Below are 65,702 nucleotides of genomic sequence, written 5' to 3'. Positions count from 1 at the left end.
TACAAGTCGTCTCATACATACGATTTTATATTGGCTAGAGGATACTTCCCTGCGGAACCCCAGCTTTGATTAATTTGATGTTCGAATGAGTGTTATTTATTTTTACGTAGAATGTCCTGTCGGAAAGATAAGATGTTAGGAGTTTTTAATACAAGTGTGGAAAGTGTTTATTGATTATTGTTAGTAATCCTTGATGCCATACTTTATCGAAAGCTTTTTCTACATCTATGAATACAGCGGAACAGCACTCCTTATTTTCTAAAGCTGTTATTATTGTATTAGTTAGTTCATGTACTTGTTCAACGGTAGAGTGTTTGTTTCGGAATCAAATTGATGGTCAGAAATCAGGTTTTTGACAGAAATTATTCTTTTCATTCTATTCTATATTATTTTTTCCAGCAGTTTAGATTGTAATGGTAAGAGCGATATTGGTCTATATGAGTTTACATCAGTCGGATCTTTATTAGGTTTAGGGAGCAATATAATCTCCGCGAGTTTCCAAGTACTTGGGAAGTACTGGACTCTCGTAATACTGCATTAAATATTCTTGTGAGCTTCCTTATTGCTTTAGGTGGCGGTTCCTTTAGTATTCTGCCATTTATTAGATCGTAACCTGGTGCCTTTCTTATTTTGATTCCTGATATTAGCATTCTAATTTCTTCGGCTGTTGTGCTATTAATGTTTACATGTGATTGTTTTTTGCTTCCGACGTCATTTACGTTAGTGTCTGTGCACGTATGAATATTGAAGTTATGTGCTGTAAATATGTTTTCTAGGTTTGTTGCGAAGGTTTCCGCTTGTTTTTTTTGTGCTTTTAGCCCATGAGCCGTCAAGATTTCGTATGGCTGGTATTGATTTTACTTGTCTTTTGAATCTTTTTGTTGTTTTCCAGAGAGAGTTATTTGTATCTTCGTGAGGTGAAAGTGATATCAGGTATCTTTCGAATTCTGCATTGTTGTGATCCCGTATGCTCTGCTTAACATCTTTGGTTACTTTGTTTAGTAATCTCTTATTACTCTTTGTTTTATTTTTCTGCTACCTAGCATTAACTTGCCTTTTTACTTTTATTTTATGCAAATAATGCTAGGATATGACGAAATTTTTCTGGATAAAACATTTTGGGATGTAGATGCCCACGCTGCTTCTTGTATAGCATCTGTTAGGTTGTTAACTGCATTTCCTATTTGTAAAGAGGTCTTGAGCGGAATGTTAAAGTTTAATTTGGATTCTAAAGTTTCTTTAAAGATCACCAAATTTGTGCTTCCGTTGCACAGCGTTGGTGATTTTTTATATAGGATAGGTTTGTTATGGTAAGTTATTATTATAGGTGAATGATCTGAACTGAGATCAAGTGATGATTCGGTTTTGAAGTGCATTAGGTTTAAGCCTTTTAGGACGCCGAAGTCTATTAAGTCGGGAGTTTTATTAGAAGCTGATGGCCAGTATGTTGGTTCATCTGTTGTGAGAATGTCTAGGTTTGCGTTTGTTATGTAGGAGTTTAAAATTTTACCTCTTGGTGAAGTTGTTTTTAATCCCCAATTTGGATGTTTGGCGTTAAAGTCGCCAGCTGCTATAAATTTATTACCTAATTCCTTGAAAAAGTTGTTCCATTAGTCGATTGTAATTTTAAATTTTGGCGGTGCATAGATAGCAGATAGTTTAATTGAATTACCCTGAGGTTTTAAGGTAATTGTGGTGGCTCGAAGGTAATCGTGGTCTGTTTTACTGTGTAGATGATGTTTTATCTCGTTCTTAATAATTATGGCAGTTCCACCATACGCTTTACCCGAAGGATGTTTTGTGTCATACATGGTGTAGTATGGAATATTTATATAGTTTTTGTCTGTGAGATGAGTTTCAGATACGAGTAGAATGTCTATATCATGCGTATATATGAATGCTTTGGTTTCTCGAATTCGTTGTTGTAATCCGTTGCTGTTCCAAACCGCTATTTTTATTTGTGTATCCATTATTTGTTATTAAGTAGCGTTTTTGTTAATAGTTGTAGCATTGTGGTGATTTGTTGCGTGTGTTGTTTTAAAAGAGAATTTTGCCCATTATCATTGTGATAATGATATCTGTATTCTTAATAGATTGTTTTGGTAGTTCTTTAATGTCCGATGTCTCCTCTGAGTTTATGTCTTTTGTATTTGTATGTGCACGTTTGGTTACTTCGACGTAGCTTCTTCTTGATTCGCTGAGTTCAACTATCGGTGTATTATCCCTGTTGGCATTTATGTTTTGTTTATTGTAGTATGTTTCTTCGTAAGGATCGTCTAGAAAAGGTTTTTCCAATACTTTTTTTCTCAGCGTTGGATACAGTTTTTGTTGCAGTAATTTTCTTTGTAATTGCTGGATGTTACCGTGCAGTTTACACATATGACTTTTTCGATTCTGCTCTCTTGAGGACAGAGTGCTGTTAAATGTTTTTTTGCACATTTTACACATGCAGGATTTCTGTTGCAGTAATTTTTTGTGTGCCCATAGGCTTGGCATCTTGTGCATTGAGGTATTTCTCTTTTAGTTCTTGGTGGTTCTACTTTAATCATTGTATTAAGCAGGGTATTAACCTCGTATATATTTTTGTTATTATCCTGAGGAGCTAGTTCGATAAGAAATAAAGGTAGCGGCTGTTTGGTATCGAATTTTATTATATTATTTATTGATCTTAGCTTGTGGCCAATTTTGTTTAATTCATTTGTTATTTCAATTATGTTGGACTTGGGATGAAGTCCTCGAATAACGATTTAATAGCTCTTCTCGTTTTTTTCTTGATACGTGCGGTATCCCGCGTTTTTAGTTTTTAGTGCATTTATTACCTTTCTGAACGTATCTGGTGTTGTAGTTTGTACTTTCACTTGGTTGTCCTTAAGTTGTTTTATTACGTAATTGTTTTTACCAGCTGTTTCATCCAGTAACTCGAGCAGAGGGTCAATGATTTTTGCATTGATGTATATTGGTGGTGGCTTTACTGCTTTTTTTTCTTCTACTGCTTTTCCTGCAGTGTTTTGAGTTTATGCTGAATCGTCGAGTAGATCATAAGAGTTGCTTATTGGTATGTCTTGGAGCAATTTTGTTGGTAATGGTGCGGAAGAGTTATTATTATTGTTTCTTTGTTCACTTATCTTGCGTTTTTTTGAGTTTTGTAACTTGGTTGATTTAGCGGGAATCCAGTTTTGCGAATCTTTCGAGTCTGTATCCATCTCACTTTCCATACACGAATTTCTATTATCTATTTTGATTATTCTCTTTTCTATTCGAGCATGGTTTGAGGATTGTTTTGCTTCCATCGACGGTTGACCTATTTCGGTATTTTGAATAATGAATCTGTTTCCGTTATTAACGATTTTAGAGGTGGGATATTGTTACTTTCCATGGTCAAAACTTTTTGCCATAGGCTTGACCACGCGGTTACCCGCGGGGTGAAGTGTTACCTCGCTGGTACACTGGTCGCTCACCCTTGTATCTGCGATGTAGACCAAACGTACGTTACACTGTATCTCAACGTAATTATTATTTAAATACTTATATTCTCGAGAGCGGTAGATAAACACGTCCGTATTTACTAACGATTAAACGGAGAATGTGTTTTCTCTCTACTAAAGTTTAGACCATCCTACGAAATATGGACGTAGCAAAGATATTCCATATAACTACATATATACAGATTTACTGGTAACTTTTAAAGCATCCATAAAATGAGCAGTAGTCCAGGAAGGATTCGTTGTTATTAATTGCGATAAAAATTTTATACAATCACTACTACTTATGGTGTTTAATGGATACACACAAATTAGGGTAATAAATATCATATTAAATGAAAATAATAAACCAGAATTCAATTGTCGCTAAACATACGTCAGGAAACTATAATAATCCAACGACAGAACTTCTTCTGCAGTATTGTTAACACTTGTGCCTTTTCTAAAATTTACCCATAATCTGTGCAACACCACTTTCAATTCGCAATCCATTTTTAAAAGTGTTCAATAGTGACCGAAAACTTATCAATACAAGCGAATCTTAATATCCAAGTATTCAAATAACTCTCTATATAAATGTTAATCTTTGATTATTTATTAATCTCGTTGTACTGTGTTGTGATCGTAGATAACTTTGAAATATTTCAAATTGGAATGAGTATAATAGTTGTACTGCTGTGTGGAATTGATTTGATAATAGGTGTCATTGTTAATAGCACTAATTAGAATTTCTCGTAATACATAAACAATAATATCTTATAAAAATATGTAACTTTATCGTTAGTGATGGAATTTTATAAATGATTTGATTGTCGTTATTCTGACTGAATGTCCTTGTGCCAGCTAGTGATGATAAACATGGATTTCAATATTATTGTAGAAAGTGTCACAGGTTCATTGCGTATCGGAGCGTAACCGTTTACTTCTATTAGTTTTTTATTACTAGACTGCGGATGTTAACGCAAATGTTTATTTTAGATAGAAGAAAATAAAAATTTTGAATTTGGACAGAAGTTTATTACATCATTTATATTTATCGAAAATGTGTTTGTTATTTTGTAATTTCCGTATAATGCATATGCGTTAATTTTATTACATATTCCGTACATATGTAACAGCATATGCATTTCACTGTGTACATCTCAGAAAATACGTTCTATCCATCATTGAGCTCTTACACGATAACGGAGATCTAAAGTCACATCCATTCCTAAACTATCCTTGGGAAACGTAAATACAAAATGTTCCGGAGTAGCGTGGTTCGCACCACCAGTGAAGGGACAACACAACGTGAATTGTACCCCTCAGAATCTATAATGTTCTAAAAACAAAATTTAAAATGTAAATTATAAAAGTGAAAACAATGCCTGAAGAAAAAAACTTCTAGGTTTAAGCGGGAGCGTATAAAAGAACTTAAAGCTTGAGGACTGGTAAAATACGTTGTTATTTTTTCGCGACTTAAAATGAACTTTTCTAAAATTTTCAGGCAAGCACATACAAACTCTTGTCCGTGATATTTAATTAAAGAAAAAAGAACGAGCAGCCTTAATGATAGAGTTATAGGCTAGGCCAGTGATGACGAACTTTTTTGAATGCGTGGGTCAAATTCGGCTTATCGTCGATTGCAGCGCTAATGCGTGGGTCAGCAGGAGGAGGCGAATCAACTTTGGGAACTTAGAATCAAAAAAGGCCATAAGTTCGGAATAAAATTGTAGTAATCTTATTGAGAAACCTTCTGTTGTTTATGTTCGGATAGTTTTTTAATATCAGGTTTATACAGTGGTCTTCCTCTAAGATATCCGTCTGTAAGATATTACTTTCCCTCAATTTACTCTACTTCTCTATTCATTTTTCCCACTCTTGACGCAAAATAGTATCTTTTAGCATGCGCCTACGCCAACATATGTATCCCTTCTTTCTTTCTGTATTCCTTCTTCTTTTATAGCCTCATCTCTTTCGAAAGGAAAGGGGTCCCTCTTACTCTGTGAAATATTTTTCTCGGAACCAGAGCCACGAGCTTGATATATCAGAGGGGACCACTGTATTGCGCATTCATTAGTTTTTCACATTCCCAAGCTTATTTCTTTTCGTCGATTTTACAAAATTCATTTACAAGAATAATTTTTCACAGAAATACGTTGATCCAAATATCGTTAAAAGAGCAAGTTTCTTAATTGATTTAAAATTATTTGATAAACATTCCCATACATTTAATAGAATATTATAAATTTTTAGTGTCGATTCATTATCAGCGCGTGGGTCAGCATCGGATTCGCGGGTCATAGGTTTGCCACTCGTGGACAAGGCCGTTCAACGGAACCTGTATCGGTCTGCAAACGATATCTTGAATAAACATACGTACATTAAGTATTTGACCGTATCTTTGGTTGGTATAGCTGCTCCATTTATGGTCATAGGAGGACATGTGCGTTTACGCAGCGTGATGGTTATATGCGTCCATTTACTTTTGTTGATATTTACACGCCATTTCTGTGACATCAACTTTCTATTATTCGCATATGACGTAGAAGCATGTCAGTCGCGTTGAAGAGATCGCCGTCCGATGATAACAAAGCTGTATAGTCCGCAAATATTGCCGTAGTTACTTTCTCTGAGGTAGGTAAGTCTGCAGAGTAGATTGCATATAGTATGTGTATTGTGTGTAGATTTCTCCGACATGGAGTTCTGTGGCGATTGTGATAAGCTAACGATGAGGAAGAAAAAGGGTTAAATTAAAATAAAACACTTGTTTGAGCCAATAGAAAGTGTAATACTTTATTGGCTTGTCAGGAAAAAACTTTGCGGCTTAAAAATCCTTGTTGATGGATTCGATACAATAAGGAATGGCGTCCACCAAAGATTGGACACGCGGCTCATCTCTCGCTCGCTTCGTTTGTATATAGATACAATAATGAATCTCACCACTCGCTCGTCTATGGAAATGTAAAGAGTTCTTTTACACTTCGCTTACTCTCTTTCTCGTCGGTGTGCCGATTTCGCAGTGATATACCTCTCGCGCGTAAGTGAAAGATTTGCCTGTATGTATCGTCTTCCCGTCACTCAAAATCTGTCCTCGTGGGCGTCAAGTGAAAGAATAGGACGAGTGTCTTTACTAATGGACCTAATAGGGCATGCTTAGCTGCGGTTTGAAGAGTTGGGAGGCGCGAATAACAGCACCACGATAATCGCTAAATATCTAGAGCCATGAACATATTATCATTTCGATATTCCTTAAATGATCGAGGCGCGTATTTCGAATATACGCTAAGAATCTACGATCTTTACGAATCGTACAGCGAGGGTGGGGGTAGTGCCATGGGTCTTGCCACGCGTAAGACATGGGGTCAATCGAGTTTGGAACTGCTCGCGTGTAAGACCGATTGTGCATAGATACAGCCACCCTGTGTGTAGCTTTGTTCTAAGTGTCGCTACAACAACAAATGGAAAATATTCGTAATCGCAAAGAATTTAAATTGCTAATCCAATGAGTAGGTAAAAATGCAATTTTTTCCGAAAATTTAATCGCGGTCAAAATAGATGACATTATAATAAAATTTTTCAAACCCTTTTACATAGAAATGTGCATATTAAATAAATCTAAATTACGTTTATACAAGATTCATTACGATTACATGATCCCTCGCTTACCGGAAAAATGTAAAATTATTTATACCGATACGGACAGCCCAATCTACGAATTAAAATGCGAGGATGCTTATGAAACTATCCATATGAGATTTCGCGCGCGAATTAGAAAAAAATAGGTTCGATTAAAAAAGAAAATAATGATAAATTACGACTGAATTCGTTTGATTAAGAGCTACAATATACGCTATTCGCTTAGATAACGTAATTATAAAAAATATTAAAGCATAAGTAGAAACGTTGTTGCGAAAAATATAGAGTTCAAAGACTATCTCGATTGTTTAAACAAAAAAGTAGAAAAAAAGTTCTTAAAAATAAAATCACTTCCGATAATAACAAAGTTTATGAATTATAAGCCACACAAAGTGGCTCTTAATGTTACTATGATAAGAGATACTTTATACCAGATTTGATAAGCACGCTGCCATTGAAACTTTACTCCATCAAAACGAAACGAAAATAAAAAACACAAATTTTATTACCTCGTTACGATAAACTAAATTCCATCTTTCATTTTATGAATGTTTTACAAACAAAGACTTCCTTAATATCGTCGAATAACTATTACTAAATACTTTATTAATTATAATAAGTATATTATACAAGACTTACCAACATTTTATTAGGTGTACAAATAAGTTTCCGCCGTTTTAATGTAGATAGCGCGGCGCGGAGTTTCCGTTAACTTTCGCAGATGATATCCTGCTTAAAAATTAGTTTGGACGTTTAAGAACAACATAACCTATTAATATTATTGATTTCATATTGGTAAAATATAATTTTTTTTAGTTGAAAATGTCCAAATTTTAGCCAAATAAGCGTCATTTGCGGGAAATATTAGTCCACTTCTTTAATATAAAGAAATCTGCTGCTGAGGCGCATCGATTGCTCGTAGAAGCATATGGTGAGACTGCTTTGAGTGAGAGAACGTGTCGTGAGTGGTTTCAAAAGTTTAAAAACGGTGATTTCGACGTAAAAGACAAAGATCGCAGTGGAAGGCCAAAAATTTACGAGGATGCAGAATTGGAGGAAATATTGGAGGAAGATTCATCTCAAACACAAAAAGAACTTGCTGTAACATTAGAAGTCACTCAGCAAGCAGTCTCACATCGTTTAAAATAATTAGGAATGATTAATAAACAAGGAAATTGGGTTCCGTACGAATTAAAGCCGAGAGATATTGAACGCCGATTATGCTTAAGTGAAATACTGCTTGCTAGACATAAAAAAAAGGGTTTTTTACATCGTATCATCACTGGTGACGAGAAATGGATTCATTATGATAATCCAAAAAGAAGAAAATCATGGAGATTACCAAGCCATGCGTCAACATCAACAGCAAAACCGAATATTCACGGAAAAAAACTCATGCTGTGTATTTGGTGGGATCAGCTGGGTGTAGTGTATTATGAGTTGCTTAATCCGAGCGAAACAATCACCGGAGCCCTCTATCGAACACAATTAATGAGATTGAGCCGAGCTCTGAAGGAAAAACGCCCTCAATACTATTCTAGACACGAAAAAATTATTCTCCTGCATGACAATGCTCGTCCACATGTAGCGGCTCCCGTGAAAAAGTATTTGGAAACACTTGATTGGGAAGTGTTACCCCACCCGCCATATTCACCAGACATTGCACCGTCCGTTTATAGCCTATTTCGGTCCATGGCACATGCTCTGTCGGAGCAGCGGTTCAAATCATATAAAGATACCAAAAATTGGGTTGATTCGTGGATAGCCTCAAAAGACAAGGAGTTCTTCCGACGTGGGATCCGAATGTTGCCTGAGAGATGGGAAAAAGTCATTGCAAGTGATGGACAGTATTTTAAACAACCTTAAAATTACCATTCTTCTAGAATAAATACTTAATTTTTAATAAAAAAACCGCAAGAACTTATTTGTACACCTAATATTAACATTGAATAGAGTTACGAATCTGTAGATTAAATAAGTAAAGTTTCATGCAAATCGAAATATATACTATAAAATTTATGATTTATTTCTTACAAACGTAAAGATTGCTGATACCAATATAGTATTTGTACAAATAACTTGGAAGTCTTTAATATTCAGTAGTACTAATTAATTTTTAAATGGTACCATCGTTTTTGTAAAGGTTTGAAGAAAATAATGACATATAGAACATGCAATAATAATTTTATTAATATAAGGAAAATATGCACGACATGTAACGACATTTTTTGTGTACGCAATTATTTGATAAAATGATAACTTCATTTTCAGAATATTTCAATAAATACATCGCTAACTTTATTCTAAAATCGGGAATTAAAATATTTTTTCAGTTACTTGTTTGTTGTAACTGATAATCACACAAATGGCCTATAGCGTCTCGGAGGTCATTGGTGATCCCCACTACAAATAATGTGCTAAACACAATTATACAACTCCCTTTATCTGCAGTAAAAAAAGTTTAACATCATCATAAATCTTATATCAAACCTTAATCTTTGAGAAATTATTCACGTATTGCGTTTCAGATAGAACAAGGGAAAAGTCTTAGTAAATCCTAACCGAAATCCTAACTTAAACTTGTTTTTCATTTGTCTATTTTAATAATTGTAAGTATCCTTTCATAAGATAATAAAAAGTTCTAATATATACATACATATATATATCAATCATATATAAATCACCGATTGGCCGCAGAACTACGGGGCGCCCACGAAAACGATGGTGCGACAATTTAACAGTGCAATAGGCAGAAAAACGTCGTTACGAAACAGGCAACTTGCCTAAATTAAAAAATGAAGAAGAAGAAGAAGATATATATATATATATAAGTCTAGTGTATATGGTATCAGCAAAGTAAATGCCGGCATTCTACAGATTGCCTAGTCATTGTATATAATACCTAGGCATTCTATTGAAAAATAAATGCTACTTAAGCAATGTTGAGAAAAATACATCATTTGGCAACATGCATACACACACAAACACGATCAAGCGAGCCGGAAGGAAAAACGATAAAGGGGAGCTTCTTCTGTTGATTTTTGGGCTTCCTCGAAAAGATAAGGACAAATAAGAGACCGGCAAGGCTACCGATACCAAATCGATTTCTTAATAACGGACCGCCGACCAGTACACTACGTATCTCTATATATTCTTTTCGTCTTTCACATTATTTCGCATAATTTGTATTCAGTATACTTAGTAGTATACTTTTACAATAGTACTTTTGCTCTCCATCAGTCAATCAATCATATAAAAATAGCATCAAATTCTAATTATCCAAATTATCACTTATTTTACGTATAGCAATTATAGTTCAACAGTCACAAGCATACGCTGAATCTACGACATCAGTTCGTGATGCTTTTGTTGCTGAATGTCAAACAAAAAATGGACAAATAATATTTATTATTAGCGTTTATATCTTTTCGAATCAGAAAGTTGACGATATCATCTATTTTATACAACATCATTACCTGTATATAATCGTGATGATGCAATAAAGAAGTCTCAATTACAAAGCCCGTAAGGAGTTGTCCGCACTTTTTTTTTTATTTCGTAGTCTGAAAGCTCGACTGCGTTCCACGGTTGTACTTTTGTTTTTATTGGCACTGTCACTCCTTGCTGTGAAAGTTTAGCTACATATTTAGCTTCTTCCGAACTCCAGCTACCTCCAACAAATTTCAGCATTGGTCTTTGGCATCGCAGAAACTGAAGTGTAGAAACAAGTATAATTATTAATTTTTTTAAGAATTAATAATTAATAAAATTTTAAATATTTTTTAATTTTCATATATGTATCAATTACCAGTTCCATAAATTTGTAAATGCAATTTTTAATTAATCTCAGAAATTTTCATGTCTCTAAATTTTAATATTATTCTTTGCGTGTTTAGATGCGTTTCCTCTGAAATTTTCTCTTCGCAATTTTGTTCAGTTTCGTCGAACGCTAGCTTACTAATATTTTATAATAATTCTATTATTATTTTTAATCGTATAAATTTGTTTGATAATTAATACATTTTTTAATAATCCTCATGTTTAGTATAATAGTATACACTATTAGATAAAAGTTTAAAATAACAACAAATTTTAAATAAAAATAAACAAAATCTAATTTCTAACAAGAGAGTAATTCTAACAAGAGAGCTATTTTTACATTTTGTATTCTTTTTTAAGAAACTGCGATATTTAGTTTTTCGTGTGTTTCTAATTTAATACTTGTTGATGATTTTTGTAGAAATTGTACGAGTTGTTCGAATAAAAAAGTTCACTTGGAAAATTGCCTTAAACTGGATATAAAAAAATGCTTAAATATCTTAAAAACTAATTCAATTTGTTAATATCTTATTTGATTTAATAACAATAAATTAATTCAGAATCTATGGATACATTCGATATTCACGAAAATTATTAAGTGATATTAAGCTTTTTACTTGCTAAGCTTTTAAGCTTAACCAAAATAATTACGAAACGGAAAGTATATAAAAATAATATAAATTACCTATAAATATATACATATATATATATATTTTTCCTAACTCCTTTTAGCAAACCTTCAGAAAATACTTATTAAAACTAATTGTAATGTCTGATGTATTTATCATTAGATAATATATTAAATGAATATGATATTTAAAAAACATCACTATATTTAACCTGCAGTTTGAGTTTATGTGCATTTTAACTGTAGTATACATTTATTTCATGTGTCTTTCTTTAAAACAGAAATTATAATAATATAAGAACTATTAGCTCCAGAAATATTATACACATTTTTATTATTTAGTATATATTATTATGTATTATTATTATAAATATATTATTTATATATTTAATTGTTTGTAACTTTGGTTGGAATGTAAATAATTGCCAGCAATTTTATAACGTTTAATGGGGGTACTCAGATCTGGAAATTTGAAAAAATCGATTTTTTTTGTTGTTTTATATTTTCAAAGCTTAATCCTTTAAGAATGTGTCTTTAAGAGGATTTTTCAAAATTCAATTTATTTTCGAAGAAATAGCTGTTTAAGTGACCCGGTATCAAAACCGGGTCGGCCGGAACGAATCTGACAAAAGTCGTTAGGGACTATCCGTCTACCTGTGATTGTTTCCTCGTAAAAACTTTTGTGCTATTATATCAAGGGTTGGGGGGACAGGTTTCTTTATCAACTATATTCTATGTAAAAAAAATTAATAATAATAATACTAATCATGTAATAATAATAACATTAATTAAAAAATAAACTAGGAAAATTAAAAAGTAACAAGGAAAATTAATAATGATAATAATAATAATAATAATAATAATAATAATATTTAATTATTGTGATAGGTAATCTGTAATTAATTATAAAAATATGGAGAGTAGCATAAAAGACTGGAAACGTATTGTGCAATGTGAATTTATTGTGATTGTTTTGAAGTTATACTTCTTTTTCAATACTAAATAACGAGCATAGCCTGACGAGAATTTCCTTCAGAACTCGTGAGGCACTCAACGTAATAAGGATTTATGTACCATTTATAAAGATTATAGATTCTTAGCGTATGTTCGAAATACGCGGCTCAATCATTTGGAAAATATTGAAAGTAACGAAATTTTGTTATCGTCCCTCCCCACACTTTAAACCGTTGCTAAGCACGCCTTGCTGGGCCTATTAAACAAAGACCCTCGTCCTATTCTTCCACTGGACGCCTTCGACGACACGTTTTAGATAAGCAGCGAAGAATTTACAAAGAAAGCGACGAACAATGCGATTTAAGCTAGAAGCGAAATAAGAAAAGTATAAGTATTCCTTATACTTCCATAAACGAGGTGAACCTTTTTGTTGAATCCGTATACAAACGAAGCGAGCAAGAGGTGAGTTACGTGTTTAATCTTTTGTTTAGACCGCAATTCCTTATTATATTTAATTTATCAACCAGAGCTTTTATGCTACAAGGCTTTTTGCCTGACGAGTCAATATAGTATTATACTTTGTATTGATTTAACCAAGAGTTTTTCTTTTTTCTTATTTGTTGTTTTATTTTATTAATTTTTTTAATAATTGTATTTTATTTAAATTGTATTTAATATCTTTATTTTATTAAAGTTTTTATTGAAGTTATATTTTATTTTATTTACAAATGTAGAGTATATATTGGCATTCGGGAAAATTGTAGTTATTTCATATTAAATACAATGAAGATGGATAAGTAAATGTTGTGTGGCTTAAGTTTTCAGATTCTTTGAAGATTGGCCAGAAAATCGTACAGATAGTTGCTTCTTACGTTGCTTTTATCACGTTAAAGGGGGTATTCTGATCTAGAAATTTGAAAAAATCGATGTTTTTTTGGTTAATATTTTCTAAGCTTAATCCTTTAAGAATGTGTCTTTAAGAGGATTTTTCAAAATTTAAATTATTTTCGAAGAAATAGCTGTTTTAGTGACCCGGCATCCAAACCGGGTCGGCCGGAATGAATCTGACAAAAGACGTTAGGGGCTATCCGTCTACCTGTGATCGTTTCCTCGTAAAACCTTTTGTGCCTTTATATATATATTGAAATACAATAACCGAAGAGTTAATCTTTATTAATTTTGAAATAATCTCTTACATTTAGTGTTCAGTTAGATCCAGTTGCTAACAGGGGAATTCTAACCTTGAATCCACGTGGACGCATGTGTTCTGAGTGAAATAAAAATATTTTGAGTTGTAATTTTAATTTTTTCTAGTAAAATAAATCGAAAATCCTCGAGGGAAAGGATTTCGCGTCCGAATCGATAAAAAAAGACGATTTATGACAATTTATTTACTAATACCGTTATTAATGAAATAAGCTTATTAATTTGTACATCTTGTTGTTTGATTAGTATTTCTAATTTACTCAGATTTTCAGAAATACCTGAGTTTGTTTAGAAGATTAGCTCCTATGCGGCCCCCCGGGCGAGACTTCGAATGCCCTTGGCGGCCGCTCGTCAAGTTCCGTGCGCTACTTTTCCTTAGAATACGTGAGAATGTGCATGCCGCGTAATACATGCTGATGTGTATGGACCTGGATAGTGCACCATAAACCGGATAATCAGGTCATGTGTATAACATGTATGTGGGAATGGTAACAGTAGCTTAAGGGGGAAAATACATGTAGAGGCTTTAAAAAATTCAATTTTTTTTTATAAATCGCTTGTAAAACTATTAAAAAATATAGTCATAAAATTTCAAGTTAAAAATCCAAGTCGTTCAAAAGTTATAAGCGATTAAGTGAGCGTCCGTCATTCAAGTGTCAGAACGCGTGGCATGTAATACAGAACGGTCGAACTTTTTTCAAACGCGTTTTTTCAAAACAACTTTTTTCGGATTTGTGTACACTCTAACTTACAAAGTTATTAACCAATCATTTTGAAATTTGGAATATAGTTTCTTGATATAATTACGCTCTATTTGAACCTGAATCCTAAGCGATATCTTTATTTAAAGCATTTTTTATAATGAAAAATATATGAAAAAATAGAAAAAAAATCATGCTTTATGTTCACATCCCTCTAAAAAATACAAATTTTCATTTTTTCTAGAGAAATGAGGTTCAAATAGAAGATACACATATAAAAAAAGTAATTTGTCTTTGTAATTGATTTCTGATAAAAATTGTGGCTTCCAAGATGTACACAAACTGCTCAGTCGGATAATAACCTAAAATGCGTGAAAGCTGATATCTTCGCTAGTTTTCGAGATAAATCTTTAAAAATTTCGGAATATGTTCTCAAATATATGTGTAAAATAACCTTATAATATTAATAAATAACATAAATTTTTAATACGTTAAAAAAATTCATGAAAATCACAATGAAAACATCGTTTTACACGTATTTCCCCCCTTAAGAACAAAGCGGCAAAGATCCATGGAAAAAAAGAACGTAAAATAAACAACTGACAGTCGTTGTCAAAAAGAGTATGTATAGGAAAGTACGTTGTGTGAGATGAAGATTTTTTTGATTTAAATATGTTTATTTACAAGATATGAATAGGATAACGTTTGATTTAAAATATGTTCGTTGACAAGAGGTGGAGGGAGAACAGACTTGTCGCTGACGGCAGATATATAAAGGAGCGGAGAAAAAAACTACGAAGAGTAAGAAGAGTATAATACAGAGAGTAAGAGAGAGTAATATAACGAGCGTATATCGGGTCGGTCAGAAAGCGAAGCCGAATTAATTCGAATCACTTTACATTGTTTCAAAATCGTGAGGCATTTTTCTAGCGTTTATTTCTATCTTCTATTTTATTCAATATTTTATACTAGAATAGTATATATAGGTAGTATATCTATAGTATATATAGGTTCATTACAGACCTTTCCACCGAATCCGAAATCCTACATGTAGTAGTATAGCTCTGCCTCCAGAGGTTTATTACCCCTTGTCGAGTGCGTGAAATGTATCAGGTCAGTCCAAAAGTTCGTGCGCATTTTAGCGAAATTTTTAAATGGTGTAAATAAAACACAATTTTACATTTTAATCTACGATATATTTTCCTCCGCTATCTACAATATCTCGCCATCTTTCTGGTAGCTTTTCTATTCCATTGGTGTAAAAAGATTCTGGTTTTGAAGCAAAAAAGCTTCTGATTTCATTTTGTATATCATGTTTAGAATTGAACTATTTGCCTTGGCTAAAATTTTGTAAGGCACGAAATAATTGAAAATCACTTGGGACAATATCCGGAGAGTATGCAGGATGCGACAAAAGCTCCCAATTCAGTTCATTAATTTTTTGCAGGGTTATTTGAGCCCTATGTGGTCTAGCGTTATCATGGTGGAAAAACACTTTCTTCATATTCACCAATCGCGAACGTTTCTTAATCAATTCTCAATTGAAACGGCAAAGTTGTTCACTATATAGATCTGCATTAATGGTTTTATTTAATTCTAACAATTCATAATAAATGGCATCATACATATCCAACCACACATTTAGCAGAACCTTTTTGGGATGTACATGCTACTAATGCGCACAAACTTTAGGACTGACCTGATAGATAGGTATGAATGAGAATGAATGAATGAGAGCCAGGCGAATCTGGTCTGCCTCACCGAGGAGGGGTACCGGGCGAATGTGTATTATGCTGGCGCGCAATTCCGCCAACCCCTCTTTTGCATATTAGTACGTAACATTATCGGAAGGTTTTTTGGTCGGTAGGCAACCAGATCCTGAGGTATATCCTCAAGCAGGCTAAATTCGACACTCCCCTGGGTACCGTACTCAGGGGACCTATGAAGGTTTTTCCTCCTGACAAAACAAACAAAAAAAAGGAATGCTTGGCCTGGTTTATGTGTTGGATCTCCACCAATTGGAACAAATTTATATTGGGATATGGAATCGAAGTGTATTTCATTTCAAAGATACAAAATAACACTTTAAGCAAAAATTAATGAGGTTACTAATCAAAAAAAAGAACAAGGATGGAAGCTAATAACTAAGGAAAAGGAATAAGAATGCAAGCTAATAATTAAAGAAAAAAATGAGAATGTGAAAGCGCGAGGACAATGCCCTCCGAGTTTTTATAGGAACCGAAGATTCTTTGGTGGAGGGGATGGTCCTTGGCCCATTTTTCGACTCGCGACAGCCCAAACCCTCCTGATGCATCATCGTTTCTGAAATATTCTTACACGCAAGTACGCTTGAGTATAAATGATTACACAATTAGTTTTAATATTTCTATAGATGATTAATATAATTTCTTTTCCGTAAAGTCTAGGTCTTATAAAAAGACAATCAGTGAGCTACATTTCAGATTTTTTTCAAATTTTGCACACTTGTAGTACTCCATGAGAAAATTCATTGTGCCTTTAAACTTGGCGTAGATATTCAGCTATTTACGAAAAAACGCGGATTGAAATGCTTTAAAAGACAAATACCAAAACTCGGACAAATCTTTAATAGAGGAAGCTGAAGCAGATATTTTAGAAAATTTTATCGAAGGGGCGGACCCAGACACGCGATTAGAATTTCGACATTACGTGCCCCGCGATTTAACCGACGCGATTATTAGGGCAGCGAGCATTAAACGGCGACAACGTACGATGGACTATGAAAGGCCAAATTATCAAAATTACCGAAATCCAAATCAACGAAGGAATCCACGTGACGGACCTAGATACCCTGACCAAAACCTATAAGAGAACCGTTAATACGATCACCATAAAATACAGAATACTGGCAACGACTACAATAGAAATAATAACCGACATAGGAATAACTGTTACGACGACAGGTACACTAAACAGGAAATGGACAATGAAAATAGATACAATAACGACTTGAGACCGAATTCTTACCAACATTATACCCTCTACCCCTCTCTCCCTATCGAGAAATCCATACACTCGTTACCCCGAAAATCGATATAACAAATATCCTTCGCAAAACAATTACGATTCTAATCGAACTAATAACCAGACAACCCAGCCGAAAACCGAAGTAAAACCAATCCAAGTCCTAACCAGCCCTCCCGAACTCCCAGAACCCACCCATGACCTATCAATCCCACTACCATCTGATCCAATAAATTTTTTTAAGTGCGGACCAATTAAGCGATACGAGTCATTCCTACATTCATATACGGATGGTTAAAACAAAGAATCGAATTTTTATTATTGGTAGACACGGGTCTAACGTAAATTTATTAAAGTGTGAGATCCAATCAAAGGCGTGAAAAAAAGAGGATTTTTAATAATTTTTTTTTATAATAATGAAATTTATTTAATAAAACTAATTACACAGAATTTTTATATTATCTTTCAATTAGACTTCTACAAAATTAAAAAAAAAAATTAATTATTTATAAAAATATCGTCACCTTTTTTTTGTACCCGTTCTGCAAGTAGTGCTTCGCGGTACCATCAGAACATCTATCTTACTGGATCATTTAAAATAAAAGAAAAAATAAAACTCATTAGTTTAATAATCGAAATATTAAAAGAAGTCTTATGCTCGAAACTCATACGTCAACACACGGATTTCAGTCGAACCTTCTTGATAACAACCGTCGCGTCGAATTACACGGTTGCAAAGCGACATAAAAAAGATCTACCGGTAGCGTACACTTCCTGTTTACTAAAATCCGCCGAAACACGATATTCGACAATAGAACAGGAATGTGTTTGGCAATTTTACATCGTATCACACAATTTAGACGTTATATTATACGGACAGCATTTCAAAATTATAACTAATCACCAATCACTCGTTTGACTAGCATCAATAAAAGACAAAACTTTTAGACTATGGTATTGGCACCTAAAATTAAATAAATATGATTTCGAACTAATACATAAACCGGGAAAAATAAATCTAAACGCAGACGCGCTCTCTAGAAACCCCGTGGCATCCGTAAAACCAATAATTCCGTGGGATATATCTGGAAAAATATCGAAAATAATGTTACGTTACGGTTATAATGAAGGTCAAGGACTTGGAAAAAATTCCGATGGCATTACTGTCCCCATTCAACCGACATCCCCGCCATCAGCCCATAGCACTACGAGACACAACATGGAAATAGTAAAATAGACGCCCCTTTCAACAATCGTTCGAAGTGCGACGTTCCATAATCCTCCCACTCCGAGAAGAAACAACGCCTATTCTTCCCTCCACCAGAAAAACCAACTAATGAGAACAAGACATCCGACGAAGGACCCGGCACGCGTGAGTTCCACGATAGTCCCCTCTCCGCCCCTAATCTATCCCCACCAACATAACCACCACCTTCTACATTGCCAAGCCCTTCCTTCTCTAGCTTCACAGACCCGAATAAACCTAACCCATATGCTATCCCCCATCATACTGCTTAAAATTCACTATTTAAATTGATTGATTATAGGGATTGTTTGAAAAACAAAAAATCTAATTTAGAAGTATTCATTTCATACCAAGGCAAACTTCTTGATAAAGGTGCTTTGAACTCTATGAAAATAAAATGCTGCCAGTATATAAAGACATCATTTCCGAAAGAACTAAAGTAACAAACATTACACGAAAAAAGAAACTGATATCACTACCGATAGACTATCCTCCTAAAAAGCAACGTATAATTGAAGCATTAAGATAATTATTTGATGTAGTTACCGAATTAAGAATTAAACCCATAAGTATTTCTAAAACTAAATTCATGGATGATCTTCCTTGGAGAGAACCATAGAAACGAAACTTCGAGAAATATTTTCAGAAAAAAATATTAGCCATAATTATTTGCAATTCACTAGTTACAACTCCTATAACAAATGAAATAAATGACAAACTACAGGAATATCATTCATCTACCACGGGCAGTCATAAAAACGTGAACAAAACTTATTGTCGCATTAGAAATCATTATTTCTGGAAAAACATGAAAGACGATGTAAGAGATTTTATTAACAAATGAAGAAAATGACTCGAATGAAGTCAAAAAAACCGATTATTCTCACCGATACTCCTGAAAATGCATTCGATAAAATAGCTTCGGATATCGTGGGACCTCTTCCCATGACTCGTAAACGAAATCAATATGTATTAACCTTTTGATTACATTTTTTTGAGCTATCCCTTTAACTACAATTAACGGTGCCGTAATCGCGGAAGCTTTTTATAAAGAATTTATCTGTCTTTTTGGAGATCCTCGTGCCATTATTACTGTTGAGTATGGTACCTTTATACTATAATTTATACACACATATATATATATATATATATGTGTGTGTCGAGAGCCTATGGTAGGGAGCTACAATTGTAGCCAGCATGCGTGTGCACGTTCAGTTGGTAGAGAGCAAGCGGCTAGTCGTAACACTTAGAATGTAAGAAATTAATCTAGGATTATAATAAAGAGTTATTTTTAGAGTTTATTAACCCACAACTATTTTATTTAATCCACCTAACATCAACAATTACCAATCAAGGGAGAGATTTAATATCAACCATATTTAAGAGAATAGCAAAAAAATGTAATGTTAAACAATTTACTACGACCACATATCACCCTCGATCTAACGGGTCGCTCGAAAGATCCTACCAAGTTTTAATAAAATATCTTAACATGTATATATATATATAGTAAGGGTAATGGGTAAAAAGGAAAAGTTTTGAAAGTATAGAGGAGGAGAATTTAAAAAATGCAACAATGGAAGGCGAAGTATGGAAGTATATAAAAAGGTTCAGAAAAAAACGGAGAGAAGAAATAAGTAAGAAGATTAAAATAGAAGATTAGAGAAAGAGCATTTCATGGAAAAGTTAGGAAGAAAAGACAAAAAAGGAACAGTACAGAAGGAATTGAGGATGGAAGAATTACCTCTTTCACCTCAGTCAGCCTCATAAAAAAGGTGATAGAGATCAAATAGAGAATTATAGAAGGGTTACATTAACATGCACAGCGTATAAGATCTACGCAAGTATATTAAATGAAATGCTAAAGAAGAAAGTAGAGAATAAGTTAGCAAAAAGTCAATTTGGGTTTAGAGAAAAAAGAGAAGTAACAGAAGCGATATGTACACTTCAGCATATAGTAGACGAAAAATTAAAAAAGCCAAAAGGGAAAATATTCGCTATTTTTATAGATTTAAAGGAAGCATTTGATCGAGTTGATAAAGAAGTGCTAAAGGAAAGGCTGAGGGAACTGGAGATGGGTGTAAAGTTAAGTAATAGGATTATGAATATTTACAAAGAAACTAGAAATGTAATTAAAGTGGGAGGGGAGGAAGCAGTCGAATTTTGGACAGAAAATGAAGTGAGAGAAGGATGTCCTTTAAGCCCAACTCTATTGAATATATATCTAGCGGACCTAGAGGAGAAGATGAAAAATGGGCAAGTAGGAGGGTGCGGAATCGGAAATGAGAAAATATGGAGTATAACTTATACGGATGATATTGTTTTAATAGCAGATAGAGAAGAAGAGTTGAAAGAAATATTAAGAAAATTTAAAAAGTATCTTGAAGGTAAGAAAATGATTTTAAGTGAAGCGAAAACAAAAATTTTGGTATTTGAGAAAAGAAAAGAAAAAGATAGAATGTAGAAGTGGAAAAACAAAGAATTAGAAAAAGTGGATGAAATAAAATATTTAGGACACATACTACAGAAGAATCGAAGAAATGATAGGCACATGGAGGAAAGGAAGAGAAAAGCAGTAATTGTTATGAAAAATGCATGGAGCATAGAAGAAAGGATATTTAAGAAAAGTTACAGAAGAAGAAGGAAATTATTCACAGCGTTAGTGGAAAGCGTAGCGTTATTTTGAGCGGAAATATGGGGATGGGAAAAACTAGAAGGGTTCATGTAGATAGGCTAAAACGATACAAAAATTTATATTATGACTTAATTAGCATTACTTCAGGGATACATTTCCAGATCCAGGGAAACAAGGAAAATAATTATTAATTTTTGTCAATTTTTAAAATTATTTTTTAAATTATTAAATTTTGTCAATGTATCCCAAATGGAAACTATATTTTCTTAATAAATTCTAATAAAGGAATAATTTTTTTTTTACCATGTTAAGTATTACATGTGTTCATGGCATGGATCTTCTATATACAAATTTTGAATATAGTCTGAAGCAGTAATAAAAGTGATAAAAGTAGATTGAGAGAGACAGAGAATGGAGACACTATGTTCTATTTCTCTCTGCGTAGACTAGTTTCGCAGGAAGGGAAGTACCTGTGTATGAATAATGGTACAGAACTTAGAGAGCACGGTAAGCGACAATTCAACCTCATCAGTTGTTGATATCTGTCAAATTTCCTAATTTCCTTTCTACAGCTCAAATAAGACCGAAAGAATAAAAAATTTACAATATATCATGTATTTGTGCACACACACACTATCTGTAGTACATTTGATAACAAGAGACGGCTTTTTTTGAAACCTAATTTTTTTTAAATAGTGCAATGAATATATGCATACTGTAATTATGCAACTTTATAGACAGAATATTAAATCAAATTAACGGATTCTGAAAAATAATAAATTATTACACATGTTTGTAAGTCACTAAATTGAATTAAGCTTAAATGCTCCTCCGTGGTATAATCAGATATTGAAATATTTTTTTACCATGAGCTTTAGAAGCTGCATTTTATGATCCGATATGATGGTTTGTTCAAATGCATGACTATCGTTATCATAAATGTGGACAGAAAACTCTAACTAATATAGTAATAATGAGCTCGACAATAAAAAAAGAAAATTTTTTCATACATGTTTTACCACGTCCTCTAAAACTGAAAGTAATCCTCCTTGATCTTTTATTCTCTAGAAGCCCAAAAGACCTGATTTTGGATTAGACTCTACCAGCATATATCACACTCAAAATGCTTTGATACTTTTGCCAGCAATTTATACGACAACATTATTTGCGTAATCAGATACACTCCATGAATCTTGATTTAGCTCGTTTCCCATCATTGAGGTTGGAGTTTAAGTTTCATAATCAGAATTGGTATTGATTCTTAAAACTATGTCAATTTCATGTTTGGTGTCCAATGACTTGAATAACTGAGAAACATTTAAAATTTAGTTTCCATTGATTTACAAGTCTAAAAAATTTCCGTTACATCGTGGAGAATTATATGAAATATAATTTTTAATATAGATACTATATCTACATGCTACTTCGAAAAATGTTGACTATAGGGGACTAATGTTTTAGCAGATGAAAAATTTGTATTACACCATACCTTTCGGAGAGTTTCATCTTGTGGGAACCTACAAGAAAAAGTAGCTACAGACTTATAAAAATTAACTAATATTATAAATATAATAATTTCTTTCTTTCTTTAACTTTGATTTCAACTATTGATATTATATGTACAAAAAATCTTTATCTATGCAAAGAAATAGACATAATTTAAGGTTATGTACTTACTTGTAAAAAGAAATGTTATTATTTTCGTTAGCTTGTAATTTAAAACAGCAAGCGCAAGAAGTTTTCATTATACACACTCATCGTTGACATAGTACAATATCAGAACATAATAACAAATGATTGTACGACGACGACGTAATGCTGGTCCTATTGGTTACATATATATATTCATTATAACCTCTATCATCATTTGTCGAAAATTGTCGACTATTTGCAAACATAAATGTTCTAAACTTTCCCTTACTTCCGGATCGAGAATATTCTTTCGTCAATATTCATGATTATTTCAAGCGGTGTTCTCTGACATTCTAAACACACTCGTACTCGTCAAGGGAATCGTATAATATTAAGTTTCCAGCCAATCTTCTCTCACTCATACCAAGCCATACATTTAAAAGATGATGACAACAGACTGATAGTAAGAGAGAGAGAGACAGAGAAATGATGGTAAATGATCTATCTCTCTCTGCGTAGACTAATTGCGCAGAGAAACCACAACCTGTTGATAACCTCCCACAATAACATTTCTTACCATGAGAGAAACACATTGACAGCTGCGTGCGCAACAAAAGAGAGATGAAAGAGTAGTCACACTATTCTCCTTTCCCACGAAAGAGTGATATTTACGTTGACGTAAGAGAAGTTATGTCATAGAGGTTAAAGTCCGATAAATTCATGGTCAAGGACAGTCTTTACTCTCTGGCATATCTTCGGTCCTATAGTTTCAATAAAAATAAAATGTAAAATCTTTGTCTGTTAATAATATTCGCAAGCACGTGTGTGAATAATGAAAACTTGATGCGCTAGCTGTTTTAAATTACAAGCTAACGAAAATAATAACATTTCTTTTTACAAGTAAGTACATAACCTTAAATTATGTCTATTTCTTTGCGTAGATAAAGATTTTTTGTACATATTATATCAATGGTTGAAATCAAAGTTAAAGAAAGAAAGAAATTATTATATTTATAATATTAGTTAATTTTTATAAGTCTGTAGCTACTTTTTCTTGTAGGTTCCCACAAGATGAAACTCTCCGAAAGGTATGGTGTAATACAAATTTTTCATCTGCTAAAATATTATTCCCCTATAGTCAACATTTTTCGAAGTGATGGTTTTTCTATCCTTGTGATGGCACAAATCGGCAAAAACAAATAGAAAGGATCGCTTCCAATAAAATATCGATTTGCTGTAACGTAATTAGTGATATTGTTCAACTATTTGCTACTCTAATGACTGCTTTGCATTTCCATCGTGCATATAAGTATTCGTTTTCATAAGTTTGATTTATTTACAGCAGAAAAGAGGATAAACAAAAAATACAGCATGAAGGTGTTCAGTGCAGAAACACAATAGGAATAACTGACGGACAATATCAGTGAGGTATACAACGACCAGTCAATATTCTAACATTGAGTACAGCATAATTATTTTAAAGCATGTAGATATAGTATCTATATTAAAAATTATATTTCAGATAATTCCACGATGTATATAATGGAAATTTTTGAGACAATTGAAGAGACTATATCTACTAATTCAGTACGTCATTATGTAGAATTAATGTTCTACACGCCAATCAATGCAACAGTTAACGTACAGTTTGGTCCTTCGATATTGCTTATTGCCTAGGATGTACAGTTAAATGTTACCAACAATCAGCATAATGCGAATAAATTTTCAAGTCGCATTTGTAATTTGAAGCAACGCATTGATGCATTTAAAAGTAGAAATATTTTTCTTAAATTATTTTATTCTAGTGAGACACTTTCGCGAAAAAAATTACGAACCCTCGTTCGGTTAGCGATTGCGATACTCAAGATTTAAATTCACCAGGGATAATAATTAGAAAGTGTTATCTAGCATTGAATTCTAGTACACTAAAAGACAAAAGATAAAGGCATAAAAAGACCTCAAAAGTTTGGTTTCCAAATTGTAGAATAACAAATTTAATATCAAATTAATCTTATCAGTAAGCCTATCGTTTCTTATCTGAGCTGTGTTTATAAACATTACGTGAATTACGTGAGTTTCATTGTATCTCTGGTCAATCCCATGGGTTTGACAATAATTCGAAAATACCCGAATTAATTCGTAAACGGAAGAGAATAAAAGGAAAAAATAGAGAAAGTAATAAAATAATAATAGACATATTTAAAAGGAAAAAAAAAGTTCTTTTACATAATTAATATCTATAGGCGACATATTTCTTGCCTGCAAGAAATATCTTCATAGTTTTTATTTTTTAGCTTCAACATATTGTCTAATTCAGTTATTTTATTCGCCATCCTTTGATTATTCTCTTCTAATTTTTCATTTGTTTTAGTTTGCTCTGAAAGACTGCATTGAGCTCGATCGAGTTGTTCTTGCATCTCATTTATTTTGTCTTCATATTCTACCATTGTTTCTTCGTTTTCTTTAATTTGAATGTTCTTTTCTCGAACATCATTTGTGATAGTAATATATTCTTCTTTTGCTTCGTTCAATAAAGTTTTAAGTTTCTAAAATATTATTTATAATAGGATATTATAAATATCTAATGTATTGTTTATTTTAATTACAAAATGTTAAACTAATTAATTACCTTTACGTGATCTTTCTTAAAAGATAATTGTGACTTTATCTCTTCTATATAATATTTTGTTTTTTCTTCGTGACACAGATCTTTCTGAGTAGCATCCAATAAACATTTTGTTTGTTTTAATTCTTCCTTTAATAAGCTCAATTCAAATTCAGTTTTATGTTTTTCTACGCTCAAAATTTTATTATTTTTTTTTAATGCATTATTAGTATTTTCTATATACACTAATTTGGTAGTTAAATGAGAAATTTCACATTTCAACTCTTTAATATCTTTTGAATTTTTACTGTTATTATCTTCATCTTCATTTTCATCATTATCTTCGTCAGATAAACAAGATAGTATCCTCTTTCGACTATTTAACTTAATTTTTTGTTTATAGAATTCTTCAACTTGTTTAATTGACCATTGCAAAGTATCTTCTTGCTGTTCTTCAACATCTCTTATACGAGATCTAGATATGAGTACGATGGTAATTTACATAACAGTGATATGAAAAAATGTAGTACTAAATTCATATAAATACATACTTCAAATCATTCTCAAGCTTCTTTATGGCGGTAGTATAAATGTCTACCATTTCTTGTCGAATTTCAAAGTCACGAGTTAAAGCTATATTTTTTAGATTCGTTATCTACTTTCTTAATTGTTTATTTACTAGTAACAAATCTTCATATTCTTCAGAAGAGATTAACTTTATTTCATTCATTTCTATCTTTGTATCTACATTTGTATTTTAACCAATCTATTAAAAATCCAATAATACTTATCTCTAAAATAAAAGTTATTTATAATTGATAATGCATATTATCAATTCTTCGCTTTATTGTTGACAAAAATTTTTAAATAACATACTTACATATACATTTGTAAGTAATGTGTACGTAATGTGTATTTATTTAACACGTTCACGCCGGCGGCATATTTCTTGTTTCTTTCCCACAGGACGGCTATAATTAAAGTTTTTCTCTCCATCGGACGGCAGCTAATCCAGAGCGTAATATGAAATTTAATAAACAAAAGATTGTTTTCAATGAATATGCGTTAAATTTTCATTATTCTGATTTTCAACTATATGGAAATTATTTCTACTTACTTAAGGATCTAAATATTTGGTGTTACGCATCGTTTAATAGCACAAACAAATGCGTACCACCGGAGGTACGCGCCGGCGTGTAAATGTGTCAACATGTTAAATTAATATTGAATAGAATTGAGAAGTAGAAGATGTGATTTTTCAAATTTCGCGATGAAAGTTATAATTCCCTTATAATTCTGAAGAATTTTGCCTTTGATCATAAGTCTCTGCTTTATCAAACAAATGACATGTATGGAAATAATTTTTTATATCAAATAATATATGTATTTTATTCTTTTTTAAAAGAATTACTCGAAAATCGAGTAGTTTGAAACAGTGTAATTCGGGAAAAGATATTCGTATTCTTAAAGTACCGTGTTTTTCGGGGATTACCTGTATTTACCATAAAAGTTTACTATGACACATTACAATAATAAAAGCTCAGCCAGATGGCAACTCGTATTATTGCATGATTTAATATCAATTACAATCGGTGTAACATTGTTTTCGTCCATTACCCAGGAAAACCTGAGATGGATGACGTAATTCCAAGATCCTGTGGTAGAATTCTACCACTTCTCAGCAAATTATGAACCATCTAGTGTGTCTTTTAAAATCTTTTGGGAAAATTTCGAATTTTGTTCCGGCTTCATTACTCGAGTATGTTTTCCAGAATAGAAAGAGATTTTACGTTACTCCAAACTATGTCTGGAATGGAGTTATGGCTTTTTCTGAGAAGACTGTCTCAAGAACTCGTCATTCGGCGTATCTCTGTACACTTAATAAGTTCAGAGCAACTTTGAATTGATTTTATAGATTGACCGAAACTTATGTTGAGGACATTGCGTACACATTTTGAATTTGGTGATTTTCAGAATTCAAAGTATTCGGAACATATCTGTCATCTACGAAAAAAGATGCACTGATTAGATTGTTGACATTCAATAGTTTAATGACGTTTGTTATTGTTGAAAGTTGGACAATTATACGTATCAGTAGGATGTTCTCATGCGTGTGTATGAATGTTCATACGAATATGCGTGAGGGAATGAAAGTTAGTAGCAGACTAGAAGAAAGTAGTAGCCGTTTTTTTCTGCGGTAGAACATGTGCCCCTGTATGTAGATTATTCCGTTGATATGCTATGTGTTATGACTTGTGTTTACTTTGATCTTTTGTAGTTGAATAAACGGTTAATTTTTTTATTACCTATTTTCTTTCTATTTTATTGCTCCTAACGTCAAACTCTCACCATTTATGTATTTATTCATTAATTTAATAATAAACGTTCTAATTTTATGTATATTTTCTGTCTTATAAATCTTTACATTGCAATATTGTTTTTTATAATTTTATTGTTTAGTTCTAAAAATTTATAGGCTTGATCTCAAACATTTCTTTTGAAGTAGTCTAATATACTCTATGTGACGTTTGTGGATCAATAGCTATAATTTTTAATTGGCCTAATAAATGCTTGATAGCATAGTATTTTTATAAGTTTGTTAAGGTAATTGTATTTAAAAAGATTGATACACATTTTCAAGACAATATGTGATATCGAAAGTTAAGTTTATTATCGAAATAAATGCCTAGATATTTTACAAGTTTTTTATGTGTGATATTGATTCCGGAGTCATCTTTCTTTTCATTCAAAGCAACGTTTTCCAATTTTGATTTACAGTTTGGTAACAAGTAGATATTAATGGTGTGAATAGTATGTTCTCATATATTTGCCTTGGTTTTTTTTTAGTTTCCAGATATAGTAAAATTCATAAATCTTGTTATATAAATTTGGAAGGTTAGACTTTTTACATTTGTAAACATTATCGTTTAAGTCACTGAGCTACTTGGAAGATGACGGAACTTATAAAAATATAAACAGACTAACAAAACGTTAAAGGCTTTTTCTCAGAATTGGCTAGCCATGGGTCGGATTTATGTTAACGGGAGGAATACTCTGATGATATACTGCTGATATATCAAGTTACATTCTCAAACTGTATTTTCCAAGTGTTGATACCTCCTTGCAAGAAGGAAAATATTGATTTTTTTTGTCGACAGAAATTATTACTAGTTATTTATAAAAATATGTTACAAATGGTTTCGGATCGATATTCGAAGCATAATAATGAAGCTGACTTGAACGGAGCTATTTCTTATGTTTCATCAGATTAAAAAATGAAAATGCGTTTTTATTTAATGCGTGGTTATTTGAAACTTGCTTAAATCGAAATTAAGAGATAATCTTTTAATATACATCATGTTTAAAAGTACGCAAGATATTTTTAAAGTGTTTAAAAATTATTCTTTTCATTGAAACTCATGTAATAATATTATGATCTATAAGAGATCTTTCTCTTCAAATAAACATAGTTTTTAGAAATACTTATATTCCTTAAAACAGCCAATTATTATCATAGTTTCTTATACATTGATCATGACAAAATTCCCTTTTTTCTTACAAAAAAAATTATTTTACAAAAGTATGCATACGAAAATTTTCCATAATTAAAAAAATATGTAATTTAAGACAATAATTTTAAAATCGCTATTATACCTAAAAAAAATGTATAATATTAATTTTCCTCCGAAATATATTATTTATAAAAGTATATATTTTCTTTCTTTTGTAAAAAGAATTATTCATTATTCCTTTAAAAATTTCCAGAACTTGATATTAGTCTAAAGTCTTAAGGCTCGCATTACTTCTCAAAAATTCTTAACAGAATGGAGTTATATTCATATGGTAAATTATTCTTTTTAATAACACTGGGACATACGCTGGGCGTACGCTGAGTTTTTAGTTATATTAAAATTTTGTAATGGAGTAAAAGGATTCAATTGTTTTCGTATATGATAATATAAGATAAGGGTAGAGCACTACTATTACCGATATAGTGCTTAGCTTACCTACCACTAGAGTGAGCATTAAAAAATTGGCATAGAACCTCAACAATTAAAAAAAATGTGTAAGTGTATATAATTGCTAGCTATTTGATAAATCAAAATATTTAATTGCTAACTTTAATAATTAATTATTTAATTAGTTAATAATATTTACATACGTGGAAACGTCATAAGTGGGAGATTTTTTCAAAATGCGTTAGTGCCTTGAATTTGTAGTGGCGCATGCGTATAACATATCTCCCACTCATGACGTTTCTACATTTCTAATTATTAATAACTAATTAAATATTTAATTATTAAAGTTAGCAATTATGGATTTTAAATAAGCATTTTTTTAACAATTTAGCGCACCTATTCATTTTTTCTGTTTTATTCTTTTTTTTTTCTGTTGCAAACTACGTAACTTTACTTAGAAATATAAAAAAAGTTTTTAAATTTTCTATTATCAATAACTAACTAAATAATTAATTTAAAAAGTTAGCAATTATAGATTTCGAATTTACAGGTAGCTAGCAATTAAATTCACTTATTTATTTCTTTGAATTGTTGAAGTTCTATGTTGAAGTTCTTTTTAATGCTCATTGTGACTCGTGTAATTAATGATTACCATTCGTAGGCTGAGAAGGCGCCGTACAAACAATGGGTCTTGCGATCCATGGAAAAGATGTGGTTGTAGTACTTTGTGAATGGATATAAATGGGGCAGATGTGTTGAAGTCGTACTTGTTACGAAATATATACAGCTATATATATATTTCGTAATATATAATATAGCTATATAATATATATATAGCTGTAATTAAAGTACTCGATATCCAATTTGCTGTTTACAAAGATTAGTTCTGGATTTGGAAATATACCATATGCTAAAAAATTGATTAAAGTAGAAATAATTATGCCTAATTCGAAAAAATGTTAGTAATTTTATATTTAACTGCTATTATTTTTCAACGATATTCTAGTATATAATAATTATTGTTAGTGTAATATAATATTTCCAAAAAGCAATTTACAATTATCTACCTTAAGAATTACACGATTAATGGGATTAACTAAAAATTGTTTCAACCGAAAAAATTAATAAAATTTTAAAAAATTAAAAGCAATGAAAAAAGCTGGCTAAATTTAACTTTAGCGACTAGTAATGAATTAAAATTGAGTAGATATGTATCAATTGATAGTGCAGAGTATATGCAAATAAAGCTAACGTCAAAAATGTTGCTCATATATGATTTACGAAAATATTTTTATTATGTATTAAAATAAAATTATATATAAAGAATATTTTATAAAATAAATAAATTATTAGGAAAAAAAATTATATTATCGAAATATGTTATATTTGGTTTCATCTTGACGATATTTCTAATAAAAATAGAAAAGAAAAGAGGAAAGTCAACAGCACACGGTGTTCCCAAGCGGTCACCCATCCAAGTACCAACCGTGCCCAGCGATGCTTGACTTTAGTGATCGGACGAGAACTAGTACTTTCATCGCGGTATGGCCGTTGACGATAGTTATTGCGGTCGATTACATTTTCGGCCGATTAAGGTGGCTAGTCTACGCTATATTCGCGAATGTATTAGGCACGGTATAGGTACATGAAAATTACCTTCTACATAAATTATCTTAGAAAAATGTTATATTTTCATAGTTTATCTATATTTATATTTTTAACAATATAATATTTTACTTCTAAACTCTGTATTTTGTTTTGTTATTATAATTTACAAAGCATTGTCCATGTTTTAGAAGGACCGTTTACTAATTCTAATCTTATCTTCGTTAAGATGTGTTATTTTACATTTCATACGAATGGATATCAACATTTTAGGAACCTCTTCAAGTACCAATACGGCATTCCTATTTCTTGGATATAACGTAATCTAACATAAACACCGTTGTCGTCGCTTACTCGCAATCCGACCTGTGGACCGAATAGCTGTGGCCGGAAAGGCGCCTTCCGATCGCAAAGTGTGTATAATTTAACATTATTTAGTATTAAATAAATTTTAAACTTTACTTTAACTTTTAAAATAAACTTTAAACATTAATCAGCAATTTTTCGTTCTACTAAATTTTAATAATTTTAAATATATTAGTAATAAGTGGCTTCATTATGAAAATATCATGAAAAAATGTAACTATTAGAGTAGCTAACTCGATTTTTTTGGAAAATGAACTTATGTCACTTTCAAAATAAATAACTTATTTGTACTTTAAAATCGGTAAAATAGTAACTTTACAATGTGTTTTTTAAATTAACGTTATTCACACACGCGATAAGCTTGACGGACACATTTAAATTGTATTTTTCACTCGTGCATAACTAATTGTTTGGTATAAATAGTTGGAAACAGCACCACTGGGTCCACTTAACATTTTTTATTCGTTAAAAGTTATAAATGAATGTCTTTTATTTCCGACATTTGTGCCACGTTTCGAAAATTTTAACCCTCGTGCGCTGTAAGCAATCTGCTGTAAGAAACTGGGGATGAACAATAGAAGAGCGTGACAAGTCTGTATTTTCTCCTCTTATTCCCATTTCTCTTCCGTAAGAGAAAACACAACTAACATAACACGCGTAAATGTTAATTCACCAGAGAGATTTACTTGTCTAATAACTTTGCGAAATACATACACTAAATACATGAAACTAATCAGTGAAAGTGAAAACAAAAACAAAAACGGATCGTAACTTTTCATACAATAAAATAAATCTATCATTTTTATTTGTTTTTGAAATATATTTATTGCAATGGATAGAATGGTGCAATTAGTATCACGAGGTCTTCTTATCATTGATAAGTTCAATACGAAATTTACAGACTTTCCTTATATGGCAAAATTACATTGAGTATGCAATCGATGAACTCGAATTAACAAATGACCAAAAAGTGCCTTTTTTATTAAATATGTTAGAATCCTCGGCTTATGGCATAATGCGGATGGTTTTATTTCCTACCGATCCTTTTGAACTAACATACGACCAACTTATATTCATATTAGAGAATTTATACTCAAAATTCAGGAACGAGAGAGTGCAGCTAGGTATCGTTTATATTATCGTGATCAAATCGAAGGTGAAAGCATACGACATTATGGATTTACTTTAAATCAACTAATTCGACAATGCAATTATGAATATATCGATAGTTTTTATTTGGTCAACCGATTTATATATGGGCTAATAAGTTATCGAATACAAAATCATTTATTGACAATACCAAATTTAGATTTCTTCGACGCAATAATGATCGCTTAGTACATTGAACTTTACGAAAATATGTGTGTTTCTTATTCGACAATACGATAGACAAAAGTAATTATAAAACATCATAAATCAATGAAATACAAATTGGACAAACAAATCTATCGAAGGATTCAGAAGAACTGGTAGTTTTAAACAAATCATTTGTTTTTGAGAAGATAATTTTTTAATCAAATACCAACACAACGTTATAGGAATTTCTACTGTTGCCAGAAGCTCTCATAAATTTAGGGAAATGTTGTTTAACATTCGAAGTAGATCAGTTTTTCGTTTCGGATTAAAAGTTATTCGAAGTAAACAACAGAAAATACGCGACAAGGCTGCGTTTTCTTCTTTTAAGAAAAACCTAGCAATTAATCGTGACATTTTAAAATTCCAATTGTGGATTTTATCTTTGGTATATTAATATGTTAATATTCTAAATAATAGTAAATTACTGGAAATCAAAGACGTTAAATGTTTATTGTTGTTTGGAAAAATAGTGTTCTTATATTTCAAAGCTTTTGAAAAAAGAAACTAACCGTGTTTATGTATGCGACATTTCTAATTACTTTACGTGCCAGTAATTAATATGTCTTTCGTTAAAAAAACATGCAACCACATGTTGAAGGATCAAAAAGAAAACATCATATTAAAGAAGGAAAACATACGATGAAATAAGTAAATTTTTAAATTTACATTATTAACTACGATACATTACATTATTAAAAAATCGAAATCTAAAGGAATTATAAAAAATATAATAAATACAGTTCAGGTCGACCAAAGAAGTTAGCGGAAAGAGAATAAAGAACTTTGATCCATGAAATAAAAAAATATCCAAAGATTACTGCTACAAAACTTGCAACAGCAGTTAACCAAAACTTTAAGGAAGGTGTACATCCATAATTATGTAGAAGAGTGCTACGTAAAAATGATTATCATGCTAGGGTTCTCAGAAAAAAAGTCATACATTAGTGATATTAATAAGAAGAAAAGATTAAAATTCGCCAAAGAATTTATTAGTAATGATGTTTGTTTCTGGAATAAAGTAATATTTTTCATTATTAGTAATATTTTAAATTTCGATTCTCCAAATCCTTTTGTAGCAATCGTTTACAATCGTTACGTTTGTAAGAAATAAATCATTGGAATTATATATACACATATATAAACATTGGAATTATTTTCGCTACATTCAATCTGTATCTCAACGACAATTTTTTCTTCTGTTTTAATTAAAGACAGATCAAAAAATAATGTTAACGATGCTGGAATTATCTTTCATTTTAACCTCAGTAATATATTCTTGATCACTACTATTTAAAATATTTCATGACGATTATTTTAAATATCGAAACGCGTTCAAACATTAATTTTTAATTTAATATCATTTTTTAATTACTGCGTAAAAAAACAATACAATCTTGCTATAAAACATGTGTATGATCTTTCGATTAATGTAAACAAAATTTGTCATTCAAAAGCATCTTCGTTGGATCATCGCATACTACCATTTGCTCGATGCATTTTTAAAAACAGCTAACGAGTTCGACTTCTCCTTTTTTTATTTTATTTTTTTTTTTTGAGTCAATTAGATCAAATCAGTCAAATTTATAATTAGAAGCAAGTTCATATCTCTTTTTATTAATTTTTGATCTTACATTTGTTTACAGATAGAACGAGTCTCGCCTGCGTTACAACAGCAACTGTTGCTGTCGCTACAGTAGTTTTCATCCTTTGGTGGTGGCGGAACCGTAAACAGAAGTATCAACTACCTTCGAAATGGAGGAAAGTAGGTGAACTTAGCGATCTCGTTACATATCCGGTAAAATCATTGGGTCCAATTAGATACACGACGATGGAGTGTACTGTATTGGGTCTCAAAGTTGGGGGTGGTTACGTGATCGGACATTATTGGTTATTGATATTAATGGACGCTTTGTCACTGCTAAACAATTTCCAAAAATGATGCAGGTAATAAAATTTTGTAAATAATTCTGTTTATTAATCTTCAGTAATATCATTAATGTTGAATAGTTTAAGAAATAAAAAAAATATCTAATTTAATTATAAATTATTATTTAAAATATGTATAAGGTAAAAGATCCTATAGCGGAACGACGAAGGGCATGTGACAGTTTATATTATTTAAGAAATATTTATTCAGCCCGTAGAATGAATTAATTTTAATTAATAGTTTAGAACAAACATTCAGATATACGATAAAAATTAAAAATAACCTTATCCAAAGTTTAATAATTAAAAAAAATGTTTTTCGAACCAGCTTAAAAGACTCAGTACCGGAACGTTAAAAATGACTAGCCCTAATAGCGGAATATGATTGGCCCAATACCGGAACAGTGAATGATAAAAGTTTCTCCAAATGAAAAAATTATGCTTTATCTAAATTATAATTAAGTCAATGAATAGTTGAAAAATTGAAGTTATTAATAATAGTATTTTATTATAAAAGATATAATTTTAATTATGAAAGACATAATTTTTATATTGAAAACGAAACATAAAACATTTAAAAATTGCAAATTAAACGAGTAAATCATAAATAATAATAATAAAAAAAAATATATATTTTCGACTTGATAATAAATGTAAACACAAGATTTTGAGGTGAAACTTTATAAATTATTAGTTTTAGAGCAAAATATTAAATACACAAATTTTTTTTTATTTTCAAAACTGAAGTTTATGTACTTACTGTATTACTTATTCAATCACAAATAATTTTTGTATTGCACTAGACCTTGCACTTTAACAAAATACATTGCATATGTCAGTTGATATTAACAAAATATCAACATGGCAGACTGTTCCGGTATGGGGTCGGGCCAATTTCGAGTGTACCGATAGACGAACAGCAAAAATTAATAATTTTAATGAATTTTTTTCATATTAACACTTAAGACTGTGAATTCTAAATACCTCTGCGGACACATAAAAAAAAAAAAACTTTTGAAAAAGTTGCTTTTTACATTTTTTACGAGCTTAAGACTACGGACTGCTTTCTTAGCAAATTCCTTAAGGAATCGAGTTAAGTCATCGAATTAAATTTGGTCCTACAATTTTTATTTTTTTTTTAATGTTATTGATGGACTTGTAAATTTTACTTATATTCTATTTCATGCCCAAACCATTAAAATTTCGAAAAAATAAAAATTCTTAAAATTCCATATCATATTCAATAAGATATAATATAATAATCCTGAAATCGTTCCGGTACTGGGTCTCGTTCCGCTATAGGGTCTTTTACCTTATTAAATAATAGAATTGAAAAAAAAAAAAATCATGTAAATTATTAACAGATATCACCAAGCGTTTCGGATTCAATTTTAACCCTAAATGCTCCTGGCATGACGTCGGTTTCGATAGATCTCGCACGTATTCCTGGAAAAAGTTTTCAAACCGCAGTATGGGGTCAAACAGTACCGGCTTGCGATTGCGGAGAAGAAGCAGCCAGATGGTTGTCGCGTTTTCTTCTTCAAGAAGACGTCGGTTTTCGTTTGGTCCATTATCCGTTAGATCGACCAGTGAGAAAAATACGAAACAAGGTCTTCCCTTTGATCGAAAACGCTGATAGCGTGAGTATTTACAAAAGGTTTTTTTCTTCTTTTTTATTTTCCTAGAATCAGTTGACCTTCATTACGACGATGACAACTACGAAAACATTTAACTGGAACGCGTGGAATTGCTTTCGTCAAATTTTCATACTTTTTCCATCAATTGTACTTTGTCATCTTGAGCTACTGTATTTCTCGCAAAATACAGCGTATCTTTTAAACATACTCAACGTATGTTGTTTTTCTGCTTACGAAGAATGCACGTGAAGTCATATATACGAATAATTGTTATTATTATGAATTTTATTGCTATTATTGTAACCGTATATTACTCATCTAGTACATTAAAAATCGCGTTATGTGAATTGTGGTTATTGTTTTCATCGAACGTACAAATAATTTTGTTCACATTTATTTATAATTTATCGAACGTTTCTTTTTTTAACAGGGTGCTTATCCCGACGAGACCAGCTATCATCTTATAAATGAGTCGTCGATAACGGATTTAAATTCTCGATTGAAAGAATCGATAACTTCGTCGAATTTTCGACCGAATTTTGTTGTGAAAAATGCAAACGTTTACGAAGAAGATAGTTGGGATTGGATTAAGATCGGAGACGTTGTTTTTAGAAACATTAGACCTTGTACTAGATGTAATTTAACTACGATTGATCCTGAAACCGGTACTAAAAATTCCAAGGTCGAACCTTTAAATACTTTAAAAAGGTATAATAATTATTTTCTTTACACAATTTTAATTTTTGTAATTAATTGCAAAATTGATTAGCTCGACGATGTTTAATTTATTTTAATTATTTTTCTTCGAGAACATTTTAATGTATTCTCATAAATAATATAGGATTTATCAATAATTTATGAGTGAATAATTTATTTCAAATATTCTAATTGATTACTTTTTTTTTTTTACAGCTATAGGCAAATTGTTGATCCAAAAATTCGTCCCCTTATCGGTGAGGCTCCAGTTATGGAATTCATCTTGCTTTGAGAGGGCCAAGTGGTATCATACGTTTAGGTGATCCAGTTTACGTAGATGTTCCGTAGGAAGAAAAAACGCCTGTAGACACACCGATGGGTTTCTTACGAGGATGAGATTATTTGCAACGAAGAAAATTTTCTTGTAGGAGACCATAACTCGTGACGTGATCAAATTAGAAGAAATCGAAAAAAGTAATCTTCCTCGTGTTTCCCTTATAATTTAACATTTTATTTTGGAAGAAAAAGAAGAAGTAGGTTTAATAAGAATTTTAATCGAAGTAATATTTCGGTATAATGATTGTTTATAAGGATTTACTATAATCGGATTGTACGTAGTAACATACGTATGTAAAATAATTGTCTGTTAATTAGAGTATAACTCATTTTGTTGTAATCTATTTGATTACAACAAAAACAGATCTGACAAAATCAGATCTTTCATCGTTACGAGTATAATCGCACGATTAGCGAGTTATATTTTTGTAAAAATTGTATTATAATAATATAATTTAATTTTGGATATGTATAAAGTTTAATTACAATTTTAATACACATTCGCACAATGCAGTTTTTACAACGTTCTAATTCCTAATCTACTTTCTATTAAAATTTTACTTAATGATTCAATAATCCAATAACCTAATAGTCTACTCATTCTCATCTCTACGCCGTGTGGCCAAATCCTAAATACGTGGGAAAAAATCAGAAAACAAGTATTTTTTGGAGGACGTTTAACCATTGGTATGTATTTAGTAAACTTCGTAAGGTATATATAGAAAACAATAATATTTTTTAATAAGATATGTTGATTTTGAGTTACGTAATGAGATATACGTAAATATTAAGTACTTTCTCTACACCACCTTTCATTCAATCAATGTTTGTAAGTCAATAAAAAATAATATACATATAATGAACAAAACATTCATATATCTATTGTTAAAGTATAATTAAAACGCGCGCATCAATCATTCCTGAACTTTCGAAATTTTAATGGAATCCGTTTTAGTCAAGTTTAACCCATACGGCAGCATTATATCAAGATCGCTCGGCGTAAAAATGTTGATATTGAACAAAATAAAAATGACAAGCTGAGAGAACAAAGATGAGTTCAATTAAAAAATATATTTCTTGAGGTATAATGACCAATTAAAAAATTAATTGAAATGACGTTGGCTTCGTTGCATAGGAAAAGAGAAAGATATATAAGAAAGGTAGGTATATTATTTTCAATCATTTCAACAAAAAAATACTAAAAGAAAAAAGCAGTAGTAATATAATAATATTTTTACCTGTGCAAATAATTTCATGGTTTTTGATAATTTCGCGCTCATCAAAGTGATCAAAACATAAACTTGATGGTTTTAATGATTTAAAAGTTGCATCAATTCCTCATTCCCAGATAATTCGGGGTTTTTCATTTTTTGGAAATGTAAGAGTTCACAAAAGGAATATTAAATTTAAGCATCGTATTTTTATCCAGTTCGATTATTATTTTATATAGGTTCACACATTCATTCACTCAAAAGCACAACCGAAACATACGATATATTACGCAGCATACTCTATTATATATTATTTTTAAAAGAAATAACACTTAAGGTTCTTCTTGATTTATTCTCAATCGGATTTTTTCACTCGGTTTTGAATAATTTTTAACTTTATAAATGATTCATTTTAAAGAAAATGATTTAAATCAGTTTTATTTCTTATTTTCTCTAAAAACTATTTCAAATTTTGCGCCAAACGATATTAGTAATATGCTGCCATCAAGCGGTAGAACTTGACGATCAGTATCCCCTCTCTTCACTCCATTGTATGCCGCACAGCTGGGCCAGCTAACCAGAATTTTTTTCTTATTCTTATGTCGGACATCCACGAGGATACATCTCGATTAGAAGCAAGATCATTTTATTATTATACTACACATGGGAAAACTCAGCGGATAGAGGCTACACATAAAGACCTCTCGTAAGACGAAATAAACGAAAACAAGGCCCCTTTATACGAGCGAAATATAGGCATCATCTCTATCTCCTTATACGAACGATATATAGACACCTCTTATACCTCTGTATATAAGCCAGGTAAGTTGCGAGAAGCGCCGTAACTATCGAGAGGTCAGATACGTGTTCAACGTTGCTAGGACGCTGTTCATTCCTGTATTACTTGTATAATAATCCAGGGTAAGGCTTTTCCCTGATGAGTCAATCAAATTTTTCTATTACTATTGGCTCGATTAGGTTTTTTATTTGTTATTCTAATTTAATCCTTATCTTTCTTATCACTAGATTATTACAATTACCAGAAGATTTCACGTTGGAGAAATTTGCGCGGATATATTTTGGCTTCTTCTGTGAGGTGTAAATTCCCGACTCCTAATTTAAGCGAGATTTCATCTGGACGATATTTCTACGCCGAGAACAAAGGATTTCGAGCCATACATATTTTCCGAACATCCACGCCACCCCAGCCTTGCCATTCGCAACGAGAGATTCGTAATTTAAGATAAGTGGATTTAATCCTTCCATGCGCATATCTATACTTACATATATTTAGCGTATTGATGCGCATTTGTACGTGCATTTTGTAGCATATTGTATTCATTTTTCTCGGCTACTCGAACATAAATTGCCGTATTAGAATTTCTGACAGAGACGAGAACATTTTCTTTGTATTGTCTGATTGTGAGTCGAAGCAGGAGGAGGGAGAACGGTCATTTTCGTCTTTCGAAGAGCATTTTGTCTTCCAACATAAAACGGTCATATTTTGGCGATTCAACTGTTTGATATCGATACCTTTGTTGAGCAGGCATCAAAGAATACACGTGACGTATAGTAGGGATAAACGACCCATCCCCACCACTTGCCAACTTCGTAGACGCGTAGACGAAAAACTAGCGCTCTTAAAAGAAATTACGCATCGAACAATTATTATATTCGTAGGTAATAAAGACTACTAAATTCTTAAAAAAAAAACCATTTAACGATATCGCGTAAAATGGATCCTATTAAACGTCTCGGACGGGAACGAAAGGCTTTAAAGATTCGATTAACGTATTTTGAAAATTTAATTAACGAAGGAAAACTAGATGCGGGAGAAATGATACATCGTTACGCGCGACTTACCAAACAAATAGACGGATACGAAAAATCGCATCAGGATTGTATTTATAGTGGCCCCGAAGAGGAGAAGTTCAATGACTTAGACATTTTTTTAGATAGATATTACGCGATCGGAACAAAAATTAATGCGAGAGGAACGAAAATTGACGAGAGCGGAACAAAAATTAACGCGAGTGAAACGGACGCAGATAGGACCATCGACGTGCCGCAAATCCAAGTGCCGCAAATCGACGTGCCGAAATTCGATGGAGATATAAACAAGTGGATCTCTTATAAAAATAGTTTTTTAACTTTAATAGATTCGCGTACCGATATAACCGATATTGAGAAATTGCTGTATCTCAGGGATTCGCTAGTAGGAACGCCGCTCAAAAGACTCGAGATGTACGATATAATCGCGGAGAATTATAAGGTCTCGTGGAACGTGCTCTTAGACACATACGATCAGAAACGTGTGATCTTAGCGCAATCGTTCGACGCGCTAATAAACACCCCGAAACAAGAAAATTCGTCATTCGAAGGATTAACGCGACTATTAGACAATGCCCGTGCACGCATCAACATTATCGATTCTTTTGACATGTCAGCACAAGCTCTGAAAGTCCGCTTGGTCGAACGCACTTTACCGGATGTCATTAGAGAGGAATGGGATAAACGCTTAAACCCAGATGTCTATCCGACCATCGAGCAGCTTTTTGAATTTTTGGAAGAAACCATACTCATCCCCGGAAACTGAATTCAGAGGGAAACGCAAGCGTCACGATTCGAGAACGCCATCATCGCGGCAGCAAAGGAGTTCATATAAGGCACGAATATGACCTAAATGTATACTCTGTAGAAAATACAATCATTTTTTGTAGTTCAGATAATGACGTTGAGAACCACTCAAGGATAGTCAAGTGCGACGCGTTTTACTATTTGTCTCTTGCTGAATAGTTCCTAAATACTTTTGTATCTTTTGTATGTTAATAACAAACTCTGACATTTCAAAAGAAAATTCCCGTTCTTACCTTGTACGTACAAAACGAATAACCCCCGTGGCCAATGATATAACTTTGTTTTCATTGATAGTTTTGTTGTCTCGTTATTGTTTACTTTTTTATTTTTAGTTTTAACACTCTTTTATCAAGAATATCTTTAAATATCTAAAAAGAAGAATTTCTTTTAATTTTTATGTTGCGGGCAATGTATGTATTTTGTTATATATATATATATACACGGATATGTATACTTTATAATATTAAAGCGAATCAAGTCGTTGTTATCACGTCCAAAAAATAAATTATTAATACATGTTCGCAAGGAAGTTGGACAGGGTAAGAATTTAGAACGTTATTTCGATCTTATTGAACGTTTCGTCCTTCATCGAGAATTCTTCAGCAACTCGATCGTTAAAGTTCAGAGTCTCTTATATATTATTACAAAGACATACATTCTTATATTTTTTGAATAATAAAACTATACTTAACATCTACAAATCGTTATCATAAACTGTTATATTTAAACACGTAATCAAAACAACGTTTGGACGAAACGTTCAATAAGATCGAATTAACGTTCTAAATTCTTACCCTTTCTAACTTCCCTGCGACACATTTTTAAAACAAATATTCCATAGATTTTTCGGTTATTCTATAGAAAACCTAAAAGGTTACGATCAGTCTATAAACTGTTTCAGTTATGTGTGTTTAAAGCACAAAGTGTAGGAAAAAACAAAATGAACTTAAGCTATTGTATGTAAAACAAACCATGACATTGAAAAACTTTCCCTCTACCCAGTCTGTGTTCCAAACACTGCCAATTGAATCACATTTAAAACCCTCTGGGTGACCGTTAAAGGTACTTTCTATAGAATACTTATAATAATAAAATGCCGGTAACATTTATATCTATTAACTGTTATAATTATTCTTGGATGGAAGATTCTAGCTAGTCACCTGTATGCGTGTTAGCGTAAGAGATAAGTCGACTCGACAATTGAAAGATTTGTGTAGAAGATTTGGGTAATAATTAGTTGTGAACGTGGATGTGTGTGACCAACAGATAAAAAGAGAACAGAAAGTTAAAAAGTTAAGAGCAAAGACTGATAATATTATACAATATTATATTGTAATTAATAAAACTGTGTTAATTATAAGAGTAAGTGAACCGATATTTTTTCGTCTGTATCTTTTTCTTAGGGTTACATAAAATATTTTCAATAACAAAAATTAAAAAGAAAATATCACGTTATAAAAATAATTTCATTTAAAACGATTCATAGAACGCATAGCAAATTTATCGTGGGAATCTGCTGTAATATGAAAATAAAGTTTTGCAATAACATAAAAATAATAAATAAATAAAAAAATATAAATAAAAGCTTGCTGTTTTATTATTGCATTTATCGATCATACAGTATCCAAAGTGTAGATTTCCGAAATGATTTCTATAAACATGTTTTATGCTAATTAAATATATTATTTTCTGAGAGAAATTTGTATGCCTATTATTGTCTTTGTTGTCAGCAAACCCATTTTTTATCTCTGTGCAAAGTTTGTTATCCGTATTCATTAAATAGTCTCGTTTCTTTCTTTATGCTTGCTCAGTTTTTGTAAAGACAGAAAGGAAAGTGCAGTTTCTCTCCTATTTTAACCTAATGTCTATATCAATTTTAGCAATTTTAACATAAACAATCATAATACTATTTTAAAATATTTAAACTTTTTCTATAATTTCAGTTGATTGAATTAATCACGGAGCTCATGCAACAATTATTGTTTCAACGACAATATAGTTATATCATATCTTGTAATAAAATATTTAATTAAAAAATGTAATCGGTATAACTCGATAAATATATTCGCAGGACCAAAAGCTTATCCTGTAATTTGAAGCAAACATTTATTTATTGGTGATTTCGAAGGTAAACGTTTAATTTACAGTGACTCACGAAAGTATTTGAACAGTTTGCTATGAAATATTTATTAATTATTAAGTGTACTACAGATACACAGAAGCCATACATTAGTGATATTAATAAGAAGAAAAGATTAAAATTCGCCAAAGAATTTATTAGCAATGATGTTTGTTTCTGGAATAAAGTAATATTTTTCATTATTAGTAATATTTTAAATTTCGATTCTCCAAATCCTTTTGTAGCAATCGTTTCAATCGTTACGTTTGTAAGAAATAAATCATAACTATTGTATACATATTTCGATTTGCTTGAAACTATACCTGTATAATCTACAGAGTCATACTCTATCCAATGTTAATAATATGTCGTAAGTGTTCTGTAATACACTTATTATAATTAATAATATATTTTGTGGCAACTTTCGTGAGTCTCTGATATATATATGTATATATCTACATTTATTTCTGTTAATAAATTTCTTTAAATTCAAATTATTGATTTTTAGGACCATAAGAATATCATCGTCGTGGCTCTTCTATGGATAGATACAAAATTATTTATAGTTGTGGAAGAATCTTATTATATCAAGGTAAGATTTTCATCAGTTTTGTTATATTTACTTATAATAGTGTTATGAATTTTTGATTTGTTTTATTTCTTACTTATAATTTATTTTGATTCGTTCATCTCTTTTTTAGAGCATATTCAAATTCTAATACTTTTGAAAAAAGTAAAGTATATGAAGTTTCTTAAGCTTATTGGTGGCAATAGTATTTTTCTGCTTCAGGTAAAGTATAGATACACGTTTTATGTTTCTAATTAGTACATAATTATATAAGATGTTACAAAAACGTCTAGACCAATCTTATACTACGTATTACTGAGGTTTAATAGATGAAAAAAGTTCATTAAACTTATGTCCATAAGTTCTTTATTGGAAATTTAAATGATTTATGTTTATATAACAGTTGTTCGTTTTTTTTTTTATTGCAGAATACGTTCACAACATTTGTACGAAAACGATACTAACATTTTGTACGATGATTTCTTTTTCCTATTTTTTAATTTATAAATATCTTAAAAAAGGAAGCTAATAGATATAAATGAAGTTTGTTATTTTACTCAAAGTGTCCAAATGGCTAATTCATCGAATTTATTAAAAATAGTTTTGGTGAAAGTCTTATTCAATCTTACATAGAGATTATTACATATGTAAGATTTACGTATAGAGATATATATATTTATAATGGTAACAGTAAAGTATTTATTTATTAAAAAATAATAACAAGGTATAATGTTTGTAAGAAATAATATAGTAAGTATCTATAATCTAATGATTTAATGCTAACAATAAGTGTAACCCCCTACGTCCGAAAACAACCGCAAGGAACACCCGAATCCGACTCGTCGTCGCCTATCGTAATCCTTCGCCGTTCCCCGTTGTCTTCCGTACTCTCCGTTACACTTATCACTCGTCAATTATTATTGAACTCACAGACAAAAACGCACCGCCCGCCGAACGCCGCCAGTCCTCTCCGTCGCCTACTTATACCCTACATCGCCTCCATGTCTTTCGTTGTTTCTCGTCATTCCTTCCGGAAACTTCCCGATAATTCCCGATCATGAACAAAGGCCCTTTCTTCACCTTAAAATCGAGAACGCTCGAAGGCTTCGACGTGGCCACTTGAAGGCGACAAAGTCCAGACGGTGTAACCCTAAACCTAAACAAATATCCTTATCTAACGCAACGGTCCCTTTCTTTATCCTCGACCGATGCATTCTTTCATTCCTTTCAATCATTCTCACACTCATACCATTCACACTTCATCTCTATACTTCTTAAACAATTCAAAACCCCACACACATTTAATAAATTAACAAGAATTTTAGTATCTTAATGAGAAAAAAATAGACATTTCTCGCATTATGTAACTTTTATAATTTGGATATGGTATACGGTAAAATTTTGACATTTTTTTAAATTTATTAAATTATATAAATACAATGTAAATTTTTAAAAATATGTTTACATATTTTACTGATAGACGGTTTGTTAGACACAATTCTAAATTTGCAGAACAATTCAAAATGTAAACTTGATAAATTGTTTATGTATTTATATTGAAAATTCTTGGATAATTGTAATACTATTTTATTTCCTTTCTTTTTTCTTATTTTATTGTTATTTAAATTTAGGGGGATGTATGAAAAGATTCTTTAAATGTTGGTTACATCCTGATATTATCTTTTTCAATATATCTTTGGGAAATAAAACTCCAGAAATATATATCATATCTTGATGATATCACAAATGAGGTAAATAAAAAAAGCACATTCTTATTTAAAATTTCTTTATTTTATCTAAATAATTGCTCTATTATATGTGGGATGCGAGCACCTCCAAGCAAAACTTAAATAGGCATTCGTGAGGAGATTGGACGGTGGGCCTTGGATAGCTCAATGGTTAAAGAGCAGTCGCCCGGAAAGCGGAAGATCCGGGTTCGAGTCCAGGTCCAGTCAGTCCAACGGTCCAATTTTTTCACGAATCCTACATATATATATATATTTATCATACTTATGTTCATATATAACTGTTACTTGTAAAGATAATAAAGAAGAAAAGGAACGTATGAAATAAATATAATTACTCAGAATTCGAAAGCGGAAAATGCAGATAAAATTAATAAATATATAACACAATTCTATTTTTTAACCAATTTATGACAATAATGCTTTTATAACAATATTAAATAATATGTCATCTATTGTTTTGTACTAAAGGATAAAATAAAGGCACATTTGTCGACTGGTTTTTCAAGTTATTTATTGACGGAAAAAAATTTTCAAAAGAGAATATAAGGATGAGGAATACAGTGGTTGTAGCTGTAAGTTGAGCTCATTTTAGTTTAATCAACATTTTTAAGTTTATTAATGTAAATAAAAATATTTGTACTATTTTTCAGAGAAGCGACACTACAATAAGTAAACTTATTTTCGTATTTACACACCTTTTATACACCCTGTGGTGGGATGTATCGTGGAGGGGGGGGGAAGAGGGCAGTTACATTTTAGACGAAAAAGAGTTAGTCGTCCATACTCGTTAGGCGGAATCACATCCAAGTGATCCGAGCAGCATTCAATACAACTAGTCAGTAACCCGAGGTTTGCTAGTACTAAACATCAAAGTTAGCATAGATCAGTATACAAGGCCCAAGCACCATACTGATCTCTTGGAAACGAGTATAATAAATATTCACATTTCATTACAAGTTGAAGTGTTATTTGGATCAACTCCTTCCGTCCTTACAACGCGGAAGTGGAAAAGAGACAGCAGTCTTTTTCCTAGCAAGGTGAGAAAGCGCGTGCACGAAAGCGTGCACAGTAGGGAGTGGGAACCAGCACTACCGTACAACTGTACAATTGGTTCTGCGAGTTGGATCAATCCACACTAAATGGTCCTTCGAGCCGGAGCAATCGTACAGTCTCTCAAATAACTTGATTAATGTCTTTCACTTCTCTGATTGGAACGCATTTCCTTAAACTATTTTCTTTTGAATTTTCCCCATACTTTCGTTGTTTATTTTTATGAGTTCAACTTAACTGTTAAATCGTCCACATTTTTATTGTAATCAATCTCTCTTAGATTTAACTCTTTTCATTTTCTTTTTCTAAAATTAGAATTATAATCTAAACCATCGGTTTTGAAATATGCGCTGTCTAAATTTTGTATGGACTTATATGAGCATACTTTCATATCTGTGATCGCATACTTCACTTAGCTTTTAACTTTATACGTATAATGGTCCAATTCAACAATAACTAAAAGTCCTTTGTTAACAGCTTGAAGTTTGATAAATTGCCCTGTCGTTTCAAGGTTTCTTTTTACGTACACAATATTACATATTATTAATTTAACAGTAGGTTATTCATTCTTATTCAAATCGTTCTTTATGTTACACTTCATTCAGTTTTTTCCAATACATCATCAAAATTTAGGGTTGGATAATGAACTAATTTAGTAATATTATAAATCTTCTATAATCAACAATAATCCACGTAGTTCGTCTTTTTTGCACACTACAAAAGCCAGATTAAGGGGGTCACTCCGTGTGATGACCGGTTTTTTAAGCATTTTTAGTAATTTTCTTGACGACCCCAATAAAAGATAGGACTTTGAGCTTTTTATGCTATATATTTTAACATTTCAGAAGAGTGTAAAAAATTTTTAGGCATAAATCTCCATAAGAACATGAGTCGTAATAGTCCGAAGTCTACTCAATTAGAAGTCAAAATCTGGTGTTTCAGTTATCATCTTGATTCTTGATATAGGGTAAGTCGACGACGCTGAATCGATTGGTGCTAATTTTTTGCAATAGGATCTCAATTTCGGAGAAAAAGGGTAAAAAAGGGGAAAAAAAAGACACCCTCTTCAAAGAAAGGTTGTTTGAGTGTCTTCATGATTCCGGCTGATTAGTTTATCCGAAATTAAAAACTCTAACGGCATTTTAAGCTGTAAACATTTGGCGATAGAATGAACAACGATTATTAGAAAATATTATAAATTGTATAATACAACAACCTTTTGAAAATTAATTTTAAAGTTTCACGATTTTTTTCAATAATTTTGCTTCGATAAAAATAGAAATGCTAGAATAATCGAATGACTCTAGATCATCCGATTAAATATGCCGAATTTACCATTAAAATTTCAAAGCAATCGATAAACCCGATTTTAAAATATCGTGGAGACGAGTTATGAAAAACAGAGTATTCAGAGACAAAACGCATTTAAATATTCAAGTAGGATTTAATCTATGAAATCTTATAAAATATTCAACTGTCACATTACGCCGAACCGAGCAGCCCCCCGCACGAGAGAGAAAGTGTTTAAAATAGGAATTCTTGGGCATAAAGAATTCTAAGAGGTTGACAGACAAGCCAGATAAATGGGTAATATTTTCTAAAAAAAAAAGCTTAGGTTACAGGCGACTAGAAATAATTCTAAGATGTTCGGTCCACTCAAGAGCAAGGGCCACATGCTCATGCTGTTTCCCGTTATTGACAGATGCGGGTTTGAACGGGGGAAAATTCCGAGAGCTGTGGAAAATACTCTTTCGCTAAGGGCGTTACAGCGTTAAAGAAGAAATATCGATGACCAATAGGGAATCTGTGATTTAATAAGAAACGCCCTGTAGGAAAAAGAGAGTCCTTCCCCTCCCGCTATATGCGGAGTATAAAAGACGACACGAGACCGGAATAAGGGCTTATTTAGAGAGTTACATCAAGAATGATAACAGAGATAGATGCATAAGTACGAATAATTTGTAATAAGCCTGGTCAGTAATGGGTTTAAGTCTTAAGTGCGACTATTAGAAATATATCAAGTAGTTTTTTTTCTTGTATTTTGTTCTATTGTATTATTAAATATATGATCCATATTTAGTAAAAACTTCGCACAAAAACTGTCATTCCCCCGACCTTTAATCGAACACAACTGCAATACCCGATCCATAGAGAAGTCCTTCTTCTTCCACTTAGAAGTCGTTTAAAGCTACTTGCTCTGCGCTTCCTTTACTTTTGTCTTTTATAAAACGTAATTCCCACGCCGCTCAAAGCGAGCTATGCGCACTTTATCACAACTTTGCACGCAAGCACGCAATTAGTAGCCGCTTGAGGGTCCCCATTGGCGCTAATACTATTTACAAACCCTTAAAATCCTTTGATGAAGAAAATTACTATCATACATGTATATAAAAAAGTGTACATTTGTTCGGAAGAAATCAGATAACCGTGCCCAGCGATGCTTGACTTTAGTGATCGGACGAGAACTAGTACTTTCATCGCGGTATGGCCGTTGACGAGAACAACAACATCTATAATTGTTCTTAACTATTGAATTCGTAGCACCACTGGAAAAAAACAAAAAAAAATACTACAAGCACGCCTGATACGTACGAGTCTCGGAAACAACGGTTTTATATGGAAATTTTCGATCATGAAAAAGGTTCAGACACAATTAATATGATAGGTGAGATGGAAGGTCTTGTTCAGTAAATTATTTCCTGTAGAAAAAAAAAAAAAAAAATTATATTATTATGTAACGGAGTAATATTTGTTTAGAATAGGATATTAGGATAATCTCATCTTAGTTGTTTTTACGATAGAATAGGAACAAACTTATGGAACTATAGAATTCGTAAGAAAGGATCCTCTTAAGAGCGGAATATAATATTTATTTCCCATCAAGAAACGTCTGGTTGTATAGACTGTGGAGATTACGGAGAACGCTTTGTACGGCACTCCCACTCTAGGGTGTTACGTAGATTTGGAAGCAAGAAAGACGGTTGATGACCAATATATGGATTCGGAAAAGGGACTAGGACCGCCTTCCGTACCCATTCCCCCTCCGGCGGGGGGACTATGCCCTAAGAAAGAGAGTTAGTCTTACGATTGCGCTTCGAAAAGTATTATGATTGCACTGGATTTATGTATTATGATTAAGTATTAAGAAGTCTTATGATATTATGTCGAGATACTAGTGGACGTAATTATGTGATTAGGTGTTATGTGTTATTATTGAGTGCATTATTCTTACTTGTCTTCTTATGTGTTACGTCTTTTATGCATTATTGTTTTCTTACGTTTATGATTATGTTATTTTGAAGCCTTGTGTTTAAGTGATTTTATGTAGCATTAAATCAATCAACAATCGTCCGTTTACATCTCGAAATATGTTTATATTTAGTTTGATCTTGACGATATTTCTAAAAAAAATAGAAAAAAAAAGAAGAATGTCACACGCACACGGTTTTCCCAAGCGGTCACCCACCAAGTACTAAAACCGTGCCTCAGCGATGCTTGACTTTAGTGATCGGACGAGACCTCAGTACTTTCATCGCGGTATGGCCGTTGACGAGAAAGACCACATCTATTAATTGCTCTTAACCATTGAATTCGTAACACTACTATAGAAAAAACAAAAGAAAACACTACAAGACGCCCTTGGACGCACGAGTCTCGGGAAAACACGGATTATATGAAAATTTTCGATCGATCTGGTAAAAAGATCTGACACATTAATTCTAAAGCGAAGAGGTTGTAAAGAATCGTCGGTAAGTGGTTTCGTGTTAGAAAAAAAAATTATATTATGAAAATATGTTATATTTGGTTTCATCTTGACGATATTTCTAACAAAAATAGAAAAAAAAAAAGAGAATGTCAACAGCACACGGTGTTCCCAAGCGGTCACCCATTCCAAGTACTAACCGTGCCCGCGATGCTTGACTTTAGTGATCGGACGAGAACTAGTACTTCATCGCGGTATGGCCGTTGACGAGAAAGACACATCTCATTAATTGCTCTTAACCATTGAATTCGTAACACTAGTATAGAAAAAACAAAAGAAAGAACATACTACAAGACGTCCTTGATACGTACGAGTCTCGGGAAAACAAGGATTATATGAAATTTTCGACTCGATTGGTAAAAAGATCTGACACAATAATAAAGCAGAAGAGGTTGTAAAAGAATCGTTCGGTAAGTGGTTTCGTTGTAGAAAAAAAAATTATTATGAAAATATGTTTATATTTGGTTTCATCTTGACGATATTCTAACAAAAATAGAAAAAAAAAAGAAGATGTCAACAGCACCAACGGTGTCCCAAGCGGTCACCCAATCCAAGTACTAACCGTCCCAGCGATTGCTTGACTTTGTGATCGGACGGATTTTTCTTTTTTTTTTTTGAACTAGTACTTTCCTCGCGGTATGGCCGTTTGACGAGAAAAGACAAACATCTATTAATTGCTCTTAACCATTGAATTCGTAACACTACTATAGACAAAACAAAAGAAAACACTCCAAGACGCCTTGATATTCTACGCGGTCTCGGGAAAACATCGGATTATATGAAATATTTTCCCGATCGATCCTTGTAAAAAGATACTGACACCATAATTAACGCAGAAAGAGGTTGTCAAAATGAATCGTTCTGGTAAGTGGTTCTTGTAGAACAAAACATTATCTTATGAAAATATGTTATATTTGGTTCCTCTTGACGATATTTCTAACCAAAAAATCAGAAAAACAAAGAAAGAATTTCCAAACAGCACACGGTGTTCCCCAAGCGGTCACCCATTCCACGTTACTAACCCGTTGCCCAGCGATGCTGACTTTTAGTTGATCGGACGAGAACCTATGTTACTTTCATCGCGGTCTGCCGTTGAACGAGAAAACCCATCTATTAATTGCTCTTAAACCCTGACCATTCGTACCAACTAGCTTATAGAATTAAATTATTATAAAAAGAAAAATTCACTACAAGACGTCCCTGATACGTACGCAGTCTCCAGGAAACATCGGCTTATTATGAAAATTTTTCGATCGCCATTGGTTTAACAGATCTGACACATTCCATAAAGCCAGAAGTCAGTTGGTATACGAATCCGTTCGGGTAAGTGGTTCTGTAGAAAAAAAACAATTATATTATGCAAATAGTTATCTTTGTGCTTTCCTCTAGACGATATTTCTAACAAAATATGAAAAAAAAAAGAAAGATATATTGTCCACCAGCATCACGTTGTTCCCAAGCGGTCACCCTCCACGACTAAAAAACCGTGCCCCAGCGCTGCTTGACTTTAGTGATCCGGACGAGCATTAGTACTTTCATCGCCCACGGTATGGCCCGTTGACGTAGCACGACACACTCTCTTAATTGCTCTTAACCATGAATTTCGTAACAATAGTATTGAAAAAACAAAAGAACATACTACAAGACGTCCTGATTACGTACGCAGTCTTTTTCTCTATGTGTATATATACACGGATTATATCGAAAAAAATTTTCTGGTGACGATCTGTAAAAAGATCTGACACCACTTAATAAAGCAGTCACGAGCAGGTTGTAAAAGAATCGTTCGGTAAGTGGTTTCGTGTAGAAAAAAAAAAATTATATTATGAAAAATATGTTATATTTGGTTTCACATCTTGACGATATTTTTCTAACAAAAAATAGAAAAAAAAAGAAAGTAATGTCAAACAGCACACGGGTGTTCCAAGCGGTCACTCTCATCCAACAAGCTTTACAACCGTGCCCCGCGATGCTCTGACTTAGTGCTCGGACGAGAAAACTAGTACTTCATTCGCTGGTTATGGCCGTTGACGAGATAACGACATCATCTATTTAATTGCTCTTAACCATTGAATTCGTTACACACTACTATAGAAACAACATAAACGAAACACTACAAGACGCCTGATACGTACGAGTCTCGAAACACCCTGGATTCCTTGAAAATTTTCGCTGATCCTGGTGTTCAACAGCTCTGACACAATCCTAAAGCACGAAATGAGGTCTGTAAAGGAATCCGTCGGTACATGTGGGTTTCTTGTCTAGAAAAAAAAATATTCTGAAAAATTATGTTATATTGGTTTCATCTTGCCGATTTCTAACAAAACATAGAAAAAAAGAAAGAAGAATGTCAACAGCACACGGCCTTTGTTCCCAAGCGGTCACCCCATCCAAGTTACTAACCGTGCCAGCGATGCTTGACTTTAGTGATCGGACGAGGAACTAGTACTTTCATCGCGGTATGGCCCGTTGACGAAAGACACATCTATTAATTGCTCTTAACCATTTGAATTCGTAACACTAGTATAGAAACAACAAAAGAACATACTACAAGACGTCTGATACGTACGAGTCTCGGAACAACACGGATTATATGAAAATTTTTCGATCGCTCTGGTAAAAGATCTGACACAATTTAATAAAGCATGAAGAGGTTGTAAAGAATCGTTCGGTTAAGTGGTTCTTTGTAGAAAAAAACAAAATTTATTATTTGAACATTATGTTATATTTGGTTTCATCTTGACGTATTTCTAACCAAAAATAGAAAAAAAAAAAAGCTAAGAATGTCAAACAGCACACGGTGTTCCACGCGGTCACCCATCCAAGTTACTAACCGTGCCCAGCCTGCTTGACTTTTAGTGATCGGACCAGAACTAGTACCTTCATCGCGGTATGGCCCGTTTGACGAGAAAGACACATCTATTTAATTGCTCTTAACCATTGAATTCGTAACCCACTAGTTATAGAAAAAACAAAAGAACATACCTACAAGACGTCTGATACGTACGAGTCTGCGGAAAACACGGATTATATGAAAATTTTCGACTCGATCTGGTAAAAGATCTGACACAATTAATAAAGCAGAAGTCGGGTTGTAAAGAATCGTTCGGTAAGTGGTTTCGTTGTAGAAAAAAAAATTATATTATGAATAAATTGTTCTATTTGGTTTCATCTTGACGATATTTCTAACAAAAATAGAGAAAAAAAGACAGAATGGTCAACAGCACACGTGTTCCCAAGCGGTCACCCATCCAAGTACTACCGTGCCCAGCCGATGCTTGACTTTAGTTGCGGAGAGACCTAGTACTTTCATCGCGGTTATGGCCTGTTCGACGAGAACAGACACATCTATTAATGCCTCTTAACCATTGAATTCGTAACACTACTAGAAAAAACAAAAGAAAACACTACCAAGAACGCCTGATTCCGTACGAGTCTCGGACAAAACACGGATTATATGCAATTTTCGATCGATCTGGTAAAAAGATCTGACACAATTAATAAAGCAGAAAGAGTTGTAAAGAACGTTCGGTAAGTGGTTTCTTGTAGAAAAAAAAAATATATTCTATGAAACTATGTTATATTTGGTTTCCTTCTTGACGATATTTCTAACAAAAATAGAAAAAAAAAAGAAGAATGTCAACAGCACACCCGGTGTTCCCAAGCGGTCCCCCATCCAATTACTAACCGTGCCCAGCGATGCTTGACTTTAGTGATCGGCCGAGAAACTAGTACTCTATCGCGGTATGGCCGTTGACGAGGAACGCACACTCTATTAATTGCTCTTAACCATTGAAAGTCGTACCACTAGTATAGAAAAACCCAAAGAACATACTCAAGACGTCTGATACGTACGAGTCTCGGAAAACCACGGATATATGAAAATTTTCGATCGATCTGGTTAAAAAAGAATCTGACACAATTTAATAAAGCAGAAGATTTGTAAAGAATCGTTCGGTAACAAGTGGTTTCTTGTAGAAAAAAAAATATATATTAAAATATGTATATTTGGTTTCATCTTGACGATATTCTAACAAAAATAGAAACAAAAAAGCAAGCGTTCAACAGCACACGGTTGTTCCAAGCGGTCACCCATCCAGTACTAACCGCCCAGCGATGCTTGACTTTAGTGATCGGACGAGAACTAGTACTTTCATCGCGGTATGGCCGTTGACGAGACAAGACACATCCTATTAATGCTCCTTAACCATTGAATTCGTAACACTAGTATAGAAAAAACAAAAGAACATTACTTACAAGACGTCTGATTACGTACGAGTCTCGGAAAACACGGATTATATTGAAAATTTTCGATTCGATCTGGTTAAAAAGATCTGACCATTATAAAGCACCGAGAGAGGTTGTAAAAATCGTTTCGGTACGGTGTTTCTTGTTGTAAAAAAAAAATTATATTATGAAAATATGTTCTATTTGGTTTCATCTTGACGATATTTTCTAAAAAATGAAAAAAAAAGAAGAATGTCAACAGCACACGGTTGTTCCCAACGGTCACCCATCCAAGTACTAACCGTGCCCAGCGATGCTTGACTTTAGTGATCGCAGAACTAGTACTTTCATCGCGGTATGGCCGTTGACGAGAAAGATCACATCTATAATTGCTCTTTTAACCATGAATTCGTAACACTACTATAGAAAAAACAAAAGAACACTACAAGACGCTCTTTACGTACGAGTCTCGGAAAACACGGATTATATGAAAATTTCGATCGATCTGGTAAAAAGATCTGCACACATTATAAAGCAGAAGAGTTGTAAAGAATCGTTCGGTAAGTGGTTTTCTTGTAGAAAAAAAATTATATTATGAAATATGTTATATTGGTTTCATCTTGACGATATTTCTAACACAAATAGAAAAAAAAAAAAGAAGAATGTCAACAGCACACGGTGTTCCCAAGCGGCTCACCCATTCCAAGTACTAACCGTGCCCAGCGATGCTTGACTTTAGTGATCGGACGAGAACTAGTACTTTCATCGCGGTATGGCCGTTGACGAGAAAGACACATCTTAATTGCTCTTAACCATTGAATTCGTAACACTAGTATAGAAAAAACAAAAGAACATACTACAAGACGTCTGATACGTACGAGTCTCGGAAAAACACGGATTATATGAAAATTTCGATCGAATCTGGTAAAAAGATCTGACACAATTTTAAAGCAGAAGAGGTTGTAAAGAATCGTTCGGTAAGTGGTTTTCTTGTAGAAAAAAAATTATATTATGAAAATATGTTATATTTGGTTTCATCTTGACGATATTTCTAACAAAAAATAGAAAAAAAAGAAGAATGTCCAGCACACGGTGTTTCCCAAGCGGTCACCCATCCAAGTACTAACCGTGTCCCGCGCTGCTTGACTTAGTGATCGGACGCGAAACTAGTACTTTCATCGCGGTATGGCCGTTGACGAGAAAGACACATCATTATTGCTCTTAACCATTGACTTCGTAACACTAGTATAGAAAAAAAAAAAAGAACATACTACAAGACGTCTGATACGTACGAGTCTCGGAAAACACGGATTATATGAAAATTTTCGATCGATCGGATAAAAGATCTGACACAATTAATAAAGCAGAAGCGGTTGTAAAGAATCGTTCGGTAAGTGGTTTCCTTGTAGAAAAAAAAATTATATTATGAAAATATGTTATATTTGGTTTCATCTTGACGATATTTTCTAACAAAAATAGAAAAAAAAAGCAGAATGTCAACAGCACACGGTGTTCCCAGCGGTCACCCATCCAAGTACTAACCGTGCCCAGCGATGCTTGACTTAGTGATCGGACGAGAACTAGTACTTTCATCGCGGTATGGCCGTTGACGAGAAAGACACATCTATTAATTGCTCTTAACCATTGAATTCGTAACACTAGTATAGAAAAAACAAAAGAACATACTACAAGACGTCTGATACGTACGAGTCTCGGAAAACACGGATTATATGAAAATTTCGATCGATCTGGTAAAAGATCTGACACAATTAATAAAGCAGAAGGTTGTAAAGAATCGTTCGGTAAGTGGTTTCTTGTAGAAAAAAAATTATATTATGAAAATATGTTATATTGGTTTCATCTTGACGATATTTCTAACAAAAAATAGAAAAAAAAGAAGAATGTCACAGCACACACGGTGTTCCCAAGCGGTCACCCATCCAAGTACTAACCGTGCCCAGCGATGCTTGACTTTAGTGATCGGAGAGAACTAGTTACTTTCATCGCGGTATGGCCGTTGACGAGAAAGCCACATCTATTAATTGCTCTTAACCATTGAATTCGTAACACTAGTATAGAAAAAAACAAAAGAAACATACTACAGACGTCTGATACGTACGAGTCTCGGAAAACACGGATTATATGAAAATTTTCGATCGATCTGGTAAAAAGATCTGACACAATTAATAAAGCAAGAGGTTGTAAAGAATCGTTCGGTAAGTGGTTTCTGTGTAGAAAAAAATTATATTATGAAAATATGTTATATTTGGTTTCATCTTGACGATATTTCTAACAAAAATAGAAAAAAAAAGAAGAATGTCAACAGCACACGGTGTTCCCAAGCGGTCACCCATCCAAGTACTAACCGTGCCCAGCGATGCTTGACTTTAGTGATCGGACGAGAACTAGTACTTTCATCGCGGTATGGCCGTTGACGAGAAAGACACATCTATTAATTGCTCTTAACCATTGAATTCGTAACACTACTATAGAAAAAAACAAAAGAACACTACAAGACGCCTGCTACGTACGAGTCTCGGAAAACACGGATTATATGAAAATTTTCGATCGATCTGGTAAAAAGATCTGACACAATTAATAAAGCAGAAGAGGTTGTAAAGAATCGTTCGGTAAGTGGTTTCTTGTAGAAAAAAAATTATATTATGAAAATATGTTATATTTGGTTTCATCTTGACGATATTTCTAACAAAAATAGAAAAAAAAGAAGAGATGTCAACAGCACATGGTGTTCCCAAGCGGTCACCCATCCAAGTACTAACCGTGCCCAGCGATGCTTGACTTTAGTGATCGGACGAGAACTAGTACTTTCATCGCGGTATGGCCGTTGACGAGAAAGACAATCTATTAATTGCTCTTAACCATTGAATTCGTAACACTAGTATAGAAAAAACAAAAGAACATACTACAAGACGTCTGATACGTACGAGTCTCGGAAAACACGGATATATGAAATTTTCGATCGATCTGGTAAAAAGATCTGACACAATTAATAAGCAGAAGAGGTTGTAAAGAATCGTTCGGTAAGTGGTTTCTTGTAGAAAAAAAAATTATATTATGAAAATATGTTATATTGGTTTCATCTTGACGATATTTCTAACAAAATAGAAAAAAAAAGAAGAATGTCAACAGCACACGGTGTTCCCAAGCGGTCACCCATCCAAGTACTAACCGTGCCCAGCGATGCTTGACTTTAGTGATCGGACGAGAACTAGTACTTTCATCGCGGTATGGCCGTTGACGAGAAAGACACATCTATTAATTGCTCTTAACCATTGAATTCGTAACACTAGTATAGAAAAACACAAAAGAACATACTACAAGACGCCTGATACGTACGAGTCTCGGAAAACACGGATTATATGAAAATTTTCGATCGATCTGGTAAAAAGATCTGACACAATTAATAAAGCAGAAGAGGTTGTAAAGAATCGTTCGTAAGTGGTTTCTTGTAGAAAAAAAAATTATATTATGAAAATATGTTATATTTGGTTTCATCTTGACGATATTTCTAACAAAAATAGAAAAAAAAAGAAGAATGTCAACAGCACACGGTGTTCCCAAGCGGTCACCCATCCAAGTACTAACCGTGCCCAGCGATGCTTGACTTAGTGATCGGACGAGAACTAGTACTTTCATCGCGGTATGGCCGTTGACGAGAAAGACACATCTATTATTGCTCTTAACCATTGAATTCGTAACACTAGTATAGAAAAAACAAAGAACACTACAAGACGCTGATACGTACGAGTCTCGGAAAACACGGATTATATGAAAATTTTCGATCGATCTGGTAAAAAGATCTGACACAATTAATAAAGCAGACGAGGTTGTAAAGAATCGTTCGGTAAGTGGTTTCTTGTAGAAAAAAAATTATATTATGAAAATATGTTATATTGGTTTCATCTTGACGATATTTCTAACAAAAATAGAAAAAAAAAGAAGAATGTCAACAGCACACGGTGTTCCCAAGCGGTCACCCATCCAAGTACTAACCGTGCCCAGCGATGCTTGACTTTAGTGATCGGACGAGAACTAGTACTTTCATCGCGGTATGGCCGTTGACGAGAAAGACACATCTATTAATTGCTCTTAACCATTGAATTCGTAACACTAGTATAGAAAAAACAAAAAGAACTACTACACGACGTCTGATACGTACGAGTCTCGGAAAACACGGATTATATGAAAATTTTCGATCGATCTGGTAAAAAGATCTGACACAATAATAAAGCAGAAGAGGTTGTAAAGAATCGTTCGGTAAGTGGTTTCTTGTAGAAAAAAAAATTATATTATGAAAATATGTTATATTTGGTTTCATCTTGACGATATTTCTAAACAAAATAGAAAAAAAAAGAAGAATGTCAACAGCACACGGTGTTCCCAAGCGGTCACCCATCCAAGTACTAACCGTGCCCAGCGATGCTTGACTTTAGTGATCGGACGAGAACTAGTACTTTCATCGCGGTATGGCCGTTGACGAGAAAGACACATCTATTAATTGCTCTTAACCATTGAATTCGTAACACTAGTATAGAAAAAACAAAAGAACATACTACAAGACGTCTGATACGTACGAGTCTCGGAAAACACGGATTATATGAAAATTTTCGATCGATCTGGTAAAAAGATCTGACACAATTAATAAAGCAGAAGAGGTTGTAAAGAATCGTTCGGTAAGTGGTTTCTTGTAAAAAAAAATTATATTATGAAAATATGTTATATTTGGTTTCATCTTGACGATATTTCTAACAAAAAAAAAAAAAAAGAAGAATGTCAACAGCACACGGTGTTCCCAAGCGGTCACCCATCCAAGTACTAACCGTGCCCAGCGATGCTTGACTTTAGTGATCGGACGAGAACTAGTACTTTCATCGCGGTATGGCCGTTGACGAGAAAGACACATCTATTAATTGCTCTTAACCATTGAATTCGTAACACTAGTATAGAAAAAACAAAAGAAACATACTACAAGACGTCTGATACGTACGAGTCTCGGAAAACACGGATTATATGAAAATTTTCGATCGATCTGGTAAAAAGATCTGACACAATTAATAAAGCAGAAGAGGTTGTAAAGAATCGTTCGGTAAGTGGTTTCTTGTAGAAAAAAAAATTATATTATGAAAATATGTTATATTTGGTTTCATCTTGACGATATTTCTAACAAAATAGAAAAAAAAAGAAGAATGTCAACAGCACACGGTGTTCCCAAGCGGTCACCCATCCAAGTACTAACCGTGCCCAGCGATGCTTGACTTTAGTGATCGGACGAGAACTAGTACTTTCATCGCGGTATGGCCGTTGACGAGAAAGACACATCTATTAATTGCTCTTAACCATTGAATTCGTAACACTAGTATAGAAAAAACAAAAGAAACACTACAAGACGTCTGATACGTACGAGTCTCGGAAAACACGGATTATATGAAAATTTTCGATCGATCTGGTAAAAAGATCTGACACAATTAATAAGCAGAAGAGGTTGTAAAGAATCGTTCGGTAAGTGGTTTCTTGTAGAAAAAAAAATTATATATGAAAATATGTTATATTTGGTTTCATCTTGACGATATTTCTAACAAAAATAGAAAAAAAAAGAAGAATGTCAACAGCACACGGTGTTCCCAAGCGGTCACCCATCCAAGTACTAACCGTGCCCAGCGATGCTTGACTTTAGTGATCGGACGAGAACTAGTACTTTCATCGCGGTATGGCCGTTGACGAGAAGACACATCTATTAATTGCTCTTAACCATTGAATTCGTAACACTAGTATAGAAAAAACAAAAGAAACATACTACAAGACGTCTGATACGTACGAGTCTCGGAAAACACGGATTATATGAAAATTTTCGATCGATCTGGTAAAAAGATCTGACACAATTAATAAAGCAGAAGAGGTTGTAAAGAATCGTTCGGTAAGTGGTTTCTTGTGTAGAAAAAAAAATATATTATGAAAAATGTTATATTTGGTTTCATCTTGACGATATTTCTAACAAAAATAGAAAAAAAAAGAAGAATGTCAACAGCACACGGTGTTCCCAAGCGGTCACCCATCCAAGTACTAACCGTGCCCAGCGATGCTTGACTTTAGTGATCGGACGAGAACTAGTACTTTCATCGCGGTATGGCCGTTGACGAGAAAGACACATCTATTAATTGCTCTTAACCATTGAATTCGTAACACTAGTATAGAAAAAACAAAAGAAACATACTACAAGACCTGATACGTACGAGTCTCGGAAAACACGGATTATATGAAAATTTTCGATCGATCTGGTAAAAAGATCTGACACAATTAATAAAGCAGAAGAGGTTGTAAAGAATCGTTCGGTAAGTGGTTTCTTGTAGAAAAAAAAATTATATTATGAAAATATGTTATATTTGGTTTCATCTTGACGATATTTCTAACAAAAATAGAAAAAAAAAAAGAAATGTCAACAGCACACGGTGTTCCCAAGCGGTCACCCATCCAAGTACTAACCGTGCCCAGCGATGCTTGACTTTAGTGATCGGACGAGAACTAGTACTTTCATCGCGGTATGGCCGTTGACGAGAAAGACACATCTATTAATTGCTCTTAACCATTGAATTCGTAACACTAGTATAGAAAAAACAAAAGAACACTACAAGACGTCTGATACGTACGAGTCTCGGAAAACACGGATTATATGAAAATTTTCGATCGATCTGGTAAAAAGATCTGACACAATTAATAAAGCAGAAGAGGTTGTAAAGAATCGTTCGGTAAGTGGTTTCTTGTAGAAAAAAAATTATATTATGAAAATATGTTATATTTGGTTTCATCTTGACGATATTTCTAATAAAAATAGAAAAAAAAAAAGAAGAATGTCAACAGCACACGGTGTTCCCAAGCGGTCACCCATCCAAGTACTAACCGTGCCCAGCGATGCTTGACTTTAGTGATCGGACGAGAACTAGTACTTTCATCGCGGTATGGCCGTTGACGAGAAAGACACATCTATTAATTGCTCTTAACCATTGAATTCGTAACACTAGTATAGAAAAAACAAAAGAACATACTACAAGACGTCTGATACGTACGAGTCTCGGAAAACACGGATTATATGAAAATTTTCGATCGATCTGGTAAAAAGATCTGACACAATTAATAAAGCAGAAGAGGTTGTAAAGAATCGTTCGGTAAGTGGTTTCTGTAGAAAAAAAAATTATATTATGAAAATATGTTATATTTGGTTTCATCTTGACGATATTTCTAACAAAATAGAAAAAAAAAGAAGAATGTCAACAGCACACGGTTTCCCAAGCGGTCACCCATCCAAGTACTAACCGTGCCCAGCGATGCTTGACTTTAGTGATCGGACGAGAACTAGTACTTTCATCGCGGTATGGCCGTTGACGAGAAAGACACATCTATTAATTGCTCTTAACCATTGAATTCGTAACACTACTATAGAAAAAACAAAAAAGAAAATACTACAAGCCTGATACGTACGAGTCTCGGAAAACACGGATTATATGAAAATTTTCGATCGATCTGGTAAAAAGATCTGACACAATTAATAAAGCAGAAGAGGTTGTAAAGAATCGTTCGGTAAGTGGTTTCTTGTAGAAAAAAAAATTATATTATGAAAATATGTTATATTTGGTTTCATCTTGACGATATTTCTAACAAAAATAGAAAAAAAAAGAAGAATGTCAACAGCACACGGTGTTCCCAAGCGGTCACCCATCCAAGTACTAACCGTGCCCAGCGATGCTTGACTTTAGTGATCGGACGAGAACTAGTACTTTCATCGCGGTATGGCCGTTGACGAGAAAGACACATCTATTAATTGCTCTTAACCATTGAATTCGTAACACTAGTATAGAAAAAACAAAAGAACATACTACAAGACGTCTGATACGTACGAGTCTCGGAAAACACGGATTATATGAAAATTTTCGATCGATCTGGTAAAAAGATCTGACACAATTAATAAAGCAGAAGAGGTTGTAAAGAATCGTTCGGTAAGTGGTTTCTTGTAGAAAAAAAAATTATATTATCAAAATATGTTATATTTGGTTACATCTTGACGATATTTCTAACAAAACTAGAAAAAAAAAAGAAGAATGTCAACAGCACACGGTGTTCCCAAGCGGTCACCCATCCAAGTACTAACCGTGCCCAGCGATGCTTGACTTTAGTGATCGGACGAGAACTAGTACTTTCATCGCGGTATGGCCGTTGACGAGAAAGACACATCTATTAATTGCTCTTAACCATTGAATTCGTAACACTACTATAGAAAAAACAAAAGAAAATACTACAAGACGCCTGATACGTACGAGTCTCGGAAAACACGGATTATATGAAAATTTTCGATCGATCTGGTAAAAAGATCTGACACAATTAATAAAGCAGAAGAGGTTGTGAAGAATCGTTCGGTAAGTGGTTTCGTGTAGAAAAAAAAATTATATTATCAAAATATGTTATATTTGGTTACATCTTGACGATATTTCTAACAAAACTAGAAAAAAAAAAGAAGAATGTCAACAGCACACGGTGTTCCCAAGCGGTCACCCATCCAAGTACTAACCGTGCCCAGCGATGCTTGACTTTAGTGATCGGACGAGAACTAGTACTTTCATCGCGGTATGGCCGTTGACGAGAAAGACACATCTATTAATTGCTCTTAACCATTGAATTCGTAACACTAGTATAGAAAAAACAAAAGAACATACTACAAGACGTCTGATACGTACGAGTCTCGGAAAACACGGATTATATGAAAATTTTCGATCGATCTGGTAAAAAGATCTGACACAATTAATAAAGCAGAAGAGGTTGTAAAGAATCGTTCGGTAAGTGGTTTCGTGTAGAAAAAAATTATATTATGAAAATATGTATATTTGGTTTCATCTTGACGATATTTCTAACAAAAATAGAAAAAAAAAGAAGAATGTCAACAGCACACGGTGTTCCCAAGCGGTCACCCATCCAAGTACTAACCGTGCCCAGCGATGCTTGACTTTAGTGATCGGACGAGAACTAGTACTTTCATCGCGGTATGGCCGTTGACGAGAAAGACACATCTATTAATTGCTCTTAACCATTGAATTCGTAACACTAGTATAGAAAAAACAAAAGAACATACTACAAGACGCCTGATACGTACGAGTCTCGGAAAACACGGATTATATGAAAATTTTCGATCGATCTGGTAAAAAGATCTGACACAATTAATAAAGCAGAAGAGGTTGTAAAGAATCGTTCGGTAAGTGGTTTCTGTAGAAAAAAAATTATATTATGAAAATATGTTATATTTGGTTTCATCTTGACGATTTTCTAACAAAAATAGAAAAAAAAAGAAGAATGTCAACAGCACACGGTGTTCCCAAGCGGTCACCCATCCAAGTACTAACCGTGCCCAGCGATGCTTGACTTTAGTGATCGGACGAGAACTAGTACTTTCATCGCGGTATGGCCGTTGACGAGAAAGACACATCTATTATTGCTGCTTAACCATTGAATTCGTAACACTAGTATAGAAAAAACACAAAGAACATACTACAAGACGTCTGATACGTACGAGTCTCGGAAAACACGGATTATATGAAAATTTTCGATCGATCTGGTAAAAAGATCTGACACAATTAATAAGCAGAAGAGGTTGTAAAGAATCGTTCGGTAAGTGGTTTCGTGTAGAAAAAAAATTATATTATGAAAATTTTATATTTGGTTTCTTCTTGACGATATTTCTAACAAAATAGAAAAAAAAAGAAGAATGTCACAGCACACGGTGTTCCCAAGCGGTCACCCATCCAAGTACTAACCGTGCCCAGCGATGCTTGACTTTAGTGATCGGACGAGAACTAGTACTTTCATCGCGGTATGGCCGTTGACGAGAAAGACATCATATTAATTGCTCTTAACCATTGAATTCGTTAACACTAGTAGAAAAAACAAAAGAAACATACACTACAAGACGCCTGATACGTACGAGTCTCGGAAAACACGGATTATATGAAAATTTTCGATCGATCTGGTAAAAAGATCTGACACAATAATAAAGCAGAAGAGGTTGTAAAGAATCGTTCGGTAAGTGGTTTCGTGTAGAAAAAAAAATTATATTATGAAATTGTTATATTTGGTTTCATCTTGACGATATTTCTAACAAAAATAGAAAAAAAAAGAAGAATGTCAACAGCACACGGTGTTCCCAAGCGGTCACCCATCCAAGTACTAACCTGCCCAGCGATGCTTGACTTTAGTGATCGGACGAGAACTAGTACTTTCATCGCGGTATGGCCGTTGACGAGAAAGACACATCTATTAATTGCTCTTAACCATTGAATTCGTAACACTAGTATAGAAAAAACAAAAGAACTACTACAAGACGTCTGATACGTACGAGTCTCGGAAAACACGGATTATATGAAAATTTTCGATCGATCTGGTAAAAAGATCTGACACAATTAATAAAGCAGGAAGAGGTTGTAAAGAATCGTTCGGTAAGTGGTTTCTTGTAGAAAAAAAAATATATTATGAAAATATGTTATTTTGGTTTCATCTTGACGATATTTCTAACAAAAATAGAAAAAAAAAACAGAAGAATGTCAACAGCACACGGTGTTCCCAAGCGGTCACCCATCCAAGTACTAACCGTGCCCAGCGATGCTTGACTTTAGTGATCGGACGAGAACTAGTACTTTCATCGCGGTATGGCCGTTGACGAGAAGACACATCTATTAATTGCTCTTAACCATTGAATTCGTAACACTAGTATAGAAACAACAAAAAAGAACATACTACAAGACGTCCTGATACGTACGAGTCTCGGAAAACACGGATTATATGAAAATTTTCGATCGATCTGGTAAAAAGATCTGACACAATTAATAAAGCAGAAGAGGTTGTAAAGAATCGTTCGGTAAGTGGTTTCGTGTAGAAAAAAAAATTATATTATGAAAATATGTTATATTTGGTT

The 65,702-nt window shown here is 32.9% G+C and overlaps 2 protein-coding genes, 1 long non-coding RNA gene, 22 other non-coding genes and 8 pseudogenes across 27 annotated transcripts; 3 read left to right on the top strand and 30 right to left on the bottom strand.

Annotated features, from left to right (window-relative positions):
* The first annotated feature begins 23,624 nt into the window (after positions 1-23,624).
* On the top strand, positions 23,625-25,073 carry LOC122521805. 3 transcript variants are annotated; one of them, XR_006304909.1, is made up of 4 exons: positions 23,625-23,824; positions 23,985-24,160; positions 24,270-24,352; positions 24,447-25,073. It is a non-coding gene; the product is annotated as an uncharacterized LOC122521805 (long non-coding RNA). The 3 variants fall into 3 exon arrangements; XR_006304908.1 differs by having other exon boundaries at positions 23,626-23,824; positions 24,267-24,352; XR_006304907.1 differs by having other exon boundaries at positions 23,626-23,824; positions 23,985-24,165; positions 24,267-24,352.
* A 73-nt stretch (positions 25,074-25,146) lies between these two features.
* On the bottom strand, positions 25,147-26,196 carry LOC122521804 (protein CROWDED NUCLEI 1-like). Its single transcript, XM_043642542.1, has 3 exons — positions 26,081-26,196; positions 25,554-26,004; positions 25,147-25,470 (listed from the first exon to the last, which is right to left on the bottom strand). Exons 1-3 carry the CDS (start codon positions 26,128-26,130, stop codon positions 25,162-25,164), a joined length of 810 nt encoding a protein of 269 aa, XP_043498477.1. The 5' UTR covers positions 26,131-26,196; the 3' UTR covers positions 25,147-25,161.
* Positions 26,197-30,925: 4,729 nt separating this feature from the next.
* Positions 30,926-31,044, bottom strand: LOC122521826. Its single transcript, XR_006304928.1, has one exon. It is a non-coding gene; the product is annotated as a 5S ribosomal RNA (ribosomal RNA).
* Positions 31,033-37,590, top strand: LOC122521784 (annotated as a pseudogene).
* A 1,867-nt stretch (positions 37,591-39,457) lies between these two features.
* LOC122521797 lies at positions 39,458-41,217 on the top strand. The gene is made up of 2 exons (XM_043642536.1): positions 39,458-39,542; positions 39,648-41,217. Exon 2 carries the CDS (start codon positions 40,357-40,359, stop codon positions 41,215-41,217), a length of 861 nt encoding a protein of 286 aa, XP_043498471.1. The 5' UTR covers positions 39,458-39,542; positions 39,648-40,356.
* Positions 41,218-50,596: 9,379 nt separating this feature from the next.
* Positions 50,597-50,714, bottom strand: LOC122521832 (annotated as a pseudogene).
* A 3,429-nt stretch (positions 50,715-54,143) lies between these two features.
* Positions 54,144-54,264, bottom strand: LOC122521837 (annotated as a pseudogene).
* Positions 54,265-54,565: 301 nt separating this feature from the next.
* LOC122521835 lies at positions 54,566-54,681 on the bottom strand (annotated as a pseudogene).
* A 305-nt stretch (positions 54,682-54,986) lies between these two features.
* On the bottom strand, positions 54,987-55,102 carry LOC122521834 (annotated as a pseudogene).
* A 294-nt stretch (positions 55,103-55,396) lies between these two features.
* LOC122521831 lies at positions 55,397-55,517 on the bottom strand (annotated as a pseudogene).
* A 710-nt stretch (positions 55,518-56,227) lies between these two features.
* On the bottom strand, positions 56,228-56,344 carry LOC122521830 (annotated as a pseudogene).
* Positions 56,345-56,635: 291 nt separating this feature from the next.
* Positions 56,636-56,755, bottom strand: LOC122521836 (annotated as a pseudogene).
* Positions 56,756-57,050: 295 nt separating this feature from the next.
* LOC122521823 lies at positions 57,051-57,169 on the bottom strand. The gene has a single exon (XR_006304926.1). It is a non-coding gene; the product is annotated as a 5S ribosomal RNA (ribosomal RNA).
* A 295-nt stretch (positions 57,170-57,464) lies between these two features.
* On the bottom strand, positions 57,465-57,583 carry LOC122521810. The gene has a single exon (XR_006304913.1). It is a non-coding gene; the product is annotated as a 5S ribosomal RNA (ribosomal RNA).
* Positions 57,584-57,874: 291 nt separating this feature from the next.
* On the bottom strand, positions 57,875-57,993 carry LOC122521822. The gene has a single exon (XR_006304925.1). It is a non-coding gene; the product is annotated as a 5S ribosomal RNA (ribosomal RNA).
* Positions 57,994-58,290: 297 nt separating this feature from the next.
* Positions 58,291-58,408, bottom strand: LOC122521828. The gene has a single exon (XR_006304930.1). It is a non-coding gene; the product is annotated as a 5S ribosomal RNA (ribosomal RNA).
* A 290-nt stretch (positions 58,409-58,698) lies between these two features.
* Positions 58,699-58,817, bottom strand: LOC122521820. The gene has a single exon (XR_006304923.1). It is a non-coding gene; the product is annotated as a 5S ribosomal RNA (ribosomal RNA).
* Positions 58,818-59,113: 296 nt separating this feature from the next.
* On the bottom strand, positions 59,114-59,232 carry LOC122521819. Its single transcript, XR_006304922.1, has one exon. It is a non-coding gene; the product is annotated as a 5S ribosomal RNA (ribosomal RNA).
* A 293-nt stretch (positions 59,233-59,525) lies between these two features.
* On the bottom strand, positions 59,526-59,644 carry LOC122521818. The gene has a single exon (XR_006304921.1). It is a non-coding gene; the product is annotated as a 5S ribosomal RNA (ribosomal RNA).
* A 297-nt stretch (positions 59,645-59,941) lies between these two features.
* Positions 59,942-60,060, bottom strand: LOC122521817. The gene has a single exon (XR_006304920.1). It is a non-coding gene; the product is annotated as a 5S ribosomal RNA (ribosomal RNA).
* Positions 60,061-60,354: 294 nt separating this feature from the next.
* Positions 60,355-60,473, bottom strand: LOC122521816. The gene has a single exon (XR_006304919.1). It is a non-coding gene; the product is annotated as a 5S ribosomal RNA (ribosomal RNA).
* A 297-nt stretch (positions 60,474-60,770) lies between these two features.
* LOC122521815 lies at positions 60,771-60,889 on the bottom strand. Its single transcript, XR_006304918.1, has one exon. It is a non-coding gene; the product is annotated as a 5S ribosomal RNA (ribosomal RNA).
* Positions 60,890-61,185: 296 nt separating this feature from the next.
* On the bottom strand, positions 61,186-61,304 carry LOC122521814. The gene has a single exon (XR_006304917.1). It is a non-coding gene; the product is annotated as a 5S ribosomal RNA (ribosomal RNA).
* Positions 61,305-61,600: 296 nt separating this feature from the next.
* Positions 61,601-61,719, bottom strand: LOC122521813. Its single transcript, XR_006304916.1, has one exon. It is a non-coding gene; the product is annotated as a 5S ribosomal RNA (ribosomal RNA).
* Positions 61,720-62,014: 295 nt separating this feature from the next.
* On the bottom strand, positions 62,015-62,132 carry LOC122521824. The gene has a single exon (XR_006304927.1). It is a non-coding gene; the product is annotated as a 5S ribosomal RNA (ribosomal RNA).
* Positions 62,133-62,428: 296 nt separating this feature from the next.
* On the bottom strand, positions 62,429-62,547 carry LOC122521812. The gene has a single exon (XR_006304915.1). It is a non-coding gene; the product is annotated as a 5S ribosomal RNA (ribosomal RNA).
* Positions 62,548-62,845: 298 nt separating this feature from the next.
* LOC122521811 lies at positions 62,846-62,964 on the bottom strand. Its single transcript, XR_006304914.1, has one exon. It is a non-coding gene; the product is annotated as a 5S ribosomal RNA (ribosomal RNA).
* Positions 62,965-63,262: 298 nt separating this feature from the next.
* Positions 63,263-63,381, bottom strand: LOC122521839. The gene has a single exon (XR_006304934.1). It is a non-coding gene; the product is annotated as a 5S ribosomal RNA (ribosomal RNA).
* Positions 63,382-63,675: 294 nt separating this feature from the next.
* Positions 63,676-63,794, bottom strand: LOC122521838. Its single transcript, XR_006304933.1, has one exon. It is a non-coding gene; the product is annotated as a 5S ribosomal RNA (ribosomal RNA).
* A 294-nt stretch (positions 63,795-64,088) lies between these two features.
* Positions 64,089-64,207, bottom strand: LOC122521833. Its single transcript, XR_006304932.1, has one exon. It is a non-coding gene; the product is annotated as a 5S ribosomal RNA (ribosomal RNA).
* A 293-nt stretch (positions 64,208-64,500) lies between these two features.
* LOC122521829 lies at positions 64,501-64,618 on the bottom strand. The gene has a single exon (XR_006304931.1). It is a non-coding gene; the product is annotated as a 5S ribosomal RNA (ribosomal RNA).
* A 295-nt stretch (positions 64,619-64,913) lies between these two features.
* On the bottom strand, positions 64,914-65,031 carry LOC122521827. Its single transcript, XR_006304929.1, has one exon. It is a non-coding gene; the product is annotated as a 5S ribosomal RNA (ribosomal RNA).
* A 298-nt stretch (positions 65,032-65,329) lies between these two features.
* On the bottom strand, positions 65,330-65,448 carry LOC122521821. Its single transcript, XR_006304924.1, has one exon. It is a non-coding gene; the product is annotated as a 5S ribosomal RNA (ribosomal RNA).
* Positions 65,449-65,702: the final 254 nt, after the last annotated feature.

Source organism: Polistes fuscatus, unplaced genomic scaffold, assembly GCF_010416935.1.
Source record: "Polistes fuscatus isolate 324 unplaced genomic scaffold, CU_Pfus_HIC Scaffold49, whole genome shotgun sequence".
NCBI lineage: Eukaryota > Metazoa > Arthropoda > Insecta > Hymenoptera > Vespidae > Polistes > Polistes fuscatus.
Note: the sequence above shows the minus strand (reverse complement) of the source record. Positions and strands in the feature narration are given on the sequence as shown.

Excerpts from the sequence above, each read along its gene's own strand:
- LOC122521797 (XM_043642536.1), top strand. The coding sequence starts at position 40,357 with ATGGATCCTATTAAACGTCTCGGACGGGAACGAAAGGCTTTAAAGATT.
- LOC122521804 (XM_043642542.1), bottom strand. The coding sequence starts at position 26,130 with ATGGTAGACATTTATACTACCGCCATAAAGAAGCTTGAGAATGATTTG. Across the intron at positions 26,005-26,080 it reads AAGCTTGAGAATGATTTGAA|ATCTCGTATAAGAGATGTTG; the intron begins GTATGTATTTAT and ends ACTCATATCTAG. Across the intron at positions 25,471-25,553 it reads TTAAGAAAGATCACGTAAAG|AAACTTAAAACTTTATTGAA; the intron begins GTAATTAATTAG and ends ATAATATTTTAG.